At 53.0% G+C, this 70668-nt stretch overlaps 1 long non-coding RNA gene across 1 annotated transcript; it reads left to right on the top strand.

Moving 5' to 3' along the window:
- The first annotated feature begins 36986 nt into the window (after window positions 1-36986).
- Window positions 36987-53533, top strand: LOC138918735 (uncharacterized). Its single transcript, XR_011428441.1, has 4 exons — window positions 36987-38973; window positions 39104-39166; window positions 39992-40126; window positions 47084-53533. It is a non-coding gene; the product is annotated as an uncharacterized lncRNA (long non-coding RNA).
- Window positions 53534-70668: the final 17135 nt, after the last annotated feature.

Raw genomic sequence — 70668 nt, 5'->3', positions numbered from 1 at the left:
GTCGGGTCCTCTCTGTTCTGAGGCAGGCCGCTGGGTGAGTGCCTGATGGCACTTTGCCTGCACGGGTCAAGTCGAACTTCCGTGGGCCTCTGTGGTGTCTCACCTGTGTGATAGGAGCACTGACTCCCCCACCCTTACTGTGTGGCAGGCGGGCAGCCGCTTGAGGCAGGCTCCATGCGCGTCTCGTCCCAGGGGCTGGTGCTGGGAGAGTCCTCGGAGACACAGGACTGCAGGAGGCAGAGGGCTGCAGGTCAGGGCAGCCTCGGGTCAGAGCTCAGTCCGACCGGCGTCCAGTGTCCAGGGCAGGGCCGGGTCATGCTCACGCCCGACACCTCCATTCTCAAATGAGTGACCAAACGGTGTCTGAGTCTGGGGCAGACATTTGTCTTGCCTGAGGCTGGCATTGCTGAAGGATGCAGTAAATGTTCCCCAGGATGGTCACGCCTCTGACCTGTGCGGACCAGCAGCTGTGTCAGGAAGGGCCTTCCCAGGCTGCTCCAGGGACACTGGCATGTTCATGTCCTGGCAGGGTCCCGAATGTGAGAATGAAGCTACGTGACCAGTAACTCCCAAGGCTTAATTCATGCCTCCCCCACCCCCCCAACCATCCCCGCCTTTCACCACTGCATTTCTGGCATCCCCGGGGCTCCCAGCTGCCTGCCAGCGTGGTCCTCCCTTTCCTCCTCTCTTCCCCATGAAGCTGCGCTGTGCTCAGTGCCTCGTGAGCATGCTCAGATGCAGGCACGAGGAGGCCCCAGGCTGCCCATCCCAGAGTACACCCCACCCTCCCCACCTGGCCCCAGAGCCTGCTGGCTGGGGCTCTCCCTCCTCTCTGCCCGGGCTCAGAGCTGGTCCGGGCCCACGTGGCACCCGCCTACTCCCCTGTCTCTCATCGCCAGGCAGCCCTAGCCAAGCCCTGCTGTGGGAAACACGGGGGTGGGTGGTGGTCAGTGGGCTGCTTCCTGAAATGCCCAGCTCTCCACCTTCTGGATATGTGGAAGGGGGCTTTTCCTGGTTTCCTCGTGGTTGGGTGGCCTAGTGACTGGTTCTGGTTGACAGAGAGGGGAAGTGCTGAGTGCGCCCTCCAGGAGGGCATTGATTTCTGCTGTCAGGTCCCTGAGTTCCTCCTTCGCCTTCCCGTGACCAGCAGAATCCCCGACAGTCACCCTGAGCTCTGCCTGAGTCCTGGAGCGAGGGCTCAGGAGAGCGCGGGCTGCCCCGCGGGCTCCACGGCTGTGCCGCTATGGCTCTTTGGTTTGTGCGGGCCCATCAGGGTCCCGGGCTGGTGGGTCCTGACTGAGGCAGGCCCTGCGGAGACAGCACCACCCAGAGAGGGGAGCCGCGCCCAGCTCGCAGGGCCCGGGGGATCTGTCTAGTTCAACTTTTCCATTTACGGGGGGGGGGAGGGGCGTGGAAATTGAGGCCAGAGCCGGAAGGACAGCGTCTCTGGTCACACAGCGGGTAGGTGGCACTGCTGGAACCGGGTCTCAGGGTGCTGCGCTGGCCACGTCTTTGCTGAAGCCTGTTGCCTCCAGAGAGTGGATTTGTGGCAATGCTTTCCCAGCAGAAGAGAGGAGTGGAGGCCTGACTCCGGGCGAGGAGGAGTTAATAAATAAAGTGGACCCTCTCGCAGCCCTGTCATTGGCGGGAGCCTGAGGCCGGAGGGCGTGTGCCTGCTGTCACCCAGGCTTCCCGGCAGGAGGGGCCGGCCAGGCCCAGGGCGCCTGTGGACGAAGGGCGTGGCCCTCGCTGCGTGGACGAAGGGCGTGGCCCTCGCTGCTGAGCACAGACAGGCCTGAGGGCGGAGGGGGAGAAAGCAGAGGCAGCGTGGGAGGGATGGAGAGGCCTGTATGGGTGCACAGCCTTGCATGGCTGAATTGAGGCGATCCATCAACCCTGTTGCAGAGGAGGCTGGCGAACATTAAGTGACTGCTCTAGGGCCAATGGCTGGTAGGGGACAGAGCTGAGGTTTTGCCCTGGGTGCTGTGGCCCCAGGCCCCGTGCATTCCTGGAGCTGGCCCACGGAGCTACGCAGAAAGCCTGGCTTTGCTTCCAGACCTTGCCACCGCTGAGCTGTGTGTCACCTCTGAGCCACATCTGAGTGATGTGTCACCTCTGAGCCTCGCCTGCCCTCAGGTAGAGCTCCTAGGGCAGGTCCTGGGACTGGTGTCCTGGGTTCCGACAAGTCTTGCCACAAAGCATGTGGATGCCGGGTGGTGCCCAGCTTGCAGCAGGCCTGACCCCCGGTAGGATTTCCGAGGCCCCGGGCTGGGGCGGCGCGTTTCCTGGGTCCTCAGAGATGAGTTCCCCTAGCCAGGGACCGGTGCCCATGTGGTGCCTGCAGCCAGCACTTCCCCAGAAGAGAAGCCTGTTTCCCTGAGGCTTCGTGGGTGGTTTCTGAGAAAGGGCCGGCCCCTTCTGGGAAGGAAGGCGGGGAGAGGGTGGTGCCAGGAGCAGTGAGGCCTGAGCGGAGAGGTCAGGCGAGGGCAGCAGTCAGTGCCGGGAAGAGAGTATTGATTTCCTCTTTTAAAAATGGACTCGAGTGGAGTCATTCATAATGCGCTCCCCTGCCACTGAGGATACCCATCCCCATCACTGTGGGGAAACGCATCTGCAGCACGCTCAGAAGAAAGCACATCTCCTGAGATGAGCAGAGGGCTTGGTTCTGTCCCCGCATGCTTTCCGGAGAGCCCGCTTGTGGCTTTCTGGAGGCAGAGGGCAGTGGGATGCGCTGTCAGGGGCTGCTCCTAGGACGAGGTCTGCGTTGAGCAATGTGGCCATAATAAGGGGTCAAGCCGTGGTGGGCAGGGCCTCCAAGGGGGTGTATCAGGAGGCAGCATTTGAGCGGAGTCTCAGAAGCAGGAGTGGCCACTCAGAGCATCCTAGGCAGAGGAATGCCACACCCAAAGCCTGGCTAAGTGGCTCCTGGCAGGGAACCAGCAGGAGCCTGGTGTGGCTGCGGCCCACAGGGTGAAGGTGGGAGGTGGGGTGGCTAGAGAGGTGGGCAGGGTGGCCCTGGGGGTCCTGATGCCTTTCTCTGCTGTCATCCTTAGGGGCTGCGTCCGGGCATGGATTGGAACACCTTTGGAGACAAGAGGGCCGGTGTGTGTGGCCCCTCCCTGTCAACCCAAGGTGCCCCCCTGGTCTGGAGCCGGGCAGAGGGAGGCTGACGGGGGTCCCTATTCTGCTTCCCTTATGCTTGGCCTGAGGCTGCCTGGCAGCAGGGGGCTTCAGTGGACACGAGGCCCAGGCAGCCGTGGTCCCTGTGAGTGGTGCAACCTGCTCTGGAGAGGACCCAGGGGCCAGTTCCCTGCCCAGGCAGACTGCCTCCCCTGCCAGCAGGAGACTGCCACACTGAAGGTGTCTCGGTGATGTTTGGTGGGTTCATTCATTCATTCATTCGTTCCCCAGGAGGAACATCAACGCCGAGGCCTGCTGGGCGAGTCCGCGGTGGGCATCGTGGGGGGTGGCGTGGGGTGGGACGTGGACCCACACAGGTTGGAGCCAGGCAGACCTGTGATCAAGTCATACATGCCAGCATGTGACCTTTAGAAAGCCATCTAAGGTCTCTGTGCCTCAGTTTCCTCAACACCAGGATGGGGCTCACCCTCATCAGATGCTTGTGGGGCTCCAGGGATGTGGTAGCAGTGAAGTTACTGGCACGTGCCGGGCTCCCACCTGGCCACCAGGAGTTCAACAAGGTGTCTCCAGGTACCTGAACACAGTGGGAGGCTGAGCTTCAGGGCCTTGGCACGTGCTGTGTGCATGCCTGGAACACTCTCATGTCCTGATACTCTGGTCAGCTCCCAAACTTCCTTCAGGCGTTTGCTTGACTGTCCCCTTCTCAGCGAGGCCTCCCTGGTCACTCCTCTTCACCCTGCTCATGTGGCCATCTGATGTGGATTTTTGAGCTTGCTGAGGGCTGGGGCTTTGACTTGTTTTGTCCCTGGGTCCCCTCCCTGCCTGGAACAGCGCCTGCATGTGGTAGGGGAAGGGATGCTGCTGGGATGCACTTTGAGCTGAGAGGGCAGGAGCGCTCTGCTCGCTGACCCCACAGCCTTGGAAACCAGGGCCCGGGGCCTTAGTGAGGGGCTCTGCAGACCCTTCCAAGCTCAGCGAGGTGGGAAGAGAGAGCTGGGCTTTGAATCAGGCTGGGCTGGGCTGACCTTGTCTGTGGGTGTGTGTGCACGTGTGTGTGTGTGTGTGTGTGTGTGTGTGTGTCTAGGCTCAGGCCCCAGGTAAACCAGGCTCCGTCTCTGCTCGTGAGGATCACGTGGTCAGAGCGGGACACAGGCCTACAGCCCTTCAGGGTGTTGTCAGAGCAGGCCAGGCAGTTACTCTCCAGGCAGGGGACGCCCCGTGGAGACCTTGGAGCGGGGCTTGGCTGCAGCCCATTTGCGCCCTAGGGAGGGCACTCCCCCTGCCCCCGTGAGGCCTGGGCTTCTTCCCACGCTGTCCCTAGCTGCCGAGAGCTGCTGTCCTCTAGTGTGGGCATGGCGGGGCACACCTGGATGGAAAGGGGCTCGGTAGAGCCTCTGAGGGAGTGTGGCACAGCAAGGGACAAAGTCAAGACCCCCACACCCTCCCCAGCCCATGGGCCCCTCTCTCAATGAGAAGCAGCATGGCTGAGAGCACGGGTCTTCCTGGGAGAGGGGCCCAAGCTGGTCGGAATCCTGCCCCTTCAGACACGCTCTGCTCCCCTCCCCGAGCCTCGGTGTCTTCATCTGTGAGGCGGGCGTGGCGACAGTGACTGCCTTGAGGGGTCCTCGGGGGGCTCCTGAGAGCATGCGCAGCACGATCACACCCTCACTAAATGCTCCTTGCTCTTGTTATAACCGTGGGTCTAAATTCACACCGCAGTGCAGGTGACAGGGTTGGAGGCCACTCCTGAGACCCTTTCGGAGGTGGAGACCTTTAGACTCTCCCAGAAGGGGGCTGTGGGCCGGGCACGAGCAGCCACCTTCCCAGGCGAGCTGGCAAAGGAGCAGCAGGTGCCCTCGGTGTTGCTGCTGTGGAGAGAGGGATCCCGGGCTCTGGCCTGTGGGCCCGCGTCCACCCGTCGGTGCCCAACCCTCGGGGCCTGGCTGGGCCAGATCAGGCAGTCAGGGACCGAGGCAGTTTGGGAGGAGAGGTGTGTGGGGCATTCTTCTGACGGCCGGTCTTCAGCAAGACAGCATTCGCTAAGCGCCCACTGTGTGTCCAGCTTAAAGCTGGGCTCCGGTCCCTCCTTTCAGGGACCCAGGCCTCTGGGTCGGACTTCGCTCAGCCGCCTGGCTGGGTGGCCAGCAGCTCTGGATGGTGCAGGGACATCTGATTCTGGGATGAGAAAGTTGTGACTGAGGTTCACTCCCATCCTGGACAGGAAGGGAGCACACACGGGGAGAGACAGCTGGTCTCCGTCCACAGGGTGGAGGTGTCCCGGGACCTGTGCTGAGCAGGACCACTCCAAGTGGACATGGCTGCCTGGGAGAGGTGGCCTGGGCTGGTCTGCCTGGGAGGGTGAGGGCAAGGGGACAGGGAGAGACAATTGGGAGATGCAGCTGGCTTCGATGCTTCTGTGTTGTGGGCCCAGTTTGTGTGGCCATGGCTTGCTCCCACTGGACAGCGAGCTGGATAGCCAACATGTGGAGAACTTTCCTGACAGTTCTGAAACCTGGAGTCCCCTCAACGCAGATGGCTGGTGACCCCATTCCCTTGGGGGTCACTGTCGAGGGAGGGAGGCCAGTGCCTGGTTCCTGTCTCCTTGAATCATTGCAGCAGGCTGGCTCACCCCCAGTGCCACTCTATCTTGCAGAAGAGGCAGTGGAAGGTCAGGGAGGTGCTGGCGAGTGGTGGATGAGGGTCGCACACAGGGCTGTCCAGGTCCAGGCAGCCCTGTCACTTTCAGGAAGATGGTACTCGGATCCGTGCCCCCTGCCTCGCCCCACCTTAGGCCCTCCTCAAACGCCCCAGTCCCCCTGCTTTGTCTAAAGCAATGAGTGCCGCAGAAAGCCAGCCACAGGCTCTGGGGAGCCGTTTCTAATGGGAAAACACACCACTTGCCTAAATGAATCAGATCCATTTCTCCCCATACATATTTCATGGGCTTCCTCTCTGTGTAATTTAATTATCGCTGCTGTTAGTGTTAATGTCCTGTTGGTGCAGCTCCGCTCCCCAGACCCCCGGAGCCTCATGCAGCAGTGGGGCTCCGAGGAGGAGCCCAGAGAATGGAACCATCTCTATGGCAACAGGAGGCAATAATATTTCCTGGTGATCTATGGCTTTAATCTTGAGGGCTCTGAGCATATTGCCAGCATTAATAAATAAGTCTAAATAACACCCTGGTGAGATTGATATTATTCTATCCATTTCACTGATGGATAAACTGCAACTCAGGGGGGTTACATGTCCAGCCTGCGGAACGAGGTGAGAAAGATGGGGACGTGGCAATGTATGCTCAGTGCCACCTTGGCACTGCAGCCCTGCTGGAGGGGCTGGGTCAGGTGCCACAGAAGCCGTCTGGGAGCTGGGGGCCTCAGGGCTAGCGTGCTCTGGACGTTCCTCTGTGGCTGGGGGGGCAGCCCTCCCTCCTCGGCGTCTCTCTCTGGTCTAAGTCTGATTGTCCACCCTGAGAGCGTCCGTCCCTTCGTCTGCACGTTCAACGATACAATCCTGGAGGAAATACCCTTTCATCCCACCCCAGTCTTGGCGCCCCATTGTGAGAGTTACCGGGATGAGTCCTGAGTCTGGGTTCATGGTGGAGAAGCAGGAGTGAGGAGGGAACAGGCCTCCGTGACGGGTGCTGGCGAGTGCCCAGCACGCCCACCTCTCCAGCAGATACACGTAGATGTGTGTTCTCATTTCCATTGTCCTGCTCCGGCCGGAACCTCCACCTACCCTGGGAGGAGGCCTCCTTTCCCTGTGGCTGTCCTGGGGTTTACTCAGCTCGAGGAGTTGGTCCTGTTTCCAAGTGTACTGTTTGCTTTCTGGCCCTGCCACATAGTGTCACCACTGACCACTGGCCCTGTGCAGTCTGGTGGCTGTTTGTCCAGCCTCTCCTCCCCTCTCGCCCTGCACATGCACCCTGTGGCTTGGTCCCCGCCCTGCTCCTCCTGCGCCCGGCTGCGTTTCCTCTCCTCTCTCCCTTCTACCTGCACATGGGCTAAAGCAGCCCGCCTGGCCTCTGGCTCAGCCTCACTCGGCCAGCACGGCCCTCCCCGCAGTCCTTGGCCCAGTTCGTTACCTAGCCTCCTGCTTCCTTCAAGGTGAGGACCCTTTTGGGGGTCCATCTGAGAACCTCAGTCAGGGCTAACCAGTCCCTCTGAGGTGTCCCAATAATGTGGGATCAAAAGACAAGGTGTCTGCAACCCTGTCCTTTTCATAAGGGGCCTCCTTTGCTCCTGGACAAATGGACCTGTCCCCTCTCTCCGAGGCCAGTTATATCCACCTAAGAGATGTTGGTCAGCATCAGATCAAGGTGTCCCCCATTTGGCAAGGAGGCCACGTCATTTTAGACTGAGATCATTTTAGACAGTTTCAGCTCTTTCTGGAAAAGAAGGTCACTTCCAGGATGCTGTGCTCTGCTTCTCTGGCTAAAGCAGGTGGTGTGGCCCCCAGGCTCCTTGCCCCACCGTGTATCTCCTCCCATACTGTTCTGGGAGCTCCTGCCATTGTGGGCACCGAGAACCTTGTCTGCGGAGCTCACGCATTTGTGGGGTCTCCCCAGCCCACACCACCTTTCTCTGCACCACCCCTCGCCATGGCTGACTGGAGCAGGTGCGAGCAGCTGACTCAGGCTGGGCCAATTGGGTTCTCTCTCCTAGTCGACGGAAATTGGGCCTCAGACAACTGCGACTGTCCCTGAACCAGGAGAACACGTAGGGCAGTGGCTTGGGGCAGCCGCCTTGGCCCGTGTGCCTATAGAAGGAGAGGATGCTGGGAGGGAGGGAGAAAAAGAGGGAGGGTGGGAGGGAGGGGAAAGGGAGTGGGAAGGAGAGAGGGAGAAAAGAGAAAGGAAGACAAGGAAACAGAGGGGCAGGAAGAAGTGGGAGGGAGAGTCCAGGCGGCCCCTGCAAGAGGGAGGAGGGAACCCTGATGCCTAGTGACTTTCCTGTTCTGTTCTGCTTCCCTGGACAGACGCCCAGCTGTCAACCCTGCCTCAGGCTCTGGGAGGTCCTTTGTCCTTATCCTGCTTTGTGGCGGGGCAGGAAAGGGTTGACTCAGCAGGCCTGCGTTGCTTGAACTCTCCCCTTATACCTTCCAGATAAAGGCCTGTCTTCAGGGACCTTAGAATACTCTGCTGTAAGAGTGTTTTTGCTGCCCGAGGCCTTGGGCCATGCTGTGCCAGTCTGACCACACTCGCTGGTCCCGACAATGTGATTCATAGCGAACACCTGTGTCTCCTCCCGCAGTGGCTGGAGTCTGAGCGGCTGCAGCCGGTCCGCAGATGCTGCCCGTCTGCATGACCGACCCCGGGAAAACCCTGGACGCCAGGGCTCAGGGGAGCTTCCCCGCTGGGAACTTTGCATGTGTTTCTGCATATTGCAGGGGAATGAAGCGTGTCCCCGTGCCACTCCAGCGGGAGGGGGCGCCTGGAAGCTCGCGCCTGGTTCCTCCTGGCCTTCCCCACGAGCTTTTCCCTTTGCTGATTTTCGTCTGGGTCCTTTCACTGTGATCACCGTCCCTGTGGGTGTGATGGCTTTTTTTGCGTCCTGTCAGTCTGGTGAATCCCTGAGCCTGAGGATAGTCTTGGGGACCCCGACACAGTGGCTTAAGGCTGCTTATGCATACTTCTCTCCCTTGCAAACAAAAGAGGCTTGTCTGAGGTAGCTTGGAATGAAGAGGATGTTCCAGAAAGGGTCCAGCAGGGACTGGCACCCTCAACCTGGGTGACCCGGGAGGCAGCCGGTGAGCACAAGAGACAGCAGCCAAGGAGCTGTCCCAAGCAGGCCCGAGTCGGGGGAGCCCAACCAGAACCTGGAGAAGGCTCTGGCTGTGGGGAGCACACAGGAACAGGACCTGCAGGTGGACGACACGGCCCTGCCCACTGTGGCCTGGCAGGGAGACGGCGAGAGGCCACCAGCCGGGTTCTGACTGCCTCCTGCAGCTCTAGGCTCCCGCAGGGGCCTCTTATCGGCCTGATCCAAGAGGAAGCTCCAGGGCAAGTGGGTCTGCAGGGGCAAGGGGAGGCTGCGCCAGCCCTGACTGCAGTGCTGGGAGGAGCAGGCCTGTGTGGCCAGGGCCGAGGCAGGGGCTGTCCCCCGTGGTCCCCAATGGAGGCTGAGGCCCAGGGTGCCAAGGGGTCTGCCCTGTGCCTGCGAAGCTCAGCCCAACTACACAACTGCAGGGCCTCGGTGGAGATGAGCGTGGGGTGGAGCTGGTGTGGCTGGGGTACAAGTCGCAAGTGAAGCTGGGGAAGGAGGAGGGAGCGGGGCTGTCCTGTCAGCAGGAGGCAGAGCGGGCGGGAAGGCCCTGGTGGCAGGGCTGCTCCCCAGGGTGGCACCCAGCTATAGAGCTCTGGGCTTCTGTCTGCTGCCCACAGAGCCTGACGGGGGAGAGGCTGTCAGGCTCCCCGAGTGGGGCCACCTGCCTCCCAGCAAGCAGCCCCTCCCACACCTGCCCTCCCCCCTGCAAGGTGCTCAAGGCGGTGCTGTGCAGGGAACGGGCAGCCCCAGGTCCCCCACCTCCTCCAGGCCTTTGCTCAGGAGGCCCCTGGCCCCCTGGCTGGCAGCAGGTGTCCCTCTGCCCCGCCCATGCAGCACTGCCACCTGCCTGCCCTGGGCCCCCAAGTGCAGCCCCCAGGCACACTGCTGGACCCCAGGCCCAGAGCAGTGCGGACCCACTGGGACACTCACTGAATGCCTGTTCATTGATTTGACTAGTTAGTTAATGATGGTAAATCAGGGTGTTAACACCCACGTGGCGAGCTTGCTGGGTGCAGCCGGCGCCAGTTCGAAGGCCATTCCCTCCCTGCCCATTAAGTACCCACAGGGCCGGCGGCCAGCCTGTCCGGGCAGCCCCAGGCCTCTGCCCGCTCCCCTCGCTCTCCAGCCCACCCAGCCTTGGGTTCACTGCAGCCCTCAGCCCTCGGCCCACAGAGGGCACCTCCCTGAAATGAGTTCGTTTTGGAAAAGCCCCAAGTTGCCCCTTTTCCCCGTCTCAGGAGCTCGGTGCCTTTGCTGGCGCACGGTTGTGCTCCTGGAGAAGGTCAGCGTGCGGAGCCGGCTCGCCCCAACCAGAGCAGGTGCTAAACTTTTCGAAGCCTTGCAAGTGGGTTGCTCAACACAACCATTATTAACAACTAAATTGCGTAACCTTACACCTATCGTATAAACAGAGATAGTCATCGCCTTCCTAGTTACTGCATGAACTCTTACCTTTCGCAACACCCTTGGCATTATTCATGCCTACTGTGACTATGAGTGACTAAGCGTCACTTGTGTGCACCCTTACACACCCCTCATAATGGCACTACAGACACCCCGGGCCACCTGCGGGAAGCCCTGGGACCTGGTGTGGAGGGCCCTGTCCAGTCTGCCACATGACCTGCCTGGCCATTGGCTGCAGGGCAGGGCAGGGGGTGAGGGCAAGGAAGCGGAGGGAGAGACGACATCCGCTCTCCAGGATGTCTTGTGGCCTGGCCACACTCCCTCCCCTCAGGGTGCTGGACCACAGAGCCGGCCACCAGCCCTCCACGTGAGATCTGAGGGGGAGGCTGTGAGGACATCCACATGGAAAGTGAGGGGATCCAAGACGACTCTCTCGCCAGGTTTTGGGTGCATATCAGACTTAGAGTTGTTCAAGGAGGAAGATGTAAGCAAAACAGGAAGGGCTGGGCGCAGACGTGCGGGCAGCAAGCCATCGGGCCTGACTCCATCAGACCATTAAACCACGTGAGGAATTATATTAATTGTTGTAAATAAGAGCACAAAACAGAATGTCTCTAAGAATAATGGAAGATAAAATATATAATGTAAATGATTTAAAATAAGTAACTCCAACAGTTTGTCATATGTGAAAGCAGCATTTCAGATCCTCTGGGAAACATGGCTTCATTTGCCAGCAAGTATACTGAGCGCCCCGAGTCCCAGTTTTGTGCTGCCCCCGGCCCACTTGGGCCTGAGCCTGCCTGGCCTTGGCGGCTCGCCTCATTAGAGGCTGGAGGGTCCTCGTGATTGTTCTCGGTCCTTCTGGGGGCACAGAGCCCCTGTGGTGACCCGTCCCCTCACACTGTGCGGGCCTCCCTGGGGCCGAGGGTGAGAGCCAGCCTCCGAATCCCGCCTCCACGCTCTGTGCCCAGATCTGAGCCAGTGGACACGCAGGGGCTGCCCAGAGGGGCCGGGAGCTGCAGGCGAGGCAGTACCCAGGGAGCAGGCCTCGGCCAGTGAGGGAAGCGGGCAGGGAACATCTGGGCCTCCCCTCCGCGGCCTCTCAGGCTGTCTGGCCCTGTCCCACTGGCCGCCCACTGTCAGGTTTTGCTTCCCTCCCTCCCGCTTCACCTCTATTCCCCTCACCCTCGCTCCCTGGAAGTACTGGCACATGTTTGACCCCAGGCTCTGGTTTCTAGGGATCCTGTGCCACAACACGTGCATATGTGTGCCAGGCAGGGTCTGGGCACTGGGGCACAGCAGTGCACAAAACAGGAAGACATCCGTCCTCTTGCAGTTAACGTTCTAGAAGTGGTGGCAGATGGGGAAGACAATCAGCTAATAAGCAAGTCACAGACAATGTCAGAAAGTGGGGAGTGCTGTGAAAAAGCCAAGTGGGGCCCTGGGTTGGGAGTACCAAGGAGAGGAGAGAGGAGCAGTTTTATGCAGGGTGGTCCCAAAAGCCTCAACACCAAGGTGGACTATGAACAATACCTGAAGAAAGCAATGGACAGAGCCACGTGGGTTCAGGGGGAAGAGTGTTCCGGGGGAGGGAACAGAAGGTGCAAAGGCCCTGAGGCAGGACTGTGCTCAGCATGTCTGATGCCTAGGAAGGAGGCCAGAGTGGCTGGAGCAGAGTGAATGAGGAGCAGGACAGAGGTTACAAGAAGGCCAGACCACGTTGGGTCACTGAGTCTTGTCAGTGTCTGGGAAGCAGGGAGGTTCCAAGACACTGATGCACTGAAGCAGGGAGAGATGGCGGGGGCTCAGTCCAGCATTCAGCAGAGGAGCTGGTGGCCAGAGTCTGGATAGGGTTTGAAGTGGAGCCAGTAGCGTTAGATTTAGACATGAAAGGAAGAGGAGAGGCAAAGATGACTTCAAGGTTTTGGCCTGAGCGCTGGAAGGCTGGGATTGCCATTCCAGGCATGGGAGGAGCAGGCTTTGAGGGGAAAGTTCAGGAATTCGGACAGTGCCCTCTGAGTGTGAGATGCAGGTGGTTAGGGTGGGTGGGTACCTGGCTACAGAAGCCTGAGGCAGGAGGGGACGTGGGCCAAGACTGTGAAAAGCCCTCCCACTTGCTTTCCTGGCTCACTGCTCCCTCCCCACGTTGTTTGGGAAGGTTGTCTATGCCGTTCCATGGCCACAGTCTACTTATTTTACTGTATGGCCTTCCAGTGTGTGAATACACCCCAATTTATTTATCCATTCTGCTTTCCATGTCCTATGGATCGTGCCCCATGTTCGACTAATCTGGGTGTTTCCGCTGTGATGGCTCGCAGTGTCTGGGGTGCCCCAGAGTCCCCGTCTTCCCTGGGGCTTGCTGACTCTTGGAGTTGTCAGACTTCTACTGTTGGCCGGGCTCGTGGGTGTGCGGGCACTCACTGTGCTCCTCGTCTGTGTTTGCCTGTTTCATTTGTGATGCACACATCCCTGTTTTAGTACAAGTTGTTAAAGGATGTTAGCTATAACAAAACCAAAAAGAGACTGACTCTCAAATTCCAAAGATCGATAAGAACTGGAAGAAAGGAGGAGGGAAGTGTGGGAGGGAGTAACAATGTACCTCTTTTCATCTTACACTGGATTGGTCAGTGGACATCGCCTGGAGCCCGAGTAATTTACTGGGCCTCGTGTAACGCGAATGTAAGAAAAACCAGGCCCTGGAAAGTCACACTGGAAACTACCTCTTTGAGTTCCTTAGTTCTGCTTCTAAGGGGACACAGAGGCTGAAGCTATAAAGGGGCAGAATTGGGTGAGGACAAGTATGGTTTTAAGCAGGGCTGGTAGCATAATTCAATTCCCTTAACTGGTGTCGTGTTCTTACAGCTCCCCAAGCTGCTTCTGTAGACTGCTTGTCCAAAGCCATGGAAGCCGGAAGATCTCCTAACATGCTGGCCTGGGCCTGGGGTCAGAATGTGGAGGGGTGTAAGGATGTCCTGCGAGCAGCAGGCCCCAGGTGGGCGGCACTCTCCCCTGAGTGGGTGGGCTGGGCTCCACAGGGCCCACGCGGCTCCCACTGCCCCTGGAGGCAGCGCCTCTCCTCTGCTCAGTGACCGTTTCCAGTTGTATTTCTTTGTAAACAACAGCATTCCAGAGTAACATCAGCCCCTAGGTTGACGTCAGCCCCCTGCAACTGCACCCATGAACGCAAGGAAAACATGAAAGAAACACAACAATGTGAGAACCTGTAACAGAGCCGTCTGACAGATGGATGTACCAATGAGGCCACAGAGACTGAGTGCCATGATCAGCGCAATAAGTTAAAGTCTACACGTCAAACTCTGTGCCCTTCAGACTGAGAGGCCACGTTCTCCCCAGTGCCCAGGGGACACTTACAGGTAAGAAAAATCCCAGTAAATTCCTCCTAATGGAAAACACACAGGGCAGTATCTTGACCCAGTGCAGTGAAAAAGGAGATTAACTACAAAAGTAAAAGCGAAAACCTCCATCCATGTGAAAATTGAACATAAACATAAAAACACTGAAATTATTTCCTAAATAACTTTTGAATCAAAGAGAAATTCAAAACTACAATTGCCGAATACTAAGAAAATGGCAATGTGAAAACCCCGTATGTCAACACCAAGATCTGTGAAAATTATAACGAAGGAAATTCATGACTCTAAATGCCTTCAATGTTATGAAGAAAAGAGAAATAAATAAGCCTTCAAGTTAAAAAGAGAATAAAGTAAACTCAAGGAAAGCAGGACAAAGGAATTAATAGAAAGGAACAGAAATTAATGAATTAAAAACCCCAAGCCATAAATAAATACCAGAACTGGTTCTTTGGAAAACTTCCAAAGAGAGATAAATCGTTAGCTAGTCCTGCTGGCCCCAGTGTGTTTCGCCAGGACCTACATGATGGATGGCACTGCGGGCAGGACGGCTTCCCACGGGTGGACCCAGGGTTAATGTGCAAGTCCACACTCCCTCAGGGAGCTCTAGTATCAAACACTCGGGAAACTCTCCGAATGCAAGCGAGCAGTGTGATTGATCCAGGGGTAAACGTGGATCCAGTCTAATGAATAAAAAGGAGTCTGCAGAACTTTGGAAATTGAACTAGAATTAGAAACAAAATCTTTCACTGTTATGTTCAAGCTGATGCCCCGAAGCATTGCATGTTGGTGGTGGAGAGGAAGGAAAAACCTAAAACACTAACTGTTGTATAGCTATTTTAGAGGAAATTCCTGGGGCTGGCCCCGTGGCTGAGTGGTTAAGTTCACGTACTCTGCTTCAGCAGCCCAGGTTTTGCCCGTTTAGATCCTGGGCACAGACATAACATGGCTCATCAGGCCATGCTGCAGTGGCGTCCCACATAGCTGAGCCAGAAGGACCTACAACCATGGACTGGGGGGCTCTGGGGAGAAGATGAAGAAGCAAAAAGAAGATTGGCAACAGATGTTAGCTCAGGTGCCAATCTTTTAAAAAAAAGAGGAAATCCCTTGGGGGTGGGGGACAGTATCTCAGATGTGGAGGAGATTGAAATAGGCTTAAGAAATCACTAAATACACCCAATAGATGATTTCCCAAATAAGTATAAATGACCCAAACTTCCTCCAAAAGAGAGAGAAAATCTGAATATAGTAATAATGTGGAAAAAGTGAAAAGGTGATCCACAAAATGGTAGATTAACAGCCAGTGACATGTCATAGAAGATGGCAGAGTGGGAAGTTCCAAGAATTGGTCCCTCCACCAAAACAACTATCGACTTGGCACAAACTGTCAGAATCAACTATTTTGAACTCTAGAATCAAGCCAAATCCTTGCAGCATCAAAGGGGATGCTTGACAATAAAAGAAGGTTGGTAAATTTTGGATCCTGGGCGCAGAATTACACTGCTCATCAAGCCATGCTGTGGCATGCCACATACAAAATAGAGGAAGATGGGCACAGATGTTAGCTCAGGGCCACTCTTCCTCACCAAAAAAAAAAAAAAAAAAGAAGAAGTATTTGAGGAAAGAATGGCTGTAAACTCTGCAAATATGAGGAAAGATATGACTCTACGTATCCAAGAAGCTTAAGGAAATCCAAGCAGGAGAAACTCAAAGAGAACCACCCTGAGAAACATCACAATCAAACTCTCAAAAGTTAAAGACAGAGGAAAACAGCAAGAGAGAAGCAACTTGTCAGATACAAAGACTAGCCAATAAGATTAACAACTGGCGGGACCGGCCCCATGGCTGAGTGGTTAAATTCACACGCTCCACTGCAGTGGCCCAGGGTTTCACCGGTTCAGATCCTAGGTGCAGACATGGCACCACTTGTCAGGCCACGTTGAGGTGGCATCCCACATGGCACAACCAGAAGGACCTGCAGCTAAGATATACAACTATGTACCAGGGGGATTTGGGGAGATAAAGCAGGAAAAAAAAAAAAAAAAAAAGATTGGCAACAGTTGGTAGCTTAGGTGCCAATCTTTAAAAAAAAAAAAGATTAACAACTGGCTTTTTATCAGAAACTATGGTGACCAGAAGGCAGTGGGATGATGTATTGAGCTCGCCGAGAGAAAAAAACTAAGAATTCTATATCTGGCAAAGCAATCTTTCAAAAATGAAGGAGAAATTAAGACATTCCTAGCTAAACAAAATGTGAGAGTTTGCTGGTAGTAGACCTGCCCTATGAGAACTGCTAAGGGGAGTGCTTCAGGCTGGAATAAAAGGACACTCAAAGCTGTATGAAGGAATAAAGATCTCCAGTAAAGGTAACTACAGAGAAAATATAAAAGCTAATGTTATTGTATTTTTGGTTTATAACTCTTCTTTTTCTTTCCTACATGATTTAAAAGATAAATACATAAAACAGTAATTATAAATCTATGTTAATGAGCACACAGTGTATGAAGACATAATTGATGACAGTAATAACAAACAGGAGATGGAGCTGGACAGGATCAGAGTGGACAAATGCTGCTGAAGCTGAGCTGGTATCAGTCCAAACTAGATTCTTATAAATTTAGAGGGTGAACTGTAATTCCCATGCGGACCACCAAGAAAATAAATAAAAAATATGCAGGAAAGGAAATGAAGAAAGAATCAAGATGGTGCACTAGAAAGAAAGAATCTAACACAAAGGTTTGCAGTGTTGAAGGAACTGAGAAAAAAATGACAGGACAGAAAAAAATATCAAAATGGCAGAAGCAAGTCCTCCACTATCAGTAATTACTCTAAATGTAAATGGATTAAACTCATTAATTAAAAGACAAAGATCAGCAGAACAGATTAAAAACAAAACAAAGCAAAACAAAACGTGATCCAACTGTATGCTGCTTACAATAGCCTTACTTTAGACCCCAAGACACAAGTAGGTTGAAAGTGAAAGGAAGGAAAAAGAAAGCCGAGCGACTATACTAATATCAGACAAAATGAATTTTAAGTAAAAAATTGCTTCCAAGAAGAGTATTACATATATAAAAGTGTCTATTTCAAAAAGAGGAAAAATTATAAATATGCACATAGGAAACAACAGGTCCCCAAAGTACATGAAGCAAATGTTGATAAAATGGAAGAGAGAAATAGCAGTCTACAACAATCATAGGAGACTTTGGCATCCACCTCACTAACGGATAGATCTCCCAGACAGAAGATCAGTGAGGAAGCGGAGGACCTGAACATCATTACGAACCAGCCAGACCTAACAGACGTTGAAGAACACTCCGCCCGGCAACAGCAGGTACGCGTGCTTCTCAGGTGCCCTTGAAACTTTCCCCATAAAACAATGCCTAGTAAATTTAAGAAGACTGAAATCTTAAAAGCAGCTCCCCCAACCACAAGGGAATGAAGCTAGAAGTCCATAACAGAAGGAAAACTGGAAAATAAGAAAATACATGGAAATTAAACAACACACCCAAACAGCCAGGGTGTCAAAGAAGAAATCACTAGAAAAATTAGAAAATGCTTTGAGATGAATGGAAACAAAGTCAAAACACACCAAAACCCATAGGATGCAGTGAAAGCAGAGCTCAGAGGAAAATTCATAACTGTAAATGCAAATGTTAAAGAAGAAGAGATCTCAGATCACCAACCTCACTTTAGACCTGAAGTAACTATAAAAATAAAAGCAAACTAAACCCACAGCTGGCAGAAGGAAGGAAATAACTAAAATTAGAGTAGAGATAAATGAAAGAGACAGTAGAAAAACAACAGAGAAAATCAACAAAACCAAAGGTTGGTTCACTGAAAAGATCAACAAAATTGGCAGACCTGTGCTTAACTGACTACGAAAAAGAGAGAGAAGACACAGATAACGGAAAGCAGAGATTAAAGCGGGGACGTTACCAGCAACCTTACAGAAACTAAAAGGACTATGAGGGAATATCACGAATAGTTGTACACCAACAAATTAGATCATCTGGATGAAATGGACTCATCCCTGGAAACACAAATTGCCAAAACGGACTCAAGATTAAATAGAAAATCTCAGCAGACTCGTAATGAGTAAGGAGACTGAATTTGTAATCAAAAACCTCCCAATAGAGGCAAGTCCGGGATCAGATGGCTTCACTGGTGAATTCTACCATATGTTTGGAAAAAATGAACACCAATCCTACTCAAACTCTTCCAGAAAAGAGAGGAGCAGAGGATACTTCTCTCTTGGTCGGCTTGGGCAGCCATAAAAGGCCTCGGCCTGGAGAACTTAAACAACCGCTGTTTACTGTCCCGCAGTTTAGATGCTGGAATCTGAGGTCGAGGTGCCAGCAGGATTAGTCTCTGGTAAGATCTCTCTTCTTGGCTTGCAAACAGCTGCCTTCTCACTGCGTCCTCACCTGGCCTTTCATCTCTCTGGCGTCTCCTCCTCTTCTTATAAGGACACCAGTCCTTCTGAATTAGGGTCCCACCCTTATGACCTCTTTTAACCTTAATTTCATTCCTAAAGGCCTTATTTCCAAATACAGTCCCATTGAGGGTTGGGGCTTCAATGTGTGAATTTTGGGGAGACACAATTTAATCCTTAACAACTTCCTGACACATTCTTTGAGGCCCTGATAACAAAGCTGGACAAAGATACAAGACAACTATAGACCAAAATGCCTTATGAATATAGAGACAAAAACCCTCAAAAAAATACCAGCAAACCAAATCCAACAGTGCATGAAAAGGATTATGCATGACCAAATGGGATTTATCCCAGGAATGGAATGGTGGTTCAACATAAGAAAATCAATATAATATGCCACATTAATAGAACGAGTAAAAAAATCCCATATGCATCTTAATAGATGCAGAGAAGGCACTTGAAAAAATTCAACACTGTTTCATGACAGCAACATTCAGCAAAGTAGGCATAGAAGGGACCTTAATTCACACGAGAAAAGGCATTTATGAAAATCCCACAGTGAACATCATACTCCGTGAAAGACTGAAAGCTTTCCCTCTAAGATCAGGAACGAGACAAGGATGCCCACTTTTGCCAATTCTGTTCGACACTGTCCTGGAAGTTCTAGCCAAAGCATTTAGACTACATCAAGAAATAAAAGGCATCCAGACTGGAGACAAAGAAGAGGAAATATCTCTAGGTGCAGATGACATGAATCTGTACATAGAAAATCCCAAAGAATCTGCAAAATAACTGCTAGAGCTAATAGACAAATTCTGCAAAGTTACAAGGTCAACACACAAAAATCAGTTGTCATTTTATAGGCTAGCGCTGAGAAGACATTAAGAAAACTGTCCCAATTACAATAGCATCCAAAAGAAGGAAACGCCTAGGAGTAAATTCAACCAGAGGTGAAAGACGTACAGTGAAACTACAAACATTGCTGAGAGAAATGAAAGATCTACTTAAATGGAGAGACAGCCCATATCCGTGGTTTGGAAGACAATATTGTCAAGTCAGCAATTTTCCCCAAAGTAATCTACAGATGCAGTGCAATCTCTATCAAAGTGCCCATGATTTTTTTTGCACAAAAGGAAAAGCCAATCCTCAAATTCATATGGAATTGCAAGGGATTGCAAGGAGTCAACAACATTGAGAAAGAGAAAGAAGGTGGGAGCTCTCACAGGTCCTGATTTCAAAACTTATTTCAAAGCTACAGTAATAAACACTCCAGAGGTGGTGCTTGTCCAGACACGAAGTGAGAGAGACCCCACGTCTCAGCCTGTTTTCACCACCATGATGGGGATCCCCTCCCCGCTGGATGGAGACTCCCCTGCCTGGGGATCCCTTTGCTGGCGCCTCCCTGCCCTGGGCTGGCTCTTTTGGGCTCACTCTCCCATGCTCGGCCATTGCTTTCCAAAGCCCAACCTCTGGGCCAGGACAGCCTCTGGGATCAGGTGCAGGGTGGGACCCAAACAGTGTCCCCTGTCTCCACTGGCGTTGACTCCAGGTCAAGCAGGGTCAGCCTTTCCCAGGGTAATGCGTTCACCAGGTGACGCTCGTTTCCCATCACAGGGAGCAGAGGTGGGCGTCTGTCCTCACCCAGCGCAGGGCTTGGTCTGTGCGCAGTGACCCATCATGGGCACACCGGCCGTTCCAGAGGGTCCACGCTTCCACGCCCGCTGCCCCACACTGCAAGGGAGGCTGCTTCAGGGCAGGAAAACCAGCTCCTACAGATGAAAAGAAACAGGAGCAAGACACTGTGCGCGTTTCTGCCCATCTCTACACGTAGGAAAACACCAAAATACCACAGTAAAGAAGGATGATGGACACTCGCTTTTTTCCTTTGTGTTTTCCTGCATTTCCTAATTTTTCAGAATTGAGACCTATCATTTTCGTCAAGGGAAGATACGTTATAAATGTCGGGGAGCGTCTTGTCTTCTCACAGCACACAGCGCAGGGCTGGGCATGTGCCAGGGGCCTGCGGTGCATGTAGCTTGAATCCTTGCATCACTGAAGGGCGACTCCCACGCTTGGGCCACAAACAAGGAGAGACCCCACCAAAGGAAAACAAAGCCCCAGAGGAATCTGCCCCTTCTAGCCCTCCCTCAGCGGCCACCTGAACTGTCCCAGCAGCCTTGGGAGAGAGGGGTGGGCATGGGAGAATCACAGAGGAGGAGCCCCTGGAGAGGAGAATCACGGCAGGGAGCATCGCTTGAGAGGCCTGGTGGTGGCCAGCTCTGCTTTCCCTGGGGGGCACATGGCCCCCGGATGTGGTCTCTCACTCTGGCCTCTCCTCTTGCACCAGTGCCCCTCCACCTGCCCTGGCCTCAGGACCCTGCCTGAGCTCACCAGGCCTTTGCATGGAGTACTCATTCCCCCCAGGGACTGGGGTCTCGTGTCCACACTCTCAGGCCTCTGCTCCCTGGGGTCTTCTTTGAGAAACCACTTCTGGCCACTCCATCTGAACCAGCACCTTCCCCATGGAGCCTGTCACAGTCGTCTGCTGATTCTGCTCCCCTCTCTGGGCCCCTGGAGGGCAGAGGCCTCACCTGCCCGTTGCCTGTTGAATCCTGCCAGGTGCTCAGCAGGCTGGAGGTGGCCGCAGTGCCTCACACACTGTCTCGTGGGGTGGTCACCTCAGTCCTGTCTCTGTGTGGCTCTAAGAGTACCCTGTCACCCTCCACCTCCAGGATGCAGTGTACATCCCTGACTCGGCCTCCTAGGCCTCCTGTGAACTGGCCTCTGCCCCTGACCCAGTACTGTCACTCTGACCACACCGAGCGTCCTCTGCATTCTTGCCCTTGTGGGAGCCGTGTCTTCTGCCTGGAGCGTCCTCCTTCCTTGACTCACCAACAAGCCCTTCTTCAGGCTGCCAGGCCGCCCTGGATGTCTGCTACCCAGGAAGCTTCCCACCCGCTCAGCCAGCTTCCAGACCGTGTGCCCACACGGAGCCAGGCCGAGGCTGAAGGCTGGCCCTCCGACCAGCGGGCTCCCTGAGGAGGCGGAGGCCCTGCCCGGAGGGCGGCCTGGCTTGGAGGAGTGGCCCAGGCTGGGGATGCCTTGCCGGCAGTCTGCCCGCCCCGCCTCTCTCTGGTTCCCGTCCTGTCTGCTTGCCGCTCCCTTTGCGCAGAGCCAACTGAGCTGATGAAAAACAGGCTGTCATCTTAGTGTGTTTGCGCCTTGTCCTGCCATCGGCCACAGTGTTTCCCGCCGTGTTTCCCGATGTTCGTTCCTGCTGTGTTGGCCCAGGTCGCTGGTGATGCTCGGCCTGACAGTAAAACTGATCTTCAGAAGTTGAGCTGATTGCTCAGGTGTGTGTCTTGTGCTAGCTGAGCAAAATGGAAAACCCATGCCATGTGGCACATGCGGTCTTTGATCCAAGGGCTCGGGCTGCGTGTGAACTAAACGCCAGACCGCACACTGACTGGAGACGGTGTGCACACGCCGGGCTTCCAGGCCTGCTGTCCCGGGTGCATTCCGAAGGGACACAGTCCCTGAGGGGGTGCAGCCCTGGGGTGCTTTGTGGTTTCTGGCTCCTGCTGTGGGGAGAGATAGGCCTGTGGAGAGCGGAAGGAGTGTAGACCCTGGAGTCAGATAGTCCTGGTCTGAATCCCAGCATTGCCATTTATTTGGGGTGTGTGCTTTTGGAAAAATCCTTAACCCCTGAATACCCTCACCTGCAAAATTTGGACAACAGTTTGGGCATGTGCCTCCCAGGCAGTCGCGAGCATCCAAGCCAGAGAGGCGGGACTGGAACGCCCCTCCCCAGCGCGGTGGAGAGGCAGACGAACTGCCAGCGACTTCTCCAGCCTTCATTAGTAGGAAGGGCAGAAATCTCCCAAATTATCCAAGCATCTGGAGCTGGTCCTGCTTCCAAACCCCAGAGGGGAGACAGCTGGAGAATCAATCAAGCCAGAGGCACTGCTGTTTCTGTCGCTGCCACACAGTGCCACTGTTGCATACGAGCCCTGCACAGCCCAGTGGAGGCTGGTCTGGCGCTGTGGCGAGGGCCTCCTGCCAGGTCCCTGGACGGGCGGCAGGGCTGTGACCTGTTCCAAGGAGGCCCTGGGGTCCTTCACTCAAGACTGTACAACACAGAAGACTAATGGTCCTCTTACAGCCTTTCCTGGGGCAAGGATGCTTCACCGCTGTCATAACTGGAGAGGGACCACTCCTCTGATTCCCCCGGAAGACAAAAATGGACTGTGAGGTGACTTGTCTCTACTTCTGGCCACAGAAGAAGCCGTCTTGGTTTTTAAAACTCCAGCCCATCGCACCTCCTCACATGTGTAGATCTCTAAGCTCGCGTGATTGCTGCGCGGTGCTCTCCCAGCCAACACTAGCTAACTCCCTTTTCTTTCCACCCAGGTGAGCCCGAAGGTCGCAGGCGGGGTCGGAGGCCCTGGCAGGGTGTCTTGGTGCCCAGGAGATTTACTCATTGATCATTCTACTGCCCTTACTCCTGGGAGCCCCTGGGGGTGGCAGATCAAGGAGACCAGGTCTGGCCAAGACAGCTATCTCCTCTCTGCTCAGAGCCTGCCCAGTGGGCCGAGGGGTAAAGGGCCTGGCAGCTGAGCATGGCCGTCTACTGGCTGGCTGCGCTGCCCGGAGCACGTGTGCGTGGGTCCCCAAACAGAGGGCTCTCTGTGTCCTGGCGTGGAGAAACTCAAGTCGGTACGGGCAGAGCCTTCTTGAACAGTTGCTGGGAAGGTGGGATGGTGGCCCTGGAGCCCCAGGCCATACCAGAATCCCAGCCTGCCACTGGTTAGCCAGACGATCTTGGGCAAGTCACCGTCCCTGTGATTGGTGTGGTGGGGGTGGAGTCTGGAGCTCTCTCGCAGGAGGAACCCACAGCACACACGGCGAAGGGTGGGGAGGAGGCTGGGATCCTAGGGGCAGGGGGTAGGACCTGAGATGCTGGCTGAGAGGAAGAGATGAGAGGGAGTGACTGCATGAGGCCTGGGCTCGGGAAAGTAATGACTATTCTGTGCATGAAGCCAGAAATGTTCTCAGTTGGTTTGGAGCAAACAGTCTGCTTAGAGGAGGAGGAGGGAGAGAAGAGGGAGAGGAAGGGGAGGGGGGAAGGGGAGGTGGGAAGGTAAGGCAGGGAGAGGGAACTCTCTCTGCCCACTTTTGGTTTGCCTAACGCTTGCAGTCAGCTTAAATGTCACCTCCTTAGGAAGGCTCTCCCAGTTCCCCAGCCTCAGACGAAGCTGGGTCCCCTGATTATCAGGTCTTTCAGCCCCACATGCCTTTACCACAATTCATACTAAATAATGACTTGTATGACTGCGTGTCATCTGCAATCGGACGGGGCACCTGGCCCGAGGTCCTGCCCACAAATGGTGCTCCCTGGACCTCTGTACCTGCCCCTGGTGGAGAAGGGGAGTTCCGACTCTGTCTGAGAAAGTGCTGTAGGGGCTGGAATTCTCCTCCAGGGGTTGTCACTCAGTGTCACTCAGCATTCTCCCTCTGCTGTCAGTTTTCTCTGAGAAAACGGCAAATTATTGAAGCCAATTATCTCTGCGTTTCCTTCCAGCTCTGAGCTTCTGTGTGTCCCAGCAGAGCGGCGTGTTCAGATTCTGCACAGCCTCCTTGGTCTGGGCTGGCCGGCCTCTCCCTTTGTTCGCTCCCTTCCTCTGTGTCCTCCTTCAGCCTCTGCAGGCCTGCAGGCCGGGCTGTGCTGGGGGCCCTCCATGGATGCGGACGGCACCGTGGCTCCCCGGGAAGAGCTGTCAGCCTCTGCAGGCTCCTGACGAGTTTTCAGTTGAGCCCACCTGGAGAAGTCAGATTGCTTCCTGATTTGTGTGCCCCCGTTTCTTCTTTGTGCGGCTGCCTCTGGGCCCCTTAGTTCCTCGTTCTGGGGGCGATGTCTATCTGTGGCGGGATGTGGTTGAGAAGACCAGTGGGTGGGTGATCACATTGTCCACAGATGTGCTTCCCGTCTCCAGGCCGTTACGGGAGATGAGTGATATGGTTCTGGCAGGCGGAAAGAGATGTCTTTCCAGATCATGCACCACAAATGTGGCAGATCATGGGTTTCCTGAAAAGAGTTGGTGGTTTCCACTGACATTTGCGTTAGGGCGAACCCACACCAGATTTTGCAGATTGTTTTATTTGTCGTGTGGAGCGCTTGGCCTTGTCGTGGAGGGCAGGCCTGTTCTTTTCCTATGGCTGCTGTCTCGGCAAAGGATTGCACTGCAGAGATGGCTAAAGGGGAGAGGGAGCAGCCCCCACCGTCAAACGGGCCACACCCAGGCAGGAGAAAACAGCACCCAGGAGAAGGCCTCGGGGGTCCAGATGGGGGTCTCACCTCTGAGTCTGCAGGTCCCTAAACAGCCCAAGGAAAAGTCAGTTTGAGCCTAGTGCAGTGGCTGGCCATGCATTTAGAGGTGTCTGGTGCTGGCGTGGGTGCAGCACAGGCCTTTGCTCACGTTAACTCCTCCATCGCCTGGACGCCTGTCGGGGGCGGGGTATATCACACCCCATCTTGCAAAGCTCCCCAGGCCACACCAGCTGGAGGGGCACCGTGAGGGGCAGGGGCTGGCAGAAAGGTGTCATACATGGTACAAGTCTTGCTGGCTGCCTAGCCCGGCCCCCTTCTCCCACCTGCTCTGCAGTGGGTCCCTGTTCCTCAAAAGGGCTGAGCTCAAGCTGAGCTCTGTATGAGCTCTCATGACACACTCCTGTCCCCAAGGACACTCTCCCAGGGAGGAAGGGGCATGCACTTTCATAGGCGCCTGTTTGGGGTCCGGCACAGGTATACATTCTCAGAGTGTGGTGGGTACTAAACTTACAAAAAAAGGCAGGGGTGGGATGTGAGGGGACCAGCGGCCTCGCCTTGTGGTGCAGGCTTCCTTCTGAGTTCAGTAGGCTCTGAAGGATGTGGACAAATTCCCTTGGGAGGTCTGGGCGAGATGCTGATTCATCGACCCACTCTGAGTGCTTCTGCCAGGGTTCCGGACTTAATGGACCTCTCTGACCCTCTCCTCGGGTCTGCATGACCCCACCACCCCCAGATGGCCTGGGGAGCTAAGGGGACCTGCCTGGCCCTTCTCTTGGACTCAGCCCTATGGACTCCTCAGTTTGTCCCTGGAGACTGCTGGCCCCTCAGCACACAGAGGGCCTGGTGGCCTCTCAGCTACACCTGGCAGAGCCGAGTCCCGAGGGGCTGCAGGGGAGACCTCTTCTGGAGTCCTCCGCATGTGTCGTCTTCCAGAGGGCCTTGCAGCATCCTGGGGAGCACGGGGCCCGAGCCCTATCTGGGGTGGTTCTGTTCTTTGTCTACCTGCCACGTGGTGTTTGCGGGACCAGTGCTGTTGACCCAGCCCCTGGCGGGGCACTGTGGCACTCATTCTGTGGTGGGCCTGTATCCCTGCGCAGGATTCTTCAGGAAAAGTAACAGAAAATGTGTGTGGCCAACTCAAGGCAAAGGGAAAGTTTTGGAAGACTCTGGGGCAGCCGCCAGAACAGAAGGCTGATTTGAATTGAGCCAGGACAGGAGCTGGAGCAAAAGTCCCAGGACAGTCTCATCCTGGGGACCTAGCAGGATGAGTGACCGCCAGCCTAGGAAAGGGCTCTGTGAGGCCGCACTAAGATTATGTCCCAGGGAGAGAGTGTTTGAGGCTCCTCGGAGGAACGTGGGCAGGCCAAGACCCCTCCTCCCTTGTCTCCACTTCCAGTACCATTTTTTCCCATGTGTCTTGCATACAATTGCTTAATCAATCTTTCTTAACCACCTCTTGCATCTTGTTAATCTTCTTAAAAATGCCTTTGAAGGGATGAGGAAGGGGCCTGACCTCCATGGGGAGGGCTTGGGCACTGTTCACCACTCTCCCTGCTGCTCATGCTGCCGGCTCCCATCCTGCCCCTCCCTGCCAGGCCCCACCCAACCCCCTTGGCACTTAGCCTCTACCCGGCGCCTGACTCAGAGCAGGCTACGTGGGGAGTTTCTGGGGTTCTACCCTGCTCAGAACCTGAGCGCTCATGTCCCAAAGCCCCCACGTTGGTGTTGAAGATGGACTGAGACATTTTATCTTTTCTCCCAGGTTTGTTTTTTCTCTTGGTTTTGAATTGCAGCTTTGCTAGCTCCATGCCTTCCAAAATTCCAAGTCCATTCTTGTGAAGCCATCACTGTCGTCCAGGGCAGGGATGATGTCACACCCTGCCCCCCTCTCCCTCTCCTCCCCGTCACTGGCCCGTCACCCCACCAGTGCCTGGAAGAGGGCCCTGTAATCAACGGGGTTGCTGCAGTGGGGGCGCTCAAGAACTCAGGTGCAGTCACATGATGAAAAATCAGGCAGCCAGCAGATTCATGTCTGGAAAGAAATGTTAATGACATGGGTGAGCAGTCGTGGAATGCTAAGTGAAAAAAAGCAGGACCTTACACAGAGTAAATACACAGAAGATGGAAACAGCAAGAGAATGCACCAAAGTATTAATTCTGATTATTTTTGAATAAAAGATTTTTGGGTGATTTACATGCTCTTCTTTTTTAATGCCTGCATTATTTTTATAATGAGAAAAAAGTCTTTAAAAATTATTGAAAAGTAACAGAACTATTTGTATTCGGAGGTGATGCTGCCTCGCTTGATGCAACACACATGCGATTCAGTTTTTTTCCCCTTAAGACAAGTATTTCATTATTTCATGGGAAGGTAGAGGGAGTTATAATTAAAGAAAACCACAACAATACACATTTTCCCTCCTGATCATTGTGTTATATCAGAGAAACAGAGTAAAACCAGGTGCATTTATCAGGGAACCTCCTGGAAACGTTCTTTGCCTTCACTCATGGAACGTGCCCGAATGTGGGTAAAACACACGCCCCCTCCAACGTTGTAGGAAGCTTATCTGACTCTGGCACTGTAATCAGGCAAGTGTGTTAAAATCTTTTCTCAGCTGTCTCACATTAAGCAAGTCATTTAATCTTTCTCATTTGCAAAATAGGAATGATGATATGTGTCTGGCCAGGCTGTTAGGAGGATAATGATCATGTATGCAGCATGCCTTGTCTGGTCTTGGCACACAGTAAGGGCTCATCCATGATGCACTTCTTCTGTGATTACCTCCAGGCAGGCCCCAAAGGCGGAGAGCTCACCATGGCCTCCCTTTTGCCCTGGTCTGATGGAGCTCACTTTCCAGGGCAGCTCCTACACCGGCCAAGGGAGGCACCTGGATACTCCTAGTTCTAAATGTCACAAGAAGGTCTGAAGATGCCTGATAATGGGCCAAGGGAGGGGAGTCAGAGTAGGGGAAAAGGAAGGATAGAAAGAGGCAGATGGGCATGAAAAATAAAAGACAATTGTGAAACTATAAAAGAGTATAAATGCAAATTTTTCTCTTTTCCTTTTTAAACTGATTTAAAAAGCAATTGTATAAAAATAATGTTTATAATGTATTGTAGCATATGTAACACATGCACCACATAACAATGTTTCGATCAACAATGAACCACATATGTGACAGTGGTCCCATAAGATTACTACTATATAGCCTAGGTGTATATAGGCTGTACCATCTAGGTTTGTGTAAGTGCATGCTGTGATGTTCAAACAATGACAAAATCACCTAAGGATGCATTTCTCAGAATGTATCCCCATCATGAGCGATGCATAACTGTGTATATATTGCCAATAACAGTACAAAAGAGGTGGGTTGGAGCAAAGCCACACTGGGCTAAGGAAATAACTTCAGATAGTGAAGCAAAAATTATAACTTGTTGGGTCTGTAACATTAACAGATGTAGTATATAAGACAATAATATCACAAAAAAAGAGGGAAAGAGAATAGCACTATATAGGAGTAGCATTTCTTTCTTTTGTTTTAAAGATTGGCACCTGAGCTAACATCTGTTGCCAATCTTCTTTTTTCTTTCTTTCTTCTTCTTCTTCTCCCCAACACCGCCCCCCCTGCCCCCGAGTACATAGTTGTATATTCTAGTTGCAGATCCTTCTAGTTGTGGCATGGGGGATGCCACTCAGCATGGCCTGATGAGTGGTGCCATGTCTGTGCCCACTCAGGATCTGAACCAACGAAACCCTGAGCTGCTGAAGTGGAGCATGAGAACTTAACCACTTGGCCATGGGGCCAGACCCAGGAGTATCATTTCTATATATTATTGGAATTAAACTGATGCAAATCTGAAGCTGATTCTGACAAGTTAGGATACATGTGGTAAACCCTAGAGCAATCACTAAAAAAAAAAGCCCTTAAAAATATAGTTAAAAAATTACAAAGAAATTAAAATGCTACATCAGAAAATAGTTGTTTAATATAAAAGAAGGCAGTAGAAGGGGGATAGAGGAACAAAAAAGATATGAGACATAGAAAACAAAAAGTAAAATGGCAGATGTCAATCCAACTATATCAATAATAACATTAAATGTGAATGGATTAAACAATCCAATCAAAAGGCAGCGCTTGTCAGATGGATAAAAACATGATTCACCATATGCTGTCTATAGGAGACACACTTTAGATTCAAAGATACAAATAGGCTGAATGTAAAAGGATGGAAAGAGAGAAGTCATGCAAACGGCAACCACAAGAAAGCTGGAGTGGCTATACTGATATCAGACAAAATAGATTTTAAAACAAAAAATGTTACTAGAGACAAAGAGGAACATTTTATGATGATAAAAGGGTCAATCCACCAGGAAGTTATAACAATTATAAACATATATGTACCTAATAACAGAGCACCAAAACATAGGAAGCAAAAACTGACAGAACTAAAGAGATAAATGTAGAGAAAAATTCAACAATAATAGCTGGGGACTTCAGTAACCCACTTTCAATAACGGACTGAACTAGACATAAGATTTACAAGGAAACAGAAGACTTGAACAAGACTATGAACCAAATAGACCTAACAGACACCTGTAGAACACTCCATCCAGTGACAAGAGAATAGATATTTTTCTTAAGTACACATGGAGCATGCTCCAGGATAGACCACAGGCCGTAAAAAAAACCTCAGTAAATTTAAAAGGATAGAAATAAAATAAAGCATGGTCTTCAATTACAATGGAACAAAACTAGAAATCAATATCAGGAAAAAAGTTGAGAAACTCACAACATACTCCTAAATAACCAATGGATCAAAGAAGAAATCAAAAGAGAAATCAGAAAATACTTTGAAATGAATGAAAATGAAGATATAATATATAAAAATTTATGAGATGCTGCAAAAGCTGTGCTTAGAGGCAAATTTATAGCAGTAAATGCCTATATTAAGAAAAAAGAAACTCAAAACAATAGCTAAACTTCTGCATTAAGACATGTAAAAAAGAAGAGTAATCTGAAAATAAAGCAAGCAGAAAGAAAGAAATAAGAAAGATGAGAGTGGAAACTAATGAAATAGCAACTAGGAAGACAACAGAGAAATTCAATGAAACCAAAGTCTGGTTCTTTGAAAAGATCAACACAATTGACAATCCTTTAGCTAGACTAACCAAGGATAAAAGAGAGAAGACAATTACCAGAATCAGAAATAAAAGGGGACTTTACTACCCACATTAAATAAATATGTAAAAAAGGATTATAAAGGAATACTATGAACAACTGTTTGCCAAAAAAATCACATAAATATGATGAAATGTACAAATTTCTAGAAAGACACAAACTACCAAAACCGATTCAAGAAGAAAATAGACAATCTGAATAGACCTATAACAAATGAACAGATTAAATTAGTAATTAAAAAACTACCCACAAAGAAAAGTTAACATCCAGGTGGCTTCACCACTGAATTCTACCAAATGTTGGAAAAAGAATTAATCCCAATTCGTCACAAACTCTTCCAAAAAATAGAAGAGGAGGAAACAGTTATGAACTTATTTTGAGGCCAGTATTACCCTGATACCAAAACCAGACAGAGACATAAGAAAACTAGAGATCAATATTTCTTATAAATATGAATACAAATATCCCCAACAAAATGCTAGCAAAGTGAATCCAGCAGCAGATAAAAGAATATACACCATTGACGAGTGGGATCCATCACAAGAAGGCAAACTTAGTTCAACATGTGAAAATCAATTACTGTAATAAATCATATCAATAGAATAAAAAAATAAAACCCACATGATCATCTCAAAAGATTCAGAAAAAAATATGACAAAATCTAACCTTCTTTCATCATAAAAACACGCAACAAACTAGGACTAGGAGAGAACTTCCTCAACTTGATACAGAACATCTACAAAAAACCCACAGCTCATATTGTACGTAGTGGGAAAGATGGGATGCTTTCTCCCTAAGATCCAGGACAAGATGAGGAAGTCTGCTCTTGCGACTTCTTTTCAACATTGTACTGGAGGTTCTAGCCTGGGCAATTGGACAAGGAAAAACAGGCATCCAGGGCGGAAGCGAGGAAGTAAAACGATCTCTATTCATAGGTGATAGGACCTTATATACAGGAAATAGTAAAGAATTTAGGATATCCACTTAAAAACTATTCGAATTAAAAAATGAGTTCAGCAAGGTTTCAGACCACCAGATCAATACATAAAAATCAATTGTACTTTTATACACTTGCAGTGAACAATCCAAAAATGAAATTAAGAAATCAGTTCCACTTACAGTAGCATCAAAGTGAATAAAATACTTAGGAATAAATTTGATAAAAGAAGTGCAAAACTTATACTCTTAACACTACAAAATATTGAAAGAAATTTAAGAAGATCTAAATAAATAGAAAAACATTCCATGTTCATGGATCAGAAGACTTAATATTCTTAAGACAGCAATACTTCCCTAATTGACTTACACAGTCAACACAATCCTTGTCAGAATATCAGCCATTTTCCTTGCTGAAATTGACAAGCTGATTCTAAAATTCACATGTTATTGCAAGGAGTCCCAAATAGCTGAAACAATTTTGAGAAAGAAGAACAAAATACAAGGACTCACGCTTTGCAATTTCAAAACTCACTACAAAGCAATGATAATGAAGACAGTGGGGCATTGGCACAAGGATAGATACACAGATCAATGAAACAGAATTGGAAGCCCAGAACTAAACCCATCCCTCTGTGGTCGACTGATTTTTGACAAGAGTGCCACGACCCTTTAACGGAGGAAAGGACAGTCTTTTCAACAAATGGTGCGGGGACAACTGAACAGCCACATGCAAAAGAATGAAGTTGGACCCTTACATTATATACAAAAACTAACTCAAAATGGATCAAAGACCTACACGTAAGCACTAAAACCATAAAACTTTTAGAAGAAAATATACAGGTAAATCTTCTTGACTTTGTCACTACATGACTTGGCAAAGGATTCTTAGATATGCCACTAAAAGTATGAGCAATAACAATAAAAAACTGAGATAATTTGGATTTCACAAAAATCAAGATTTTTTGTGCTTCAAGGACAGCAACAAGAAAGTGAAAAGACTACTGACAGAATGGGAGAAACTATTTGCAAGTCATATATTGATAAGGGACTTGTATCTAGAGTATATAAAGAACTCTGATGACAATAATACAATGACAGGGAACCCAATTGAAAAATGGGCAAGGGATCTGAACAGACAGTTCTCCAAGGAAGATACACAAATGGCCAAGAAGCATATGAAAAGATGCTCGACAGCAGTAGCCATCAGAAAGATGCAAATCAAAACCACAATGAGACGTCACTTCACACGCACTAACTAGGATGGCTAGAATCAAAGTCAGGTAATAACAAGTGTTGGCAAGGATGTAGAGAAGTATGGAACTCAGACACTACTGGTATAAATGGCACAGCCATTTTGGAAAACAGTCTGGCAGCTCTTCAAATGACTAAATGTAGTTACCTCATGACCCAGAAATTCCACTCCTAGGTACATCCTAAAAGAAGTGATAACATACATCCACACAAAAACCCACACATGAATCTTCATAGCAGCATTCTTCATAATAGCCAAAAGGTGAGAGCAGCCCAAATGTCCGTCAACTGTTCAATAGATAAACGAAATGCACTGTATTCACACCAAGAGATATTATTCTGCCATAGTGAGGAATTAAGTACCGATCATGGGTGAATCTTGAAAACACTATGTTCAGTGAGAGGAGCCAGTCACAAGTGATGCACATTATGTGATTCCATAGGATAGAAAAGTCCAGATTAGGGAAATCCACCAAGACAGAAAGTAGATTAGTGGTTGCCTAAGGCTGGGAGGGGACCGTGGGGGTACGGAGGGGCGATGGCTGGAGGATACGGGGTTTATTGCAGAGCCGATGGAAGCGTTTTAAAATTTCTAAATGATCATTGGGTGATGGTTGTATACGTCTGTGAATATGCTAAAAACCATTGAACTGTATACTTTAAATGGGTGAATTATATCACAATAAAGCTGTTAAAAACAAACATCAGTAAAACAAAAAAACTAGGAAAAGAGAAAATGGAGAGAGAAACAAGGAGAAAGGGAACAAAGAAGACATTACTCAATGTCAGTAGGTAAGTCCTTGACTTTAGCTGGGGAGAGACGGAGTCAAATACATGAAGATACCAGAAATCTGTGTGGAGCAGCACGAAGACTGACATCAAATGAAATATCATCAATTCTGAAAAGTATGAGAGCAGCCCCAAAGACTGTGAACGGGTGCGGGAGAGATGAGGGGGGCAGGGAGAGCACGGGGTGGTGGGAAACGAGCCAGTGTCATCCGTCCCAGGATTCAGAGAGGAGCAGTGACCCCTAACCGGGGAGCAGACAGACAGCGGGATCTTCTGACCTTGGTAAATCAACGGAACTGGCCACTACGCACTGACGTGGAAAGATGTCCATGACTGTGCGATGTACAAGCAGGGTGCAGAACAATGTATGTAAGGTGACATTCCATTTTTGTTAAAAAAGGATAAAGATGTAAAAAAAAAAGATCCACACAGTGGTTAATTTTAGAAGGAGGGATTGAGCAGGGAGTTTATGCTCTATTTTGTTTTTTCTAGATCATTTGATTTTTTTAACAAGCATATATTATTTTCGTAATCAGGAAAAGAAAACCACAAAAAGGTATTTCCACAAAACACAAACAAGAAAGACAGACCTGATTCGCATTTGTAATTTGCAAATTTTCTTTTCTGAAAGACGGTGTGTAAACAAGAAGGATTATCATGATAGGCCCAGCCAATCGCGGACAGCTGGAAGTCAGCAATCGACATTCCCAGCTCTGCCGGCGTCTCCCCAGGACCAGGCTCCAGGTTCTTCCGCATGGCGCTGGTGGCTCCTGGGAGCCCACCCAGCCTCTCTGGAGCCCCGTGGCCCACGACTTCCCCGGTGGGCTGCCACCTCTTCCACGCGTCCCATTGTCACCATCCCGCTGGAACTGTCTTTCCTCCCACCGCTTCCTCAAAACTGAGATTGTCACGGCCACCCAGGACCTCCAAGTTGCCAAATGCAACTTCGCTGTGCTCTGCGCAGGGGCATGTGACAGCCTGGCTCCCACCTCGGGCTTGGAATGCCCTCTTCCCCTGGCTTTCGGGCAGCCTGGCTCACTTGCAGCCTCTCCTTGCCTCTCTCCGGCTGCCCTTCTCAGCTGTCCTGCTCTGCGCAGTCTGGGATGTGGGTGCACTGGGCTCTACCTGGCCTGGCTTTTCTCTGCCTTATGTCTGCTCCTCCCTAGGGAACCTCATCTGGGCCCCGCAGCCCTCTCTCTTGGCAGGATCCCAAAGGTCGTTTGCCTTCCCCTGTATCACATTGAGGAGAAGAAAGAGGCAGAAACGGAGATTGAGAGAGAAGATTCGCCAAAGGTAAGCAAGCTCGTAAGGCTGATTTTCCTCTCCCCCAAACTAGGTAAGGCCAGGCAAGGGGAAAGGAGAGAGGGCAGGTGAAAGCTGGGGCCTCGTGACCTCCTCTAACCCTAACTACTAAGTCAGGGCCCTATCTCCAAATATGGTCACATTGGGGTTTCAATATAGGAATTGAGGGGGGGGGACATAACCCCTCTTCCCGCCATTCCCGCCCCACGTGAGGACACAGTGAGAAGGCGACAGTTCAGGAAAAACTCTGCCAGCAGGAAGAGAGCTCTCACCAGAGCCGGACCCTGCTGGCCCCTGAGCTTGGAGTTCCAGCCTCCAGACCCACGTGACACACGTTGTTGTGTGAGCCGGTCTCTGGCTCTGTGTTATGGCAGCCCAGCCACCCAGACAGCCTTCTCTCAGGCATCTCTGCTCCTCTCTGCCGCTCTGTGTGCTCCTTCCTCCTCCCCTCTCTCCTCCTCAGCCATCTCTCTCCCCGTCAACACTGTCAAGAAGATGGCTCAGGATGGCTGGCCTCAGGGCTCCAGCTTCACCCCCAGCTAAAGGGGAGCTTTCTTCTGGGTCTCAGGTAAATCCTGAGAGGCAGTCTGCTCAGCTTGGCCCATCTGTTCCCACGGGCCCTGCTGCCAGGGGGCGGGTGCCTCTGGATGAGCTAGCCCCTGGGCTGAGGGCTGCAGGCACCCAGCAGGCAGCTGAGAGCGCTGTCAAGTGTGCGGCCTGCTGTCAAGTGTGCGGCCTGCGGGGGCAGGCGGGCGGGTGTTGGGGGTGGTCGCCCAGAGTGGAGGGGCCAGTGAACACCTGTGACTGCCCGCTCTGCAGTCGTCACTCGTATTCACGCCTTTTGTCTGACCTTCACAACCGCCTGGGAGGCCGGCGGCAGCGCGTGCAGCAGAGGCAGGGGTGGCGCTCCCTGCCCCAAGCAGAAGCCAGAGGGCAGGTCTGCAGCCTGGGCACCCTGGGCCTCACGGCGGATGCCGTGCTGTTCCTAGTGAGCACCTAGGGCGTCAGCTAAACAGCCTGGAGGCAGGGGCTCCCTTGCGAGAGGAGAGAGGATCCTGGGGCGCTGGCTGAGGGGGCGGCAGAGGAGGCGGTTTGAGGGCACTGACCCTGGGCCTGGCCCGCCCGTCCGTCCGTCCGGATTAAGCTCTCTGAATTAAACATGTTCCCTCCGGGCTGTGATTTGGATGCAAATACCCGTTACAGACGGAGCCCTTATCAGCAGCAACACCTTGGTGTGACTTCTTTATCAGATCTTCTCCCCTAGACTGAGAATCATACTAGAAAATAGACCTTTGGGAGGACTGGAAGGGCGAGAAGATGCCCTTGCAAAGGCGCCATGGCCCCTCCAGTCCCCAGCGTCGGAAGACACCTCTGTGGCAGCCATGGCTCTGTAGGCTTCTTCACTCCCTCCGCAGCCGGAGGCGGGGCGGGCAGCTGGGCGTTGGCCTTCCCGGCCTCGGTTTTTCAGCCACAAAGTGCGCATGGTGGGAATCCCTGCCTCCTGGAGGCCTGGCAGGAGCGGGCCTGGTGTGCATTAAGTGATCAGTTACGAGAATCACGGCGGAACCACGAGCATCACCGGCAACTTGCAGATTACAAAGCTCTTTACAGCATCTCCTTTGAGTCACAACAGCTCCGGAAGCAGCTGACTTCCATTTCACAGAGGAAGAAACAGGCTCAGAGAGATTAAGAGCCTGGCTCTATGTGGCACAGCTGTTAGGTGGTGGAGACCGGAGTCAAACCCAGGCTTTTTGATTCCACATGTGCAGAGGCTGGGAAGACCTCAGGCTTTGGGTGTAGCTGGACTTACGGTTGAGCACTGGTCCTTGACAGATGACCTCTGCCTTGGTTTCTCCACCCGCACAGTGGGGATGCTGGCGTGGGTCTGCAGCCCTGCAGGCAGCAGCTGTCTGTAATGGAGGATGCTACGGTCATCACACAGCTGCACGGTCCCGCAGGCCTGACGGCCTTCTCTGCTGTTGCTGTCCATGTCTGGGCTTGGTTTGTCTGTCTACAAGCGCTAGCAGAGACCTTGAGGGCTGGGAGTGGGTCAACAAAAGATAAAGCACAGCCCCAGCCTGTTATCTCAGCTTCAGATATCGACATTGGCAGAATTTTCCGTGCTTGGAGAGGGAAAGCATTGAAACTCCTGCCAAGAGCAAAAACTGATTTGCCCACATGCTGTCCAGCCCTCTGATCTGTCCTTGGGGACAAATAAGGAAACTGGCTCTTTGATCCAAAGCTATTTTCATCTGCCTCTGAGCAGTGCTTGCGGTGCGTCGCGCGGTTCACAGGGACGGGGCTGGCGGCAGCGGAGGTAACCGGCCCCTCGCCCCGGCCTTCTGAATGGGCACCTTTTGTCTTCCCTGAGAGTGCTGCCTGGGCCAGTTTGGGTCCTGTACTGATGGCGGCTGAGAACTGGTGTGTCTGAGCCCCGGCCAGCTGGTGCTGACCAGATGGTGAGGGGGGCAGAGGGGTCTGGAGTGCATCCTGTCCCCAGAAGTGCATGCTGCGGAGCTGGAGGCCTGGGTGGTGCCCGCGCCTGCTCTCAGGCTCTCCTCCCCTGCCCCGACCCCTGGTCTGGCAGCCAGCCTTTGGCCTCTGTGTTGGCCCCCGCCTCCTACTGATGAGGATCAAGGCTGCCCCAGGGAGAAAAGCCCAAGGTGTCCTGCCCTACATACTGATCTACATCATCCTCTGGGAAGCAGGGGAGTCCTGCCTTAATCCGATCTGATTCTTATCCAAAGTCCTAGGCCCACACAATAACCAGACCCCACCTGCATTGATATCATTTTCATGATTTTTTTCATGATATTTCCTTTGTCTTGTAAAGAGATAACTCACATACCCATGCCTTATAAATTTAGCCCTGCCCTCAACACATTGCAGCTCTTCACTGCCCATGGGTCCTGTCCCCGTGCCTGTAGCTCCTCCTGCCCGTGGGTCCTGTCCCCGTGCCTGCAGCTTTAACTGCCCGTGGGTCCTGTCCCCGTGCCTGCAGCTCCTCCTGCCCGTGGGTCCTGTCCCCATGCCTGTAGCTCTTCAGTGCCCGTGGGTCCTGTCCCCATTCCTGCAGCTCTTACTGCCCAGGGGTCCTGTCCCCATGCTACTCCATGCTATTCTCTGAATAAGAGCGCTACTGCCAGACCTCAAGAGTCCAAGAAATCTTTCTTTCGACTCCTTGACTCACCGAGCCTGCTCACTACCATCAGGGTCCAGCTGGACGCTGGCTGCTGGGCTTCAGTTCACCCACAACTCTGGGCAGAGACCACCCCCGATCTGCCCTGCCTGCCGCCCTTTCTGGGGTGGGGGAGCTCAGACAGAAGGGGTCCGAATTTTGCTGGGCCTTGAGGGGTCATTCGGACAGGGATAAGCCCCAAGGAGGAAGGAGGGACTGCACAGCTGGGGAGGCCTGCCAGTGAAACCCGGAGATGGAAGTTGGCGTGCGGGCTGGTGTGAGATCCTATGCCAGCTCACCGTACCGTTGCCCCAGAAGTGGCTGCCTTCCCTGTGCCCTGCCTCCAGTGTGCAGAGGCGGATACGGCTTGGAACCAGGTGTGACAGTTAATTTTATGTCAGCTTGACTGGGCCTCAAGGTGCCCAGACATTTAGTCAAACATTATTCTGGGTGTGTCTGTGAGGGAGTTGAAATTAGCATTTGAATGGGTGGACTGAGGAAAGCAGATGGCCCTCCCCAACGTGGGTGGGCCTCATCCGATCAGTTGAAGACCTGAATAGCACAGAAAGGTAAACACCTTCTGCCTGACTCCATTTTCCTGGGACATTGGTTCTTTCCTGCCTTTGGACTCAAACTGAAGCATTGGCTCTTTCTGGGTCTCGAAGCTGCTGGCTTTTGGACGGGAGCTACACCACTGGCTACCCTGGGTCTCCAGCTGACTAATGTCTGATCTTAATATAATAAGCCTCCATAATCGTGTGGATCAATTCCTTATAGTAAATTTCCTTACACACGCACCCCATTGGTTCTCTTTCTGAACACTGACTAATATACCGAGTGTCAAAGTTTGACTTTGATTCCAAAACATGCCCCTAAAACCTGGTAGCAGAGACATGGTCTTGACAGCCTCAGTTTTCAGTGGTGGGGGCCTGGCCTTCTGAAAGAGAAGGACTCAGCCCGCAAAGTCTCCAGTCTGCATGGAAATGTCACAGCCGCTTGCCCCTCCTGAGAGGTCAGGTTCTGGTGGGAGGAGGGGATGTGGATGGAGCCTAGAGGGTTGGGTCCCTGAGAGGGCCAGTGCCCTGCCCCCACACTGTCTGGGCTTGGAGCTGGTGGTGATAGAACGCACTGGGTTAAGTGTCGAGATCAAGCACTGGGTAAGCATGTACTTGACTCTCCCTGAGGAGAAGGGGGCAGAATCCTGAACTGACTGAATATTTACCCAATTGTTCAAATCAAATTTGCACACCACACAATTTTTTTCTAGGGTCAAGAGAGTTGCACCTGCAAATGTTGCCTTTTGTAGCTCTTAAGTAAAAATCAATTAGCTTATGAAATTTCTCTTGGTTCCTCTCTCTGCCTCCATCCTCCACTCCAGGTTTTGCCAGTGGAGCTGTACCACATTGTGGCCTGCCATCCTTTAAAAATGTATAAAAGTGTATCTGGTAGGGTGCTTTTGATCACAAGCAACAGGAAAAGCAGTTCAAACTAGTTGAAACAATAGAGAGACTTCTTTAACTAACTCAAATGAAAAGTCCAGACTGGAAGGGGCTTCAGGTGAGCCTTGCTCCAGTGGCTTGACAGTGTCATAAGGGCCATTTTTCCATATTGCCCTCCACAATAAGTCAGATTTAACTAATAACTGCTTCCTATCAGGTCCCAAGATGGCAGACTGTAGCTTCTTGGGTGGCCTGAGTCTTCTTTCATGTCCAGCCAGAAGGAGCCTTGGTTCTGGTGCTTACAGTTCTTGTAGGCACTGCCAGGATCAGCAGAGACATGTGCCCATCTCCATCCCAAGGACTGGATACAGGAGCTGGCTCAGCCCAGGACATGGGATGTGTGCTTGGAACCTGGAGAGGAAACACTTCACTGGGGGCTCAGGGTGGCCAGGTGAGCTTAGGGCTGTTGGGAAGGGGAGGGAGTAGAGAAGGTGAGGAGGTAGCAACAAGTGTCCCCTACAAATGGGATGCCGCGTTTTCACGTTTTATTAAAATTCATTTTTGCTACTGTCCACCCACAGTTTTCCTGCTCGCTGGTGAGGAATCCTTCAGCTCAGCAGAAATGCTAAATTGGTACCGTCCAGGTGAGCGTGGGAAGGGTCCACCACCTGCGGTTGGGCGGGCTTCGGAATCATGCTTCGTGGCCACCCCCACACTGGCCTTGTTCTGCTCGCCCATGAAATGGGTTGGTGGTCGGCTTTGTGAGGTCCCGGTGAGGACGAAGCCATGCTCCCTCCCGAGCGTCCTGCCCACCGAGGGAAGGGTGTGGAAGCGCTCTTAGGAGGCACTATAGGTTCATGCAAACACGCAGAGTCTGCTCCCTGCTGAGAGCACTGGGGGTCTTGGTAACAGACAGAGCAGATCCAAAGGGTAAAGGGGAGGAGGAGGCACAGGGGACGCAGGGCTGTGAGCCAGGACCCCATGAGCACCAGGCGGAGGGGAGGGACCCCGAGAGGAGTGAGGGCCCAGTCTTCCACTAACCCTCCCTGCTGCTCCTAACAAGAACCTGGGGACCCGTCCTCAATTCACCGTCCAGCCGAACAGGAGTTACTGAAGGTGGCCGTGCTCCTACGTGGTCACTCCCTGGCCTGGTGTGGCCGTGAGCCTGATGCTGACAGCATCCTAGCTGTTGAGGGAGGGGAGCTCTGCAGTGCCCAGCTCAGGGCTGGTCCTGGGGTCACCGCTGGGCAGGCCCTCAGGGCAAAGGCGCACTTGGAGCTGCAGCGCCCGGGGCGCTCAGAGCCGCCGAGTGTGGCAGGGAGGGGATGCTGGCAATGTGGTAGGGACAACCCGGGCCCCCGCCAACCCCAAAGGCGGGTCTGCAGCTGGAGGTGGGGGGGTCTGGCCCTGCTGTGTGGTCTTGACCAAGATGTTTAAATTAACCCGGCCTCCGCTTCCTCATCTATAAGAACCTGGGTGATGAATGACCCCTCGGGGCCTTGGGCAGCACCCCCAAGGGCAGAGAGTGATCCTGTAACAAGATGTTACCGTGGGCCGCTTCTGTCGGTTCTGTTGAGACCCCAGATGCAGAGGAGAAGCAGATGGTAAGTGTCCCACCTTCGGAGGCGGGGTTGGCTACACGGGTGGGACTTGCGCTGTCAGTGGCAGCCGGTACTTCACTGCCTCAGGCTGCCACCTCCCGGGCCTCCTCCTCAACCTCCCCACCAGAGGTCCCAATTCAGCCCTGGGCCCATTTTCTCTGATGCTGCTGGCTCCCTTGGTGACCTCTGCCAGGCCCAGGTGCTGGGGCCCTAGGTATGTCTCCAGCCCGGCCTCTCTCCTCAGCTCTGGACAGGAATACTGTCCGCCTGGTGGACACCTCCTGACCTCAGCCCACACGGGACTCCCGACCGCTGTCCCTGACCAGCACGATGGCCGTCTTCCCTGGCTCAGGGGACGGCAGCTCCATCCTTCCATTGGTCAGCCCAAGGCCCTGGGCTTGTCCTGGCCCTCACTTCCTCTTTCTCGTCACTTGCAGTGAAGTAGAAAATCCATTTGCCTCGATCTTGAAGACATACCCTGACTGTGACCCCTCTCACCACTTCCATTTCCTCTTCTGCGGCCCAAAGTTCACTTGGAGTTTTGTGCTGACCCTTCACTGGTCCCCACAGCCACATTCCCCCACCCTAGACTGTCTGCTCTTAAAGCCAGCCAGAGCCAACCTTTTAAAATGCAAGATATAAGCTGCCGCTTCTGCTCAGAGGCCTGCAGCGGCCTCTCATCACTGGTTTACCGTCATCACCCACCACTCTCCCTGTCTCACTTGGTCCTGTCTAGTTTGGCCTCCAGGTTGTTCTTAGAATATGCCAGGCCTATTGTTGCCCCAGGGCCCTTGCACTGCCCCATCCCTCTGCTCAGAATGCTCTCCCTCCACAGTCCACTCTCTCCACTTCCCCAGGCCCTTGCTCTAGCATCGCCTTCTCCCTGAGCCTCATATTTAAAGCTGCAGCTTCCTTTCCACTGCCCAGTGGCCCCGCCCTCGGGTTTCCCTCCCCAGCGCAGGCGGCATTCTGACACCGTTGGGTCTGCTGCACTGTTGTGCTTCCTTTTGTGTCCTCTCATGGCAGGACAGCTCCCCCAGGTCAGTGATTCTGTCTGTGCTGTTCTCTGAGGGACCCCCCCCACCCCATGACAGACCCTGGCTCAATAAATATTTGAGGAAGGAGGGGCACCTCTGGATGGTGTTAAAAGTTGAGCTTGAAGGAGGCAGGAGAGGGTTTCTTTGGGGAACAGTTGGGCTGCTCTGGGGCAGGCGGGAGAGGGACTTCAGGGAGACTAGGGGTCCTGACTCGTGCCCTGGGAGGGGCCGCTGGTGGGCTCTGGGCTGAGTCAGGTGTCAGCTGACGCCAGGGGGAGACTGCCCGAGGGGCGGCAGGCGGGGACACACGGCCCGCCCTGTCACCTGAGGACCAGAGGTGTCCGTGCCCGAGACACCGGGCCGGGAGCAGCGGCGGAGAGGCCGCGAGGGGAGAGCCGGGGCGCCGGGTGGGCAGCAGAGCCCGACGGTCAGACAGGCCCGAGGGGGCTCCGCCCGGGCACCCGGGGCTCCTGCGGGCCGTCGCTCCAGCGAGGGGGACCGACCGTCAGGCCTCGTGTGCAGACGACATCTGCGGGGTCCCGCCTGCGCCTGAGCTGCCAGAGGGGGTCCCCGCCGTGCGGAGGGCAGGTCAGCGGTGGGAGGGACGCGGTTTTGGACGGAAGGCGACAGGGAAACGTTTTGTTATATGAGCAAGAGCAGGAGACGCAGGACCCGGCGAGCTTCCCGCGGGGAGCAGGTCCGACGTCTGGGTTTCAAGGCGCGGTGGGAGCAACGAAGACAGACTGCACTGTCCCCCCGCAGCCAGGCTTTGTCCCTGTCCTGGGGGCAGCTCCCTAAAGCAGGTCATGAGGCCACGTGCTGAGGACAGCCCAGAGGCGGCGGGCTGGTTGAGTCCGCCCCAGTCCACGGCCTGCCTGTGGCTGTGCAGGGAGTCGAAGGCCCCGGCGTGGGGGCGCTGTTGGGCGCTGGACCCCCACTCCCAAATGGGGGAGGGGCCTCCCCCTCCCCCGAGCAGGTGAGAGGGGCTTCGAGGGGGGCACTTGGGAAGGAGCACTGGGTTTTAGGGGGACACAAGGACTGGAGCCTGACTTTGGGTGGTGCGTCATCAGGACCACCCAGATGGTGCTGCAGTACCGCGCCCCCGCAGCTCAGAGGCGGCGCTCGGAGCTTCCGGCCACGGCAGCGCCCAGCGTGAGCTCGCAGAGGTTTCTGCTCACGCAGTCGCTCAGGGACCCTCCATCAGCTTCGCTGTGCTCTCCTGTTGCCCCAGCAGAGGGAAAAGAGGATGTGGCTAATTATGCCTTGAGCTTTAAAGCTTTCTCCAGGAGGTGACACAGCTCACAGTTGTCCACACGTCATTGTCCAGAGCAAATCACCTGACCACCCTTTGAAGAGGTGCATGGGGGTATGCATGGGGATGGAACGTCACCTGGAAGGCAGGGCCCCAGAAATATTTGGGGACCAGCACTAGTGACCACTGCTGCTGGGAGGAGCCCAGAGACAGGCTGTTAGGGACTGGCAGAGCAGGGGGAGGGGTGGGGCCCTTCTATCAACAGTGAGATGAAGGGTGTGTGCCACAGGGAGGGTTGTCTTGAAAAGGACCATGGGGACCCCACAGAGGGATGGGCCCCAAAGCCTCGGTGGTGGGGCAGGACCTGAGAGCAACCAGCGCAGGAGGGCACTGCCTGTGCGGACGGCCCAGCAGGGGCCACAGAGGAGCCTGCAGACTGTCCGCGGGTGACATCAGCTTGCCCTGCTGGGCTGGGTAGTCTTTCCCTCTTCCCTCATTCCCCAGTCCTGCTCCCCAAGACTTCCCCATAACCTGGAGCTGCCTGGAACAGCAGCCACCGGCAGGGCGGGGTGGAGTGAGAGGGTGAGAGGAGCAGGCGGCCACTGTGTGACAGGGTGCAGTCCAGGGAGGCCTGGGCGGGCAGGGGAAGAAGCTTTGCCTGGGACTGAAACTGGATTCAACTGGCGTTATGAGATCACTGGCCGGGCTGGACTGTCTCTTGTCCTGGAGAGGCTGAGAGGCTGCGGGCCTGTCCAGGAGCCCCTCCGGGGCGTGGAAGACAAACTGGCTGATTTGAATGCGCGGCAGGAGCAGGAGCATGCTGCGACCCTCTCTCTCTGAGACGAACGATTCCATCTGGAATGGGGAACCTCGTCCTTGCCTGGCCTGCCTCCCGGACAGCATGACGCACCAGTGAGAAAGGGCTGCATCGCCGGGTGCTGGGGGCCAGGAGGCTCTGTGAGGGGCACCCCAGGTGCTGGGAAGCAAGCCCTCTCAGGATGGCTCCCCCTCTGCACCCTGAGCTCCAGGGCCCTGCGGCCTCCCTTCCCCTCCCTCCCACTGCCTCCTTGCCTCCCGTGCTCCCCAGGCCCTGCCCTGGCCCTTGTGGCCCACTCAGGGGCAGACATTCTCACAGGTGAGCCCACCACTGTGGGCCCAGAGCTGTGTGGGGGACAGCTGTAGACTGGGAGAGCTGGGGTGATGGGGGTGAGCCAGGAGGCAGCCAGCCGGGGGAAGGGACGGGGTGACCCGGACAGGAGAGGAGCTGGTGCCGTTAGTGCTGGGGTGGTGTCTGCGGGGGCGTATGGGCAGCAGGCAGGGGCCAGGCGGGCTGGGCCTGCGCTGAGGTTTCCTCCCACAGCGCCTCCCCTGAGGCCAGACGCAGCTCCGCGTCCCAGTCCTGCCGCTGGAGCACGTTCTAGGCCGGGGATGCCGGCTCTAAGCAAATGCTGGAAGGGGACCGTGCTGTGGAGAAGAGGGGAACAGGGAGCCCACAGAGATGAGGGATCAGGGGATGTGAGCCAGGAGCCCCAGGTGTGAGGGGTGGCTGTGGGACGCCAGGGCACTGTCAGGTGGGGCAGGGCTGCTGTTGCAGGAGAGGGGTGGGGCCGGGCCCTGCGGTCCCCATGGGGGCTGCCACCCCGTGTGAGTGGGGGGCCCTTGTAGGTTTTGAGCAGAGGGTGACAGGATCTGATGTAGATTTTAACAGGCTCGTTCCAACTTTGAGTCAAGAATACCCTGGAGGTGGGCAAGGGTGGGCAAGGGGTGCCAGCGGGGGCTCCTGCAGTCCGAGGATGCAGGGCGGGGAGAGAGGCTGGGTTCCGGACATATTCTGAAGGTTGAGCTGAGAGGAATTGCTACGAGGGGGGATGACAAAAAGGAACCGGATGAGAATGTACCCAAGGTTTTTGGCCTGCCGATGGAAGGATGAGCGTGCGTTGATCGAATGGGGAGGGCTGGCAGGGAACAGTTTTGGGGGACAGGTGAAACACAGTCTAGTTTTGGACGTGGTAAGCTTGAGATGACCGTGAGGCCTTGAGCCGCTGTCTGGAGTAAGGGGTTGGGTTCTTCGCTCCTGCCTTTGGGGGAGGGGTGTGCACAGCAGGAGGCTGTATGTATGTCGGTGATACTGTGTTTGAAACCCTGGCGAGGGAGCCACCACAGGAGGGAGTGGAGACAGGAAGAGAGAGGTTCCAAACCGACGTCCAGGAGAGCTCCTGAGAGCGGCAGAGGAGGCTGAGAAGGAGCGGCCGGGAGCCACTGTCTGGCAGGCAGCTGGGCAGGGGTTGCTGGGGAGGACACGGGGGCCCGTGCCAGTCAGAAGCTGGCCTGGGCCCAGGAGAACAGGCGTCGGCTCTCTGGAGTGGGGCTGGAAAACCTCCCTCCGGGTGAAGACTGAGGCCTCGGCTGGAGCAGGGCTCCCCACTTCCTCCTGCTGAAGCAGCCACGTCGGGAGAGGGAGAGACTCCGCATTGCGGCCTGGTCTGCTGGCGCCCAGGCTGCCAGGGTGGCGGTTCTTCTGAGTTGGCTCTGGGCTGGGAGAGGGGTGCCAGAGGCTGGGGTGCTGCCATCGGCCCTGGAAAGAGGGTGGGTGGGGAGGCCTGTGTCTGGCCAGGCATAGCCCACTGCCTCCCTATCAGGAGATGAAGAAACTAAGGCTGGGAAGCTGTGTGATTTGCTGTGGGTCACACTGCCAAGGGCAGGCCAGGGCTCCCGGAATCTTCCCCCTGCTGGCCACCCATCTCTGTAGCACGGCTTTGTGAGAATGAACCACAGAGCAAGTTGCACAAAGTCACGGATATTCTGGGGCCGTTTCCAGAAGGCTCAGATATGCACAACAGCGCTGGGTCTGGCTTAGGGTGCGCAGACACGCAGTGGACGAACGCCCGTGCAGAGTGGTGGGGGTCCACTCTAGCGGACCTGTGGCCTTTGTGTTCCAAGCTAGCGGTGCAGGCACAGGTGTCCTGCTGTTCCTTCTGCCTTAGCTCTGTGGGAACAGTGATGAGGGAGGGAAGAGAGGCTGACGGCAAGCCCCCAGGCAGCCCTCCCTGGACACCCCGGAGTGGAAGGAGCCTGGGGCGGCTGGCCCTTCCCGCTGTGTGCTGGGGGTGGGGGGTGGCTTGGGTTCCTTGGAGCTGCCCTTGTCATGGTCCAGGGGCACAGCCAGGCATGAGTCACTTGTTCTTGCCCTGTCTGGCCGTGAGGCGGCCTCTCCTCGCCTTCTCAGCCAGGGAGAGAGCTACAGACCCCTGTGGGGCTCCTTCTCTGTTTGAGGCTCCAGCTGCTCCTTTATTCTCCCCGAGTGGCCTCAGTGCCCCACTGTGCCAAGCTCTGCACCTCCTGTGGGACCCGCTAAGTGCCTTGTAGGTTGTGTTATGAGGACCAATGCTGCTCTGGGGCTGGCTCGGAACGACTTGCAGGAGCCAATGGCCACATTTTCAGAAATTCTGTGAGCCAGTCGTCAAACTGTCAGCCGCTTGAAACAGACGGTTTGGGAGCATTTACACCACAGATGTGGTTCTGCTACGTGGGCCTCAGGGCATTTTTATGCTGGAGAGCTGATTGTTAAGCATTTGCCAGCACAGCACTGTGGAGTGCCCCGGGGAGACTTCCTGAACTTGCCCATCTGTGGTCCGGCCACGTCCGCTCACACTCTCTCCCAGGTGTCCCGAGGCCCCTGAGGCCTGTCCGGCAGCAGTGTGGGCTGCGGAGGGTCACTCTCCTGCCCTGCCAGCACTCATGCTCTAAGCACATGTTGGGTGCTGCCTGGTAGGAGGAGCTCAGGCCCCTGAGTCCCACAGGCCCAGGTTTTACCTCTGGTTGTGGCTGTGCCAGTCTGGCGAAGTGACTTAGCCAGTTTCTCCCTGGTGACAGGATGTTAATGCTACCTGCACATAACCTCCACTGCCAGAAGGCCGGTGCCACTCCGGCACATGGCAGTGCTGCACCAGCCACAGCCTCGAGTGGTGGGGCTGCTGCGCTTTGTCTGGGGACTTCTGCAGATGGACTCCGAGATGCCTCCCCCCTCCTTTCTCCGTTCAACGCCACTGGTCTGCAAGCAGATGTGCGCAGTACAAGGAGAACACTGCCTCAAGATCCCTTGCTGACGGAGGGAGTCACCCTCAGTGTCATCCTGGCGTGGGGGTGTGGAGGAAGGGGGCAAGTGTGCTCTCACGGGTCCGAGCAGTGTGGGTGTGAGGAGCAGGAGCATGGGCGCGGGGCCTAAGGCTGCGTGGATGGGGAACGTGTGCATCTGGGTGTGGGAGGAGCTCCGGATGTGTGCGGATCTGGATTTCTGTGCAATGAATTTGTTGAATCCTGGCCCGGCTTGCAGATGGAGGACAGACACCGTCCTCGTGGTTGAGTTCAGTAGATCCTATACCCAAAGCTGCCTCTCTCTCCTTTCTAGTCCCCACAGTGGCTCGGTGCTGGACCCCCACGGGGACCCCACATTGGCTGCTCACGGAGCGACTGTCTCCCGTTGTTATGGATCCAGTTGTGTCCCCTCCCCCCATTTATGTGTTGCAGCCCTAAACCTCAGTGTATTTGGAGATAGGGCATAAGGGTGGGCCCCGATCCATCCGACGGGGGCCCTTAGAAGAAGAGGAAGAGGCATCAGTCTCTCGCTCTCGCGCTCTCTCTCTCTCTCTCTCTCTGTGCTCATGGAGGAAGCCATGTGAGGACACAGCGAGCAGGCCGCCGTCTGCATGCCAGGAAGGATCTCTCAGCAGACACCCCCCGCCCGGCACCGTGATCTCAGACTTCAGCCTCCAGAGCTGCGAGGAACTGTCTGCTGTGGAAGCTGCCCCGGCTGCGGCGTTTGCCGTGGCAGCTGAGTGGACTGAGACGCCAGAGAGAGCTCTCTTTCGTGGAGCACCATGGGCTTCGCAGACGTTATTCCCACACAATATTTATTTGTCTTTGCATGATTTGTATGCATTATGCCACTAGATTGTCCCTGCTTTATAAATGAGGTGCCTGAAGCACAGTGAGGGGAAGTGACTCGCCCAAGGTCACGGTAGCAGAGCCAGAATTTGAGCCCAGGAGGGGGTCACCTGGCAGCCACGACCCTGACCCCACACCACGCTTGGGGTCTCCTCATGAAGCCCGTCGGTCTGACTCCTCCTGGCCCCTGCAGCCTGCGATGCTGTGACCTGAGGCGGCCTTGCCTGTGAACGGAGCCAGAGCCACTCAGTCCTTAGCACCCTGGGAATTAGGCACAGGACGAAACCCCCAGAGAGTGGGGCCAGCGCCAGGCCCGCAGCAATGGCTCTGTGCTGCACCCTGGCATTTTGATGGATGAAAAACATTTCAAGTTTTCTTGTAAAAATGTCTGTTGTGGAAAGATAAGGTAATTTGGCACATGCAGCGGTGACTTCTTAACTAGTCTGTGCAAGAATGGTGTGCTTATTTTTAGCCTTGGGGCTGGGAGCAGTGTGGCCCTAATCAGCTTCAGGGAATTGCTGGCCAGGCCAGCGCCAGTCCAGACCCAAAAGGCAGCTGGGCAGGGCCCGTGTCTGCCAAGGGTGCAGGCGGGACCCTCAGCTGCCCTCCTGGTGCCACATGCACTGGCCATGGGGGCAGTTGAGGAGCCCTGTAGAGAACCCAAACTTCAGAACCAGAGGGCCTGGAGCACTCTCAGTGGTCAGGGGGGACGCGTGCCCACCTCCGAGGTTGGGGGGCTGAGTGTGACACTGAGTCCTGAGTCCTGGGGCCCAGAGGCACTTGCCTGCCCTGTGACTCAGGCAGCTCCTTTCATCTGTGCAGTGGGAGGAAGAGATGAGATGAGCTCAGAGTCCTGGAGCCTGAGCCTGTCCAGCTGCCAGCTGGGGCGGGGCTGTGCCCTGGGTGGGTGCAGATGGGGTGAGTGCGTGGGGCAGAGTCTTCACCTGTCGTCTGTAGTGGCGCTCCTTCCTGTGGAGACCTCCTCGAGCCCCGCCCGTGCCCTAGCCGAGCTGGAGTGACGGACAAGGCATCCTCTTATTTGGCCAGTGCAGGACCCAAATTTCCCAATGGAAGTTTCCTCAGGGGCCACCGGGTGGAAGGGGGAGGTCCAGTGGGGAGCTTGTGTTCAGCCCCCCGTCTCACCTCCTTTGCAAGCTCCTCTGGGTGTGGCCTCTCCCTCTGCCTTGGCCAGGCCTCCACTCTTTTGCTGAAATCCTTAGCTCTGCTGATGCCTTGGTCCCACCCCAGTCTGGGAGCCCTGAGGGCTGACAGTGATGGGTCGCCTTGGGGTGCCCGGAGCAGCATAGGGGCTGGACCTGGGCAAGTGCGAGAGTAGAGGGATCACAGGGAAGACTGCTGTCCTTCGTGTCTCTGGGATTTGCTGTGTGACCCCATGACCTCCCTCCCTCTTCTCCCCAACACTCCAGATTCTCTGGCTCCAGAGGACTGCGAGGGGCTGGCCCTGGCTCTGGGCTCAGGTTTCTCCAGCAACTGGCTTTTCTTGGGGACCCTTCCCCCTCTCCTCCCACCTCCAGGCCTGTCTTGTTGGAGGGGACCCAGTGTCCTCACCCCAGTCTGCAAAGCATCCTTCCTCCATTTCCAGCAGCAGGAAGCCCAGAATCTTCTCTGCTCCTTGTGTGGCTACCCCTGTTAGCATCCTGGCTCAGCTTGGCCCTGCAAACTGCCCAGGAGGCTGTCAGCCTGAGTGCAGCCCACCCAACGCCTTCCTCCTCAGCACCCCCTCAGGGACCAGAGTGCTCAGGAGGGAAGAGGCGTGAGCACTTGGGGGCCCTACTCTCTGAGAGTGGGCTGTGCAGTCAGAGGGGGCTGTGGTTGCCTCTCAGTTCACATGTTGACCAGCTGCGTGACCGAGCCTGTCGCCTCACCTCTCTGGGCACCGAGTCCTTCTGTGACAGGTGGGAGATGGGGTTATTGTGAGACCCAGGGAGATGCCTCCTGGCGCCCTCTGGGCATGGGGCTCCCCACAGTGCTCGCACAGGGCCCCCTGCTGCAGGCTGCCTCCTCTCAGGACTGCTGCAAAGCTGCCGTCAGGCTCAGATGTGCCCTGTTGTACTTTAGGTAGCAGTTTCCTTCTGTGTCTGGCGTGGGGGACAGTTGCCTCCATGGTCTCTGGATGCTCAGCTCAGTTTGGAATGGTGGTGAAAACTTCAGGCCCCAGCTCAGACAGGGCCTCAGCTGCTCCCCTGGGGCCAGCACCGTCCCACTGTCTGAATCTTGGAAATCACTGTCTGAGAAAATGCAAAATTCCTTTACCCTTGGAGCGCCCTTGGCAGCTCTGGGTACATTTCAGCCCATCCGTGCAAGGGCCAAATATTCCAGCTGGAAGCTGCAGCCCCAGCATGCAATCCTGCCGAGTAGGAGAAGGAAGTGGGTTGGAGATGTGATTTCTGATTAGCACGATACAAGGAGCAGCAGTCTGGCTTCTGGTGGAGAAGACAGTGAATTAATTGCACACTGATATGAGAGATGACACCCGATCTATGCAGCGCCCGGCCCTGCTGCAATTGTGTGTGTGAAGGGTAATCACATCGTATTGCAAGCAAGTTGTGGCAGGGGTTCACTTACACTGCAGAATGACTAAACATCCCCGACACCCTCTCTCATCTCCTGATCACACTAGAGAACACGCTGCTCAGCAGAGGAAGCGCCAACAGCCGGGTCACGGCTCCCTGGTCCTTTGTCCGGTGAGGGAACTTCCCACCTCTGCACAGAAACCCTCTGAGCAAGTGTCATGGACTGAAAGTGTGTGTCCCCTACATTCATGGGTTGGAGCCCTAATCCCCAGTGTGACGGTATTTGGAGGCGGGGCCTTGGGAAGATAATTAAGTTTAGATGAGGTCATGAGGGTGGGGCCCTCATGATGGATTAACGTCCTTATGCAAAGAGAAAGAGGGGTCCGAGCTCTCTCTCTGCCCCGTGAGGACCCAGCAAGAAGGTGGCCATCTGCAAGCCAGGAAGAGGGACCTCACCAGAGACTCAATCAGCTGGAACCTTGGTCTTGGACTTCCCAGTCTCCAGAACTGTGAGAAATAAGTGTCTGCTGTTTAGGCTGCCTGGGCGGTGGTATTCTGTTCCAGCAGCCTGGGCTAAGACAGTGAGCAGGAGTCAGGAAATGCAGCCACTCCTGCAGGCGAAGCAGGCGCCGTCCACGTGGCCCCAGGCCTCCCGCCATGTGAGGACCCACTTACACATCCACCAGTCCCTGCAGGCTTGGTCAGTGCTCTTTACCTTTTATTGAAGAGCTGTTTGAAGCGAGGGACTGGGGTTTGCCGCGTTCCTTGTTCCTGTTCCTTGCAGAGTGTTAGATATTTTAAAAGTGTTTTCCTTTGATCCTTGCAGCAATAAGCACTTTTGAGGCAGGCTTAAGATTTCATGGGGAAATCTTAAAGAATGGGGAGGCTGACTATTCACAGGGTGCCTACTATGTGCCGGGTACTGTCACTGGCACCGGACAGAATAGGCAAACAGCCCCTCTTTGCAGAGCTGCATTCCAGCGGGGAGCAGACACATGAACCATGGACATTCTATCATCAGACGGGAGGAGATTGCATGTGAACAAATTAGGGCTGAATCAGTGGGATTAGGAGGCCCCGGGTGGGTGCAGGCAAGAAGTGGGTCGCAATCCTGTATGAAGGGTCAGAGCAAGCCTCGCTGACAAGGTGACGCTGAGTGGAGATTTGCAGGAGGTGAGGGAGTTAGCTATGTGCATATCCGGGTGAATTCTGTTCCAGGCAGAGGGAAGAGCCACTGCTGCAGCCCTAAGATGGGACATGCTGCAGGGTTCTGGGAACAGCCGGGACGTGGAGTGGCTAGAGCCGGGGGAGTGCCAGGAAAGCAGTGGCTCAGGTGAGAGGCCACATCACATAGGGCTTGGCAGGTCGTTGTGAAGACTCAGGATTTTGCTCTGAAATGGGAGCCCTGGGAGAGCTGGCTCCATGGAGTAGCACGATCAGAACTTTATTTTAAGAAGGTCATTGTGACTTTGTCTGGAGGCAAGGGTGGAGCCGGTGGAGTCCGTGGGAGCTACTGAATAATCCTGGTGAGAGGCCATGGCGGCTGACACCAGGCCATCTCAGTAGAGGGAAGTGGTCAGATTCTAGATATATTTTGAGTAGCGAGCCATCAAGATTTCCTGATGAACTGGGAGTGGGGCGCAATGGAGCAGATGAGGTGGTGATGACCCCAGAGTTTTTTACCTGAGTGATTGAAAGGAGGGAGCGGAGGTGGGAAGGTGCAGTCAAGCAAGCTGGGGAGGTGTCATGAGTTCAGTCCTGAGCGGTTGAGTTTGAGTATCCCGGTGAGACTGCCGAGTAGGCGGTCGCCCAGGGTCCCAGAGCATGTGAGGAGCAAGACTAGTAGAGGACTTAGACTTGCCAGGTCTCTCTGTCCAAGCCTCTCTCTGCTATTCCATGAGGATTTTCTCTCTTCCAGTAGTTTTGGGAACAAGACAAGAGAAGGGACCTTGTGCAGCAAAAGTTGTGTTTGCTTTGGGATTTGAAAGCCAGGATTCCCCCAGGATTCGACCTTTCCTCGAATGCCCTGGGTGGAGCCTCTGTGCAAACATGCGTTTGGAGGGCTTTGTGCAGTGGGGTGATTGTTCCTGCCCCGTCTCTCCCTTTCATCTGTGAGGTTCTAGAATGCAGGACTGGACTCGTCCATCTCTGGCTTCTCCGTGCCTGGCTTCTGAGGAGTCCTACAGAAGATACTCAGGGAGTGACTGTTTGTCACCCGGGGAAGCACGGCCACCTGACCTTACAGGAAACAAGGGTTTGAGGTGGCCCCCGTTTAAAGGGGGTCAATGCTTTCAGAGTCTTCGGATGTATTTCTGTCTAGAGCTGTGGCGTTTGGTGTGGGCTGGGGACTGTCAGGGCTGGCCACCTCCATGGCAGAAGTCCTGAATATCTTTCCCCAGTTATGTTTCTTTTGGTTTTTCTCTTTTTGGGAATTGTTCATTCATGTTCTTTGCCCATTTTTTTCTATTGGGTTGTCTGTCTTTTGCCTTTGGATTTGTGGGAATTCTTTATATATGTTGGCTACTAGTCTTTTGTTAAGCTGCAAGTATCTTCTCCCACTAGTGGCTGTGCTTTCATTTTGTTTTTATCTTTTGTTCATAAAATTGTAAAATTTTGTTATAATCAAATTCGTGATCTTTTCCTTTATGATATATTCTATGTCCTTTGAGAAAATTCTCTATAATGAGATCATAAAAGATATTTCTCAATATATTCTTCTAAAAGCTTTCAATTTTGACTTTTCATGTTTGGATTGTTAATTCACTTGGAATTGATGTTTGTATAAGTCAGGATTTGCTTTCATATTTTCTCATGTAGATGACATTGTCTTTGTATCATTTATGGAAAAATCTCTCTCCACTTATTTTAATGCCAACTCTCTCATACACCATTTTATAAAGCTGTGGGTCTGTTTCTGGGCTCCTGCTCTGCTCCATTCTCCTGTTTGTTGGACTCTGGACAATGCCACACTGCTTTAATGACTGTAGTTTTCTTATGACTCCTGATATTTGATAGGGTAAATACTCTTATTGGTTTCTTTCTTTTTTTTCTTTTCTTCTTCTTTTTTTTTTTTTGAGGAAGATTGGCCCTAAGCTAACATCTGTGCCAATCTTCCTCTATTTTATTTGTGGGATGCTGCCACAGCATGGCTCGATAAACGGTGCCAGGCCTGCGCCCAGGATCCAAACTGGCGAACCCCAGGCTGCCAAAGTGGAATGTGAACTTAACTGTTATGCCACCGGGCTGGCACCCCTATTTGTTTCTTTCTATTAAAAATTTTGGTGCTATTTTGGCCAAAAATATTTTGGTCAGATACATTGTAAAGTCATTAATTTGTCAAGTGCCATGAAATACCCTGTTGGATTTTAATTGGAATTACATTGAATTTATAGCATAATTTGGAGAGAATTGATATCTATATGACATTGAATCTTCTCACCCATGAACATAGTAAAAGTCTTCATTTGTTTATATTTGCCTTCGTTTGTCTCAGTGCTGTCCTAGGACTTTCTCTACAGGCAGGGCTGCAGTCGTGCAGGTTGTGTATCTCTGTAACGTCTGTCTGTGTGATGATGCCCTGGGATCGTGCAGTGTACAAACCTCATGGCTGCCCAGGTCAACCACGTGTACAAGTCTTGCACAGCTGTTCTTAGATTTATTCCTAAGTATCTTATAGTTTTTGTTGCTACTATAAGTGTATCTTTCAAAATTTTACATTTTCTAACTTAATGTTTAACGTTAATTTAATTTTCTGATTTAATGCACACACACATTATCTTGTATCCAGTGAACTTGCTGAACTCTTTTATTAGTTCTAACAGTTTGTAGATTCTTTTAGATTTTTCTATGTAGACAACCATAATATTTACAAATAACAAAATATTTGTTTTTTCTTTTCTAATCCCTATATAAACTTTAAAAAAAAGTGTTATTGAGCTGGCGCAGTGAGGAGTGAAGCAGTTGTAGTAGGTATCTTTGCTTATGCCCGACTTTAAATAAAATATGCTAATAAGCATGATGTTGGCACTGGATATAGAGAGACAGCCCTTATCGAATGAAAGACATTCTCTCCTATTTCAAGTATGTGAAGAGGTACTTTTTCATTGATTTTTAAAAATCCGTTTGTAGCAAAATTACCATCCCCACCCCTTTCAATCTTTTAAGGTGGTAAGTTATATTGCAATATTTTCTAATATTAGGTCAGTCTTGCTTTCCTAGGGTCGGGTTGGTCATGATACGTTCTTGTTTGTATTCACTACTGGATTTGGTTTGCTAACATTTTATTTATGATACTGATCTCTATGTTCATGAGCATAACTAACATGGTTTTGACATCAAGGTTACACTAGCCTCCTAAAATGAGTGAGGAACATTCTCTCTGTCCGTTTGAATAGTTTGTACAATATTGGGGTTGTCTATTCCTTGACTGATTTTTTAGAATTCACCCTAAAATCATCTGGCAGCTGGGTTTGATTTTTCTCTCTGTCTCTTTATGTCTCTCTGTATCTCTACTTCTCTCTCTCTCTCTGTAGATTTTCAAACACTGAATTCGAAATATGATGTACATCTGAAAAAAATTAAAATTAAAAAAAAGAGGAAGAAAGTATGACCACTCTGAGTATCTGCGGCTGTATTTTAGTTCAGAAGAATCAACAGGGAATCGACAAGGATGACAAAGGTAATTTCCAGCCCTTTGACGATGAGATTGTGGGCTGCATTTCACATATATTTTTGCTATGAAAAGAAATTCAGAGGCCTTTCCAGTGAATCCTAATATAAACTAGGACAGTGAAACCACTTGACTTGGGGTCTGAAAACAGATTTGAACTCAGATTTTGTCATTTTCTAGCTGACCAACTGTGGAAAAGTTGCTTAATTTCTTTGAGCCTCCATTTTCCTCATTTGTAAGCTGTGATAGCACAATGTTGTAAAAATTAAATTAAATTAGGTATATCATTAAAATTCATCCCCCATGTAGTCGGTATTCAAAATGCTCAAAAAATAAATCGCAAATTATATATATATTAAAAAAAGCCTATTCAGCTTTTCCATTTCTTCTTGAGTCAGCTTTGGTAAGTAGCGTTTGTTAGGAAATTGCCTAAATTGTCTAAGTTTGCATAAAGTTTTAAATAATTCTCTGATTTTTAAAACTGCAGTCTCATTTTTCATCCATTTCTGGTTTTTGTCATTATCTTCCTTCTGCTTTCCTTGGAAAAGTTGCTTTTCTGTTACTGAGTGGATGCCTTGCTCGTTGGTCTTCAGGCCTTCCTTCTAATGTGGTGCAAGCACGGGAGACTCAGAGCTTCTGTCTGAGGACCCCCACGAGTTTGGACATATCGTACTTCTATTATTGTTCTTTTTAAGTATCTTCTAATTAACATTTTGATTTCTTTTTTAGTCAATGAATTATTCCTAAGTATGTTTCCACATACTCAAAAGTATGCTTTGTTTATTTGTTTCTAGTTACTTTCCTGTGATTGATTTCTAACTTAATTGCACGATACAGCCTCTGAAACTTGTTGAGACTGGCGTCAGGGCGAGCATATCATCAATTTCTTGTTACTAATCTGTGGTTATTGAGAACTATGTGCACGTTTTGGTGGTTGCGCCTTATGGTTGTCAGCAGATCAAGCTCGTTAACTGCGTTGTTCAGATTCTCTGAAGCTGTGCAGTGTTTGCTGGGCTCCATCTGCTGATTGCCGCGAAGTGACTTAAAAGCTCTCGGTGAAGTTGTGGATTTTTTCCTGGTAATTAGGTCAATTTTTGCTTTATAAATATGAAGTTATGTTTTAGTTGTAGGCGATTTAGAGTGTTTACATCATTCTGATGATTCTTTCTTTTTTCCACTGTGTAGTGTATTCTCTAGTTTTCTTGATAATTTTTTTCTTTTTGTAGTATTTCCCTGGTATGTTTTTTTAAATTCTTTACTTTTAACTTTTCTGTTTCCTTATGATTTAGGTGTGATTCCTGTAAACAAACTATTTCTGGATTATTCTTTTAATCCAACCCAATAATCTTTGTTTTTCGTTTTTAAACAGGAACGTTTAGTCAGTGTATATTTACTGTGATTATCGATGTGTTTCGGTTGCTTTCTGTCACTTGATTTTGTGCTTTCTGTCTTTCTACGACCTTCCTCTTTCTTTCTTGTCTTTTATTGGCATGACTGAGTTTTCTTAGTCCTCGTTTTCTCCTCTGCTTGTTTGAGAGCTGTGTCTTCTATTTCTATTTATCTCATGATCGTATGTAGACTTTTTAAATCTTTTTATAACACATAGATTTTTTCAGTTTTATTGAGATATAACTGCCCTACAGCACTGTATCAGTTTGAGTTGTAGAGCATAATGATTTGACTCCAATATATTGTGAAATGATCACACATTGAGTTTACCACGTTTAGTTAGCACCCATCATTTCATACAGATATAAAAAAAAAAGAAAAAGAAAAAATGGTTTTTTCGTTGTGATGAGAACTCTTACGATTAATTTCCTTAACTACTTTTGCGTATAACATACGGCAGTGTTAACTATAGTCACCATGTTGTACACTATGTCCCTGGTACTTATTTGTCTCATAACTGGGAGTTTGTACCTTGTCCACTTTCATCCAGTTCCCCCTTCTCCTACCCGCCGCCTCTGGTAACTACAAATCTGACCTCTTTTTCTATGAGTTTGGTTTATTTTTTTCAGATTCCACATATAAATGAGATCATACAGCATTTGTCTTTCTCTGTCTGACATTTCACTTAGCGTAATGCCCTCAAGCTCCATCCATGTTGTCACAAATGGCAGGATTTCCTTCTTTTTAAGGTTGAATAGCATTCCATTGTACATATATACCACAACTTCTTTCTCCAGTCATCTGTCAGTGGACATTTAGGTTGCTCCATATCTTGGCTATTGTCAACAATGCTGCGGTGAAATGCGGGTGCAGACGCTCTTGGAAACAGTGTTTCCACTTCCTTCAGATAAATATGCAGAAGAGAGATGGCTGGATCGTATGGTATTTCTATTTTTAAGTTTTTGAAGAATCTCCATACTGTTTTCCATAGTGGCTGCACCAATTTACATTCCCACCAACATTGTACAAGGGTTCCCTTTTCTCCACCCCCTCACCCACACTTGTTCTCTCCTGTCTTTTTGATGACATTCATTCTAACAGGTGTGAGGTGATATCTCATATGGTTTTGATTTGCATTTCCCTGATGATTAATGGTGTTGAGCATCTTTTCACGTACCTGTTGGCCACCTGTATGTCTTCTTTGGAAAAATGTCTATTCAGGTTCTTTGCACATTTTTAAATTAGATTATTTGTTTTTTGCTATTGAATTGTATGAGTTCTTTATATATTTTGGATATTAACCTCTGATCAGATATATGATTTGCAGATATTTTTTCCTCTTCTATAGGATGTCTTCATTTTGTCAATCATTTCCTTTGCTGTGCAGAAGCTTTTTAGTTTGCTGTAGCCCTACTTGTTTATTTTTGATTTTGTTGTTTGTGCTTTAGGTGTCAAATCCAAAAAATCACTACTGAGACCAAGGAGGTTTTTTTTCCTGTTTCCTTCTAGGAGTTTCCTGTCTTACATTTAAAAACACTCACTGGAGAAAACAGTCTTTTTAATAAATGGTGCTGGGAAAATTGAATATTCACACGCAATGGAATGAAACTAGACCCCCATTTATATCCCTCACAAAAATTAACTCGAAATGGGTTAAACACATAAACTTTTTTTTTTTTTTAAAGATTTTATTTTTTCCTTTTTCTCCCCAAAGCCCCCCCCAGTACACAGTTGTATACTCTTCGCTGTGGGTCCTTCTAGTTGTGGTATGTGGGACGCCGCCTCAGCGTGGTTTGATGAGCAGTGTCATGTCCGCGCCCAGGATTGGAACCAACGAAACACTGGGCCGCCTGCAGCGGAGCGCGCGAACTTAACCACTTGGCCACGGGGCCAGCCCCTAAACACATAAACTTTTAACATGTCAACAAGTCTAAAAGTGGTCAGCCCTGTCCCCTGTCCCCAGACGCTCCCGGACTCTGAGAGTGTTTTCCCTCCGATCGCCGTCCTTCTGCTTAACTTCCTTGTTGCTTGGGATGGCTCTCGTCCCAGCAGGTTTCCTGGTGGCAGGAACTCTGTCGCTGGTCCCTGCTGCATTCGCAGGGCCTGGAGCAGCTGGGGGCACGTGGCAGGAGCTCAGTAGAATGTTGAACGATTGGACGTTGTTGCTATTCATCCTTTAAGTTCCGTTATGTTATGCTTCCCGCGTTCGTCAGGATCGTTGTTATTGTTTTATATGTTTATTGAGTGGCTGCCACTTTTTCCCTTCATTAGGAGCACAGCAGGAAGTTTTTCTCAGATGAAATGTGTTCTCTCCTAAACTAGGGTAAGCCTTATGCATTGATGAGCCACTTCCCTGGTCCCCAGGTTGTGGCATCTTCCAGTTTGCGTTTCTACACCTCAGAAAGCACCTGCTGTTCCGGGCCCTTCAAGAGTTCCCCAGGCTGGAAAGCGTCTCCGAAATAGTGTGCGCTGGCCCTGGTCCGCCTCTCTGCCACGACGGAGAACAGACTTTCAACACACACGCCAGGGAGTTTAGGAGAGGGCTCCCTAATTCTCCCCCTTTCCCACATCATCGGTTGCCTCCTTGTTCGTTCCCAATCGTTCCCATGAGCATACAAATGTGCTGTCATTTCTCCCATCTGGGCAGCAACCCTCCTCCAGATACCCCCTGAGAGGGGCATGTTTCGAGCTGGAGCCAGCACGGCTGCGGATGGACTGGCTGCATACCAGAGATCGGTGCTGAGGCTGACACCGGGTGTCTGGTCTTCTCTCTGCCCTGCAGGGGTCTGCAGGCTGCTGCAGGTGAAGCTTGTCCTCCTGAGTGGGCAGTGGGAGTAGGAAGGGTCACAGGGGAAGGGCCTAGGCGCCTTGGGCTGTGTTTCCTCCTTGCAAGTGTCAGGGGAGCCTGGAGCATGTCCTCTCCTGCTCTCCAGACAAGGCCTCTGCCCGCTGCTGCCAGATCTCTGGAGTCTGCAGAGGTGGGCTCGCCCCCAGGCACAGCATTGCCTCCTGGGCCCAGGTGCAACCCAGAGCCTTTATGGGACACGCCTTGGACTGGGAGAAGCCCTGCTGTTGAGGGACATTGAGTCCTGGGGGTCCTGAGATGGGCAGAGCAGTAAGAGGAGGGGGCTGGCTCAGTGAGGAGGAGGTTGACCCCAGAGGCAGGTATAAGAGGGCCCTCAAGACAGGATGTGGTCAGCTGTCATCCTGCTGACCTGCTGCTCCTCCATGTCAGGCTGGACCTGTCGGCACCAAGGCTCCAGGCCTCTGCGGGGTGCCTGGGCGCTGCTGTGGTTCCCCTCAGCTGATCGGGCTCCAAAGGCCCTGGCCTCCCCTTGAAGCTGTGGGGGGCACACAGGAGGGACAGCTTCCCCGGGTCCTCTCTGAGCCCACACAGGGGCCGACTGGATTGACCCTCGCCCTCACTGTGGCCGTGTGAGCAGAGCCCGACCTGCTGTGTCTCACCTCCCTCCCTGTCCTGTGGGCCCTCCTCGGGCGAAGTCAGGGGAGTCAATAAGACTGTCTGTGCAAAGGTCCTGCGCAGAGCCTGATGCACAGTCAGCTCTTTCTAAGGACTGTGCTCTCTCCTGTCACCACCTTGGCTTGTGTGGTAACTGAGTCGGGCCCGGGGCCTCCATGTAATCATCTGCTAAACAGAGTCAATAGGCCCTGTTCGCCTAACCTGCCAGGACTACTGAGAGAAACAAGTCGGAGAGTGGACTTGAGAAATGCTCACTCCAGGCCGCAGGCTTGCGCACGGCGTCTCCAGCTCGGCCCCAGCCCCCCCCCCCCCCCCCCCCCCCCCCCCGCCAGAACGAGAGCCCTCTGCTTCCACCTGCTGAGCCCGGGAATCCACCGGGCTCTTCACTCAGACGACTTCACTTGGCTGCTCCCAGCACGTGTCTCCTCCCTTGGACGCCCGGCCCATCTCCCCTGACAAGACTAGTGCAGGCCCTTCCCTGGGCCCAGGCTCCATGCCCCTTCACCCCAGAGCCCGTCCCTCTCTGCCTTGGCTCCTCTGCTGGCCTCCTGAGCAACATGGGGGTCCTTGGACGCAGAGCAGTCTGACGAGAGAACCGTGGGCGTTTGGAAGCAGTGGAGGCGTGAATGGACGGGTGAGTGATGGGTGATGCACTGTGAGCGACGGCTGGCTCGGGGACGGAAAGCGGACGCTGTGGCCCACAGCTGGTGGGCCTGCTCTGGGTGGAAGGATGCCCTGGGCTTGCCGAGTTCCCAGACACCCTGGTGCTCAGTCCAGAGCAGCCCCGAAGGAGCGCGAGCCCTGAGCAGAAAGGGCTCCTGGGCTCAGGCCCCAGTTCCCGCCCTGCACTGGGCTCCTCTCTGCCCTCACCTGTCTGTGTCCTCTTTGTAAGTAGCAACATTTTGCCTGGAGTGGAAGTTGACTGTTGAAAATAAAGAGAACTCCATATGGGTTTCATTATTGTTCCCTATTTAAGTGGCATCATCAGAGATGTTTCTGGTCCTATGTCTAATTCCTTACCTCCTGTTCATCCTGCAACGTGCTGGCTGGTCGTCCCCCCATGTCGTCAAGTCCAGGCTCCCCGTTCTCTCAGCAACGTCACGCCGAGTGACCGTCTTCCTGGAAGCCCACCCCTCGTGCCTCTGTGAGTCCATTCTGCCTGCCTTTCCCCGTCTTCCCAGGCCCCGTGCTGCCCCCGAGCTCTCCCGTCCCCAGGGCCCGGGCACCCTGCATGAGCGTGTCTGTGGGCTGGGCCCCTGGGTGGCTCACCACTCAGGGGCTACCCGATCCCTCACTTCTCAAACCTGACATCCCCAAATTCAACCACTAGTTTTCCTCTTGCAGTCTGTTCTCTCCTGGTCTTGTTCAGCTCTGTAGAGGGCTCGTCTATCCACCCGGTCACCCGACCCCGAGTCTTCGCAAGGGTCCTGGTTCCTCTTGCTCTCTCACATGCCGCATCTGAGCCACCCACAAGTCCCACTCGTTCTGCATTCACACAGATCCATATCTGCCCACAGCTCCCTACTTACTGTCTGGGTCCCCCGTGAGGTGTAAGCCCCGCCTGTTAAGTGAATGCCTGAATCTCATTCATCTTTCAAGGAACCCCATGAAGCAGGGAAGGTAGGGTCTTCACCCTCATTGTAGAAATGGGGGTGCAGACAGGCTTGGGGCCAGGATCCTTCCCAGGCCTGAGTCCTTCTGTCCCTTCTGTTCTGTGAGTCTCCACCACCATCTTGGTCACAAATTTCGCATGGGGGTGACAGTGCATGCACACAAGACCAATCTCAGCTCAAGTTCAAATTCAGACACCACCCTCCCCCTTCTTAAAGGCTGTTTGTGCCTCAGTTTCACTGACAGTAATTCAGGAAGGAGCATGTTGCTGTCTCAGGGGGTTGTGGTGAGGGTTCAGAGAATGAACGCACGCGATCGCTGGCCCTGCGCCGGCACACGCACAGCTCCCAGGGGGCCTGGGTGCTTAGTGTTGTTTTTGGCCTCTGAAGAGTTTGGCACCAGGTTTCTTGGTAGAGCTGTGCCCGCGTGCTGGCTCACTTCCCTTCCCTTTCACTTCTCAGCCCACGCCCAGCTGGTGCTCCCCCTCTGCTGGGAGGCGCTCCCTGGGGTCATCGGGAGCGGCCGGCCATCAGCTCAGCACGCTGGGCCTTGCACCTTGCCAGACCTCACAGAGCACTTGGCTCCCTCCCTCCTGACACGGCCCCTGCTCTGGGAGCCTGGGATACTCCCAGTTTCCCTCCACCTCTCAAATTTCTCTCTCTCTCTCCTTTGCTGGCTCCCTCTCCTCCACTGGACCCTCAGAACTGGCATTGGTCCCCAAGGCTCTCAGCCTTTCTCGCTCAGGGTCAGCTCTTTAACAGACCTTGTCCACCCGTGTAGCATCACTGGCCAGCCATTCACTGGTGAGCCCCTGCCCCTCGCCAGCGCTCACCTCCTCCCTGCCTGTCCCCAAGCCCCTAATCCAGAGATCCGTGGCGGTCTGACGCCTCCTCTTGGGGTCTTCTGGGTGCTGGCACCGAATATGATTAAACTGAGCTGTACTTTTGCTGGAACCTGACTCACCTTGTCTTCCCACAGGCACGGGCACGACCCTCCACCCCAAACCCAGGATCCTTCCCCGTTGCCTCTGCTTCCACCCTCTGTCGCCTCCTGTGTTGTCACACCTGCTCCATGTTTCTCACGTCTATCTTCCTTCCCGTCTCTGCTGATCTCCCTTGTCCAGCCCTGGATTTCTCCCCTGGCTGCACTGCTCTGCCGCTCTGATCCAGGCGCCACAGAGCAGCTGGGGTGACCCTTTCACTCAACTCAGCTTGCGTCACTGCTGCTCCGAACTCCATAGTCTCTGCCCGTCGCTCTGCTGATAAAAGCCCCGGTCCTTGGTGGGTTTTCTCGCAACGGTGCCCCTCAGCCCCTGAGTTCAGTTGCCACACGGCCTTTCCTGTTCTGTCAGTGTCTCACACTGCTCCCACCCGACCTCGCCTCTGCCTGGCTGGATCCCCCTCCATCTCCCCTTCACGCGGCGTCCCAGGACACCTCGCTGTGCCCTCAGACTGGGTCAGGACCCGGCCTGTCCTGGCTGGGAGATGCCACTCCCCCGCAGCCCATCCCCGATGGTGTTGGAGAGCTGAGGGTGGACCGTGTGTTGTGTGCCTGAGGCCACGCCATCCTGTCTGTCCCCTGGGGTTAAGTGCCGCCTGAGTACTGAGGCTTCCCCGCTTGCCCTCTGCAGCCCGGCCCTCTCCCCTGAACTCTAGGCCTGGACGTCTGATCGCCCGCCTGAAAACTCCACGGGCTGTCAGCAGGCGCCTCAACAGGGAGCACGCCTGGGAGCCATGTCCCTGATCCCCAGCGCGGCCAGCCTGCCCGCTGCGGCGTTCCCAGGGTGGGGCTCGGTGCTCAGGCTAAGATGGCGGCCCCGGCCTGCTCCTCGGCTCTCGCCCTGGCATTCAGCTCTCACCTGTGGGCTCTACCTCAGACTACGTCCCAACCCCCAGGGGCATCCTGAGCACATCTGACACCCAGAGACGGTTTGTGCTAACATCCCCCTTCTGTGGACCAAATGCCTGTGCCCAGTTCACACGTTGGAGCCCTGAGCTCCAGTGTGATGGCGTTTGTGGCTGGGGCCTTTGGGAGGTGATTCGGTCATGAGGGTGGAGCCCTCATGCTAGATTAGTGCCATTTTAACGGAGGAGGAGACACGAATGTCTCTCTCTGCATGCTTCCACCACAACGGGCTACAAGAGGACACAGCCAGAAAGATCGCCTTCGTGGAGGACGCCCGTGCCGGCCCCTGCTCTCGGGCTCCCAGCCTCCAGAACCGGGAAGAGAGGGCTTTGTTGAAGCTGCCTGGGATGTGGTATTCTGTTGTGGCAGCCTGAACTGGCTGGCACCCCTCTTCTACGTGACACAACTATTTTCAGTAATAATCATGAAATAAAACAAGTAAGAGGTCTAGAAAAGAGCGCAGAGTGCAAACGTTCTTAGATGATCTTTGTGTGTATAATCATGTCAACAAAAAACGTGAATTTTGATAAAACAGAATCAATCACAAGAGGTAATTTTAGGTAACCACTAAGAGATACCGCTGATGTAACATTTTATTTCCTTTATTAATTCTTTAGTTTTAAAACGACCATAGTTATATGGTCATTTTATTATAAATTATAAAAGGCTAAATTTCAACTTATAAGAAATTATTGACAATCAGTAATAGTTCATCTACGAGCTAAAATATGTACTTGTCAAACAAAAATGCCACACCCAGCAGTTTGCACTGTGTCACTGCTGCAAATTTTAAATACAAACGTTCCAAGTGGTCACACAGAATGACAGGGTCGAAGTCACTCACATTCCGCTGCCTCGTCTTTGTCATCGCTGTGCTCTTAATGTTGATTTCAAATCTGCCTTTTAAGTGCAGGACCGGGACCTGACCTGGGCCTGGACTGAGCTGCGTGAGTCTGACCGTGTGAACTTACTGTGACCCGGCCCCTGCAGGGTCAGCCATGCATCTGAGAATTCTCGAGCTGTCGTCCACGCTGCGCACGTTGTTGACCGGAGGACACGTCATTAAATGTGCTAACTGGAGTTTACAGATGTATCGGTAAAACTCGATAGTAACTAGAGCAGTCGTCTAGAAATTAGAGAGGGAGAGTGCCTTACCGATGACAGTCTTTAGACTTGACCGTTGTGGATGCTCCATTCTCTCCGGACAGCGCGCCCCTACTGTCTTCACTCCCACACCCTCCCTAGAACCCTGCGGGGTCAGCTCTTCTCACCATCTTCCCTGCCACTGCGGGGGTCCCAGCCATGGTCTCCATCATAGGATTCCTGTCATTGTCACTGTTATGTGCTGAACTATGCCACCCCCGCTCTGCAAAATTCATATGCTGACGTCCTAACGCCAGCACCTCAGAATGTGACTGTATTAGGAGACGAGGCCTTTACAGGGGCGATAAAGATGAATGAGGCCATCGGGGTGGGCCCTAGTCCAATACGCCGGTGATGTTGTGAGAAGAGGAGTATAGGACGCAGACACGCACAGAGGGGGACTGTGCGAGGCCGCAGGGAGGACACGGCCAGCTCCCAGCCAAGGAGGCAGGCCGCAGAAGAAGCCACCTGGTGTCGCCTTGATCCTGGAGCTCCAGCCTCCAGAGCTGGGCAGAATAAGTGTTGTTGGGGCCGCGTCTGTTCCAGCCGCCCAGGCTGACTAATGCTGTCACCCAGTCCTCTGCCTCTGCCCTTGCACCCCCTCCTCCCGCATCACAGCAGCCACTGACTCTCCGGGTCAGACCGCGTCCTGCTTCTGCTCAGACCCTCCCAGGGCCCGGCTGTCCTCGTGGTAGGAGCACGGGCACTGCTGGAAGGCCTTCTGACCTCGTCCCTCCCCTCCGCTGCTCCTCTGTGGGCCGGGCCTCCTGCTGCTGCTCTCCACACCCCCGCCCTCCCGCCCCTGGGGCCTTTGTCTCCATGGTTGCCTGCAGCAGGTGTCCACACTGCCACCTCTACCACGTGTCTCATTAAAAAGCCACCTCCTCAGTGAGGCCTTCAAAACTGCACATCACGGCGCCCAGCTCTTCCTGTCACCCCACTGCTTTGTGCTTCCCACTGAGCGCCCAGTCTCACAGTCGAGCCCACTGCACCTCGCGGCCGCACCTGGCAGAAGGGGGGCCTCCTGCCCTGGCTCTCAGCACCCAGGAAGGTGCCTGGCACAGAGCAGCTGACCAGGAGCCATTCGCGGGAAGACGGAATGAGTGTGGGATCCCCTGCATCCCCACCAGCAGCGCAGGGGGCGGCCCTGACAACTAGCCTCCCGTCCCCAGGGCCCGGCTCACTGCTGGCACATCCAAGTTCTGGACTCAGATGTGCCGATTCTCTTGGATTTCACGTCACTCTAAGCAGACTTACAAATACAGGGAAGACTGCAGACGTAGTCCCCCAAAACCCGGCTTGTTCACTTGAGAAGGGAAAGGGCATTTCAGAGAAGAGGTGGAGGCAAGAGATTTGAGGGGCTTCGGCAGGGAGGCAGGGTTAGAGGAAGTTTCTGGAAGGTAACTCACTTGCAAAGCCATCTAGTTACACCTAACATCTCGACAGAAGGTGTGGGGTGGGGGTGGCCTGGGTCCTGCACCTGACCTTAGGGGTGCGCAGCCAGGGAGGAGCCACCCTTTGTGGACTCACCGTCCCGGCTGACGCTCCTCCCCAGCCTAGCGCCGGGATGGGATTATGTCAGGAGCCGCGGCCCGTCCCACAGTCCACGGCCTTTTTCTGCGAGTAATCGCGGAAACGTGCCCTCCTGATGGGGACTCCAGCCCCGCCCCCCGCCCCCCCGGGAGGGGCCTGGACCTTCAAGCCTGGGCCAGGCAGACTCGCCCGTGGTCTGGAAAGGCTCCTTGGGGAGGAGGCCACTGTCAAAGGTGCTATTGCAGGCTTCTGGGGAAGGGAAGGAGCGAGGCAAACACACGGGTGCTCCTGTGGGTGGGGACAGGCGAGTTCTTTTCTTCTCCACCTGGATTTGCTCAGCCTGTAGCTGAGAAGGCCACACTTGCCTGGCAGGCACCTGCGAGGGTCAAGGACAGTGCAGGGAAGCAGCTGTGCTGTGGTCTGGACTCAGCGCTGGCAACCAGCACCATCCATGACGGCAATGAGGAGGGGGCCCAAGGGTCTCCCGTCCTGGAGTCCAGGCCGGAGACTGAACCCAGGGGAAAAGGCCTCGGGCCCTGTCGCTCCTCCTTCCTGCCCAGCAGGTGTGCCTGAGGCCCACAGGGCCGGTGACAGGCTGTGACGCTGAGGTCCCCAAGGCGCTGGGACTGCTGCTGAGCACATGAGCCTGAGGCAGCCCAATGCAGGGAGGGAGGGGGCCTTCCTGTCCGTGGGTGCCCTCCCCTCCTGAAGACGGGTCACTCTCCTCTGGGAGAAAGGGGCCTTCAGCTCACTGGCAGTTTGTCTATTCCAGGCCAAGGGCCCATCGTCGAAGCGTATTTCACGCAAAGTGCCACATGTGTGAGATTCATGCAGGACCTGGCTTCTTTACCACGTCATCAGGTCTCCTGTCATTAACTGCAGAGCCATTACTGAGGGATGGGAGAACCACTAGCATTCCTTTTACTGGGGCAAAGTCCATTAAGAATGAAGAGATTCTCTCTTGCTGGTGATGCTGTGCTCATACGCATGGAGAGTCTCAAAGTGGATCCCAATCGGTTCTCCACCACTTTTTTTTTTTGGTGAGGAAGATTGGTGCTGAGCTAACATCTGTGCAAATCTTCCTTTATTTTACGTGGGATGTTGCTACAGTGTGGCTTGGTGAGCAGTGCTGGGTCTGCGCCCGGGATCTGAACCTGTGAACCCTGGGCCGCCAAAGTGGAGCACATGAACTTAACTGCTACACCACTGGGCCAGCCCAGTTCCGCACCCCTTTTGACTGACACTTGACTGTCAGAATGGCCTGTTCAGGCCTGAGGAACTCTGATGATGTCTGGTCCAGCCACGGTGATGTGGTGGAGCCCTCTGGGGCCAGGATCTCAGGGGGCCAAGAGGGTGACAAGCATCTCGATGTGCGTGTCCCAGATCTAGCCTGAGGTTCTGGTCACCCAGCACAGTCTGGCCCCACACCCCTGCCTGGCGATCCACCCCACTACCACTGCCACGCATGATACCCACGCACATGCCCTCTGTTCTCCCACAATCTTGCTCTTCCTGACCAGGAAGGAGATCCGGCCAGGGCTCCAGGGCACGGTGTCAAGGAGGCCTGCGGTGAGGCCTGGGGTGCTGCCTGGCGGTGGGCAGCTGGCGCCCCAGAATTAAATGGCTTCTGCGTAGAGCAGAAGGCAGTGGTCCAGCCTTGGGGACAGCAGCCACTCCTCCGGGGGCCTTTGGCACGGGAAGCTCTTCTAGATTCTTGGGAGAAAAGCAGTCATGTAGTTAACTCTTTGCAAGGAACTGTTAGTCCACTTTTTCCCTTATGGGCCAGGCCGTGCTGGGGGCTGGGAAACACGATGCATAAAATGCTCTCCTTGTCCTCAGAGGTTCAGGTATGTGGGGGCACATGCACTTACCAAAAAAGGACAATGAGAGGGCTAAAGGCCCCGAGGGAGGAGGGAGGTGCCAGGTGTGTGCCTGGGTGTGCTTGTACATATGTGTGTGTTTGCCTAATGAGGGACCCTGCCCAGGCTAGGGGGCTGGAGAGGTGACAGGTGAGGGCTCCTGGGAGAGGAGGAGGCTCAGAGGCAAGAGCTACAGGGGGGTCTGGGCTGAGCCAGGCACTGGGAGGGCCCTGGGTGACATCAAGAGGCCACAGGAAGCCCGAGGAGCTTGTGGTCTCTGTGGAATAGACTGGGAGATGACTTACTCACTGGTTCATCCACACCCGCTCACATTGACACTCTTACATGCTCTCTCTCGCTGTCTCTCTCTCTCTCACTCTCTCTCTCTCACTCTCTGTCTCACTCTCCACTCTCTCACTCTCTCTCTCTCTTACTCTCTCTCTCTCTTACTCTCTCCCTCTCTCACTCTCTCTCTCTCTTACTCTCGCTCTCTCTTACTCTCTCACTCTCTCTGTATCTCACTCTCTCTGTCTCTCTCTCTCTCACTCTCTCTCTCTCTCACTCTCTCTCTCTTACTCTCGCTCTCTCTTACTCTCTCTCTCTTACTCTCTCACTCTCTCTGTATCTCACTCTTTCTGTCTCTCTCTCTCTCACTCTCTCTCTCTCTCACTCTCTCTCTCTCTTACTCTCGCTCTCTCTTACTCTCTCTCTCTTACTCTCTCACTCTCTCTGTATCTCACTCTCTCTGTCTTTCTCTCTCTCACTCTCTCTCTCACTCTCTCTCTCTCTCACTCTCTCTCTCTCTCACTCTCGCTCTCTCTTTCTCTCTCTTACTCTCTCACTCTCTCTGTCTCTCTCTCTCTCTCTCTCTCACTCTCTCTCTCTCACCCTCTCTCTCTCTCACTCTCTCTCTCTCTCACTCTCTCTCTCTCTCACTCTCTCTGTCTCACTCTCTCTCTCACTGTGGTGTCGTCTTTAGGCACCCGCAGCCAGATTCTCCCCTCCTGCGATGTCAGTGAGGTGGGGGAGGTTAAGAGCGAGGAATTCTGTGGCTGGGACGTGAGGGTGCATCCTTCATTTCCTAACAATGAGGAGACTGTACGCTGGTTACAAAATCTTGCCATTTGCTTGGATGTGCTAGAAACAGAACTCTCTTTTTTATAGAACATTTGAATGTGCATTCTGAAGACTTCTAGGTGGCAATTTATAAACAATCTTATTCCATAAAATAAATTTTATGCAGGTTATGAATATACGAGCCTTGAAGAGTCTGTGCACCAAGTTTTGTTGTGCAAAACAGCAGTCCCCTTGCCCGCCCCATAGTGTCCTCTGCAGAGGAAACCCGTCATTCAGCAGTTCTTTTGACGTTATGTTCACAACTCTAAAGAAAATGCTTACATTGCTAACTGTCGATTTTCCAGTTTGGGGCAGTATCTTTTTACTTCCTACCATGGAAGGCGGGGGATTATTTTTTGTTCACACTCATTCTGGGCACTACCACACACAAGTTCGGACACTTTCCATCCCCCATTATCAACAGCATCCTCACATCCTAATTCTCCATGGATGGAGGATACAAAAGTTCCCACACTTCTAGGAAAAGACTGATTGTTCTGTAGCCATGGTAACAAAAGACAGCAGAACCAGTTTTAAGCCCTTTCAATGGATACCAGTTGACCTCTGAACAAGTTTTGCAGCCAACCAATCAGTGTGGGCCCCCAGCTGAAACTCCGTCAGTCAGAGGTGGACACGCTTCAGTAAGCAGCCTCTGAGTGCGGCCAATCACCCGTGTTCTCTCTCATCCAGCCCCTTCAGGGATGCGGGATGCCCTGCCTCCAGTCTGGCCAGCCGGCCAATCCTTGCACTCTTCTCTCTGTCCCGCCATCCGTGTCCCATCCTCGCCCCCCCCGCCCCAGCCTGAGCAGTAAAGCCCTTGGTAGCTGAAGCCAGCAGTAAGTTGAGCTCTGTGTTTTCTTTTAGAGCTGAAGGATGGCCCCTCATCCTTGACAAGATTCACATGCAGTGTTTACAGTGTGACTATGTGAAGGCTTTTCACAGGCGAGCCCTTTCTTGTCTAACTTTTTTGTTTTACCTGTAGTTAATGATTGCTCTATATTTTTCATTTGCTTACCTTTTTTTTCATTTGCTTGATTTTCTTTTCTTTTCTTGCATAACTTTTTTGCTTTACCCGGGATTAATAATCATTCTGTATTTTACGTTTGTTTGATTTCTTTGGTTCTTGTCCCTATTTTATCCCCAAACTCCTCTCTCTTGCCGGCGCCCCTTCCCTGTTGGTGTACATTTCCTCACTCTGTTCCAATGCATTAGCTCTTCCATCAGTTTCACTTTCCTGCTTGTGTCCCTGGGAGCCCCTGACGTCCCAGCTGCCTTGGCAACTGTGGCCCTGTGGCTCGGCCATCTTGGGGTCCCCCTTCATTGCCTGTCTGAGGATCCCCTTCAGCTGTCTGTCCCATTGGACCCCTGTTTCCTGCAGCCCTGGCAGGGTGCTGCCCTCGTTCCGGAGAAGCTCACCCCCTGAGAGCTTCCTGAGCGAGGGGGCGGGGGAGGACAGTGCAGCACTCCATGTCTGAAAATGTCTTCTCCTCTCACTCCTGACGGTTTGGCTGGTATAGAGCTCTCTCATCAAGATCAGTTTCCTTTAGAATTCTGAAGGTGCTGCTCTATTTTCTTCTGGTTTTCAGAATTACTAACAAGCCTCTTCCAGCGTCCTGACCCCTGGACCGTTGCATCTAACCCACGTTCACCCACTGTATCTACATCTTTTCTGAGAGCTTACAGGATCTTCTGTTTGTCCCCAGGATTCTGCAGTTTGAATGATGGTGGCAAGCTCATCTATCCCAAGCTTCTCAATTCTTTTGGGTTGTCCTGTTGCAAGGTTAAGCTCATTCACCTACGTCTCTTCTTCCTTCACCACCCCCAGCCCCGGGTTCCGAGGAGCTGAGGTGGGGCTCTGGAGCTGGTGGGAGGGTGCATTGCAGCAGGCCCCTCTGCTGGGTGTGTCTGGCCCACACTGGGTCCTGGTCGCCGCTGTCTGTCCCCACTGGCATCTGATGGGACACATGGGTCGTGCCATGGTCTGTATTCACCTGACACTGACATTACTCTCTGTATCCCTGAGCGACGTCTGAGGCCGCAGGGCTCACTGGCCCCCTCAGCCATGCTGTTGC

The sequence above is a fragment of the Equus caballus genome, chromosome 18 (assembly GCF_041296265.1).
Source record: "Equus caballus isolate H_3958 breed thoroughbred chromosome 18, TB-T2T, whole genome shotgun sequence".
Taxonomy (NCBI): Eukaryota; Metazoa; Chordata; class Mammalia; order Perissodactyla; family Equidae; genus Equus; species Equus caballus.
This window is presented reverse-complemented; position numbering and strand designations above follow the sequence as displayed.